Genomic DNA, 72089 nt, shown 5'->3' on the forward strand with positions numbered 1-72089 from the left:
GGATTCCCCTGCAATGAGTCGCTGGTTCAAACCCGAGGTTGAAGCAACTTCTTCTATTAGATCGATTCAGATTGAAGAGAGGGCTATGAAGGATCTCAAACTGTTCTACAGCAGTGTGTTAAAAACAAGTCGTAAGCTAAGAGGGCTAAATGACAAAGATATTTAGCTTTTTCCAGGTAGCACCAAGGCTTTTCAATTTTTTTCCCCTTAGGTTAAATGTAAATTTGATTGTACGCATGTTATCTCTGTCTACTAACTTTTTTTCTTATTTTAGGTCAGAGTAATTTGATATATAGAGTTTCTATTATAGTAGGAAGATGCTAAAATGTGCTTCAGCATTCAATAAAATTACGTTACTTTCAATCTTTTTTGTGTTGAATAACATCAAATGTTGATAGAATTTTTTTAGTATATCAACCTCAAGTTCCAATTATTAATTCAGCTCAAATTAACTTTCCAGAATAGAGTAGGATTAAATCTACATGTGATCAGATTTAGACTTGGAATTTAAACCTATGTTTTTTGTAAACTCTTTAATAACAAAACTAATATAAGAAACAAAGAGAAATTCAAGATTAAATCTTAAAATTTTAACTTTAATCAGTGTTTTTTCCTGTCTTCTTTTCATCTCTTTGTTTCAAAGAGCGGGAAACGAAGAAAAGCGTAAAGTTAGGGGTTTTGTGTTTTACAATCAAAGACTGCTGTGAGAGTTGGGGTAGGTATTACGTTCATGCGTTATGCATTCTAAGCCTTTTAATTTGCTGAACAATGGGGCTGTCTGTGTAGGCAACTGCTGGTCTGAGGGCATTAGGAGGCGAGGCATCTGATAAAATTTTGCAATCGGTAATTTTATTTTCGGATACATGTTTGTTATGGCTACAGCATTTACTTTACCATTTCCTCAAGCTAGTGCAATTTAAATATGTATTTAGGTTAGGGAACTTTTGAAAAGTAGAAGCACCCTTAAATCCGAGGCAAATGGGGTCAAAATTCTGGACAGCTCTCAAGAAGGTTCTTATGAGTGGGTATGATATGCTGAATTTTCTTGTACTTTTATACTTTGCTTTTACTTTGCATACTGTAACTGGGGTTAGAGTATCTTGGCGGTCCCTATATTATAGCTAAAATGCAATTTAATCCTTGTATTATAGAACCGAGTAATTTAATAACATTTGATATAGGTGCAAACAAGTAAAATTGATAACAATATTGATGTAAAATTATTTAAATGCTGATGTGGACTTTTCTTCTCAAATCTTACAAAGTACATGAGTTGAAATCCGACAATATGTATGTTCTTTCATACTTATTTCTCCAATGTCAAACATGGAAAAGATTGAAGGACTCAATTCTGTAATATAATGGATTAAATTGTACTTTTGACTAAGTACAAGGACTGCTTGATATTTTAATCTTATAACTGGTCAACATGATCAGTCTTGCTTGAGATGCTTTCATGGTGGTGCCGGAGCCAATTGGAGAAATCCGAGGGGTTTCTCTGGGGTAACTTAGGGAAACTAGAATAAAGTATTTACATGCTGTTAGGGCTAGGATCCGTTGTAATTTTTCCTACTGATGGAGCCAATGGACCTAATTTGGACTTTCTTAACCTCCATCTTCTTTTATAGGTGACAATAAATTACCTACTAGGGAATTTGGGAAGGACATATCAAGACACAGTTGGCATAGTTGATCTTGGTGGTGGATCTGTTCAAATGGCGTATGCCATCTCCAAGAATGCTGCTTCAAGAGCTCCAAGTTTACCAGCTGGACAGGACAATTATGTAAATGAAATGTATCTCAAGGGATCAAAATATTACCTCTATGTACACAGGTACCCTCCATTTTAACAAAATAGGATTCTGTTAATGATTTGAAATTGAATATAAAGAGAAATCTTAATGGCTATTCCTTCAGCAGTCTTATCAGACAGGTCTCTATTCAGTCATTTGTATAATCTTTATATTTTAGTTATATACTTATGGCTTTCTTGTGTACAGTTATTTGCACTATGGCTTACTGGCAACTCGAGCAGAAATTTTGAAGGCCACTGAAGATTCTGGCAACCCTTGCATCTTGGAGGGTTTTGATGGTATGTTTGAATTTCTTTGGTTGCAACCAACACTATAAAGTGCTGCTTTTTTTAAATATATATATGTGTGTGTGCGCATTTGGGCTGCAAATGGCAGGCACGATTTATGAATTCAGTAACTAAGTTTATAGCTACGACGACTGAAAATGTGGCAATTGTCTGTATTTGCTTCCTACTGCTAACTGTATTCATCTCTCTATTCTGAAACTTTGAATGCACTGAATAATGGAATAGTTCGAATATTACCGGATTTAAGAGAAATTAATGTTTCTTTAACAATTATATTTGTTTGTTTGTTTTCATTTAATAGAAATTAATGCTTTGGATTTAGTCTAAAATCTCTCATTTCACCTTTTCCCACACTGTTGCTTAAATTTACTGCTGCAGCCTTGAGGAATCCCCAATCCCATCTCCATCACTCTCCATGCATTAATTCTTATAGCAATATCAAGGGTGGCAAGTTTAATTGACACATGACTTCTTTTGAACTGTTTATTTTTCAGGTTGACCAGCTAATTGGAAAAGATCATCTTTTCAAACGCAGTATTATTTTGATCAAGGCCTGGTGCTATTACGAGAGCCGAATCCTTGGTGCACACCATGGCTTGATTTCTACATATGCATTAGAAACAATGATTTTATATATCATTAATGTCTTTCATTCATCCTTATTTCATTCATCCTTATTTTGTTCTTTTTGTATTTTGTTAGATTTCTGGTGTAGTATTATAAGTGCGGTATTTTGTTTGGCGGGATGTATTTATATCATAGATTATTCTTCTTCTCAATATTTTGATAATGAATTTTAATTTTTTTATATTTTTCAGGACTTTTACAATGCTTTATAATATTTTTTTTTTTTAATTTTTATGACCTTTAGCGGCGTTTGTGGGAAAAGCGCCTCTAAAGGCCCTGACTTTTAACGGCGTTTATGGAAAAAGTGCTGCTAAAGGCCCTGACCTTTAGCGGCGGCGTTTTCAAATAAACGCCGCAAAATTTAGCGGCGCCATCTGTAGCTGCGTTTTTTACGGTATTTGCAAAAATGCCGCTAATAGTTTTAGTGGCGCTTAAAAGCGCCGCTAAAGGCCTAAAAAAACTCCGCTAAAAGTCAGTTTTGCTGTAGTGAAAGTTTAATATTATTTTACATTTAATAAAATTGAAAAATCAATATAATCTTGGTAAATAAAACTAAAAGTACAATATTATACTAATAAATCTAAATTTTAGACTAATTTACCTTTTGTTTTTATTATTCTAATCAATTTTAATTTTTTCTTAAATAAATTTTAAGAGTAATTGAAGACAAAAATATTTTTTTTCTTAATAGTCAACTAGCAGATATGATACATTTCAATTGTAATAGTAATTTATTTATAATATATTAATTATGGTTATAACAATAATTGTGGTTGGTATTGCAAATTATTATAATTATAATTTAGAAATTTATTTCAACATAATATATTTACTTATTAATGTATAAATTGTAATAAAAAGTAAGAATAGTATTAATTTATCATAATTTTATGAAAATTGAGACTAAAAATATTAAAGGAACTAAACTTATTTAAAAAGAAATAAATTCTTTAACAATGACAATTGAATAAAATGTACTACTAGGTAATCTTACATTTCATCAACCGAAACACTCGAATAGCATATTCCAACCAAATGAACCAAATAAGATAGTTTCACATTCCATTTGTATTTTTACATTTCAATAATCTTATTACGGAACATTATCTAAACTCTTAATATTCCATATTAAATTCTCAAAAAGTTTTTATTATAATTAAATTCACATTAATTCTCTCTCATTTCCTCTAAACATTTAAATTTCGATGATAAAGTTTACTCAAATATCTTTTTGGCATAATATCTAATTTAGCTCTTAGCATTTACATCTTTTGTCAATTTAACCCTTATTCTTTTTTTAGCTAAATTTGACCCTCAACCATTTAAAAAGAGTCAAATTTAACCATTAATCTTTTAAAAAGAATCAAAATGATTTTTTTAACGAGAATACTAACTAAAATGTTAAATTTTTTATCACAGTAGCCTGCATGACAATCGACATATACTCCATATTTTCTTTTGAATTTTAATGAACTTTTTAAATATTTTTTATTTATTTTAATTTTTAATTTTTATAAATTTTGAATTATTTAGTGATGTGACATATGATACAAATAATGTTATGTTAACATAATGTGTACGTAAGTTGTCATGCGAGTTGTCACGCTAAAATGTTAAAATTTGATGTTTTATTCATCATTTTTTGTTTAAAAAAAAGTGATTTAACTCATTTTTAATAGATATGGGTCAAATTTAGCTAAAAAAAATGTAAACATTGAGGACTAAATTTACCATTATGCCTATTTTTTTTATGTTTACCTTTTTAAACTCTTGATATTCCTAATTAAATTCTCATTAAGTTTTTATTTTGCTGTCATTTAATTTATCCTCTCAAAACTTGTAAATATTCATTATAAATTTAAGATAAATATATATATATGTTTACAATTTTTCATTGGTTTCCTTTTTTAATATTTTTCTTCCAGATTGTTTATCTTAGCTCAATATGAAATGATTAGGGAAGTTTTAAAGAGTCGCGTGTTGAAAATAAAATTTGCATAATTTAGTTGAGGTCGTGTTGTGTTTTTCTTTGGATTTTGATACACTATTGCAATTTCTTGCTAATATTGTAGCTGTGCATCACACCTAACTGAAAAAATTAGTCAAACTTTTTAAAATCGTTCAAATTTTTACCCTACAATTTAACCCAAAAAAAATTAATCTAATGTGAAGGATAGGAATCATCCTAATCATATTTTACTACTATATATATATAAATGGAAGGCATCAGAGCTTCTTTTATGACAAGTGTCCATATTTTTCTTTTTACACTATTAACAAAATGGTTAATTTTAATTATGGTCCCTTTATTTTAATTTCGGTCCCTATACTATTTTAATTTTAAAATTTAATCTTTATACTTTAATTTTTGACATAATTTAATACCTCAACATATAAAATCTTATTAGTTTATTTAAATATTTTATTTTAATTACAATACTTACGTAAATTTTAAAAATTGTTAATATTGTTAATTTTTTGTCACATTTAAGATCATTACAATACCTTCTCTCTTTTTTTTTTTTTGCCATGTAACTACGAAGTGAGGATTTAAAAAAAAAAGAATTACACACTTCATAGAAGAATTTTAATGGTACATTTATCTTTTAAGGAATGGTTGATTTTTTAAAAATATATATGTAGTTCATTATTTTATTGTTTAAAAAAGAGTAGTTTACGGAAGAGTTGGGAGGGTTTTTTTCAAACATGATTTTTAGATTGTAATTATTAAATGCAAGTAAAAAAAGGAAATTTTGATTAATTTTTTGTAAAAGGATTTGATTTTTATAAGGAAAAAAGGTAAATTTGTAGTTTTATGTATTAATAAAATTTGAGATTTAGTTATTATATTTAAAAGTTAAAATTTAAGTTTTTTCACTTTTTATTTAAAATGTCAATTCAGTCATTAAAATCGTAAGTTCGTAACTATTTTTTGTCAAGATGAATTTTTATTAGACTATCCTCATATAATATGATATATGATTGATAAAAATAAACATGATAAATTAACAAATTTTGATAGAAACTACTAACGACGATAATAATTAGAGTAGAATTTTAAATTTAAAAGATAAGAGATTAATTTTTAACTTTTAAAATTTAAGTACTAAAACAAATTCTATACAAATACAATAACTAACAATACATTTTAACCATTCAAAAATCAAAGCTTTGAATGTGAAGGTAAACATTCAAAATGCTTGGATGAACTAACTACAATATGCAAAAACCAAATTTACAGAATGCTAGTCCATTCCTCGCCATTTAATATTGTCATTACACACAGCAACACAATCCATTTGTACATTTGTCGTCAAAATAATTACAAACTTAATTCAATATCCGACAAATAAATTATGTGAACAATTAAGTTAAATCATACTTTTAATGTAATAAATGAGTTTTAAAACTTCTAAAACATTATTAATATAAATCCAGATTTTAAGTAAGATTATGAAAGTTTTAAAACTTGAATTTTTATTTGTTATATAAATTTATTTAATAAAAATGTTTTAATGGAATTAGGATTATTATATATAAGCATGGATAAATTTTCTTATCAAGCAAATTTATTTTAATAAAATTAGAAATCTTATATATAAATATGGTAAATCTTATAGATAAAAAAAATATTTAAAATATCAATTCAGTAATATAAGCAACAACTACGATATTAATCAATTTAATAATTTTTAATTTTGTGCCTTTATATATCACACCTTTATAATCATCAATTTTAACAATTAAAATAATTAATTCTCTCTTATTTTTAATAACTTCCTCATTCTATAATTTTTATTTTTGTTAGTTTTATTAATTTTAAAATTTTATAAAAGAACTTTTTATATTACCTTTAAAAATAATATTAAAATATTTTCCATTGCATAAATAGAAATCGTGGACTGAAGCATCAAAATTATATTGTAAATTTCTCTTTCAGAGATTGGTTTTGATTATACTTTTCCATGGTTGGGGCCGGAAGTTCCGTACAAATGGAAGGATTTAATAGAAGATATAGTCTCCAAAAATGAATATGAATAAAAAAATTTAAATGAGCTGAACCTTAAGTAAGCTTTTTTTACTCTGGTTCGATCTGACCTGAATTTGTAAAAAAAAATATCATTATCTTTTATTATTTTATCACTGTTTTTCATTATTTTGCTATTATATTATTAATATTTTGTTGTTATTATTAAGATATTGTATAACTCTTATTTTATTATTAATTCGCTACTATTTTAGATGTATTTACTTACTAAGTTGCATTTGTCTTAGTGTTAGTTAAATATATGTTTTAAAAAATTTCTCGTTTGTTGGAAAATATTTTTGTAATGTTTTTAGTATATTTGATGTATTATATGTTTAAATTTATTTTTATATAAAAAATAATACGGGCGAGTCGGGCTTGAGTTTTAACATTTTTATTTGAGTTGGGCTTTGGCAAATTTTTAGGCCAATTTTTCGAGTTGGGCTGAGCTCAGACCTAGAAAATAGGCCTAAATCTTTTACTTGACTTAGCCTGGTCCGCCCATGAACAATTCTAGTTTTAATTAGGCTAAGGACTTTTATTGGATGGATTGGAGACACTAAGTTTATACAAAGGGATATCAAATTAGGTAAGTATTATAGATTTTGAATTAAAAATTAGATTGTATTTTATTTCTATATTAAAAAAATAAGTAAATTAGTTTTGACTAACGAAATAACTAGACAATTACATATAATGTATCACGATACCTTATGTCAATAATATGAATCAATTTTTAAATAAAAAGATCATTTTATTATTTGATCTAACATATAAAGATTAATTTATTTAAATTTTTAATAAAAATAAATAAAATGCAATGTGAGGATTTTTACCAAAATAATATAAAAGAAATTAATTATGAAATAGGATTGCATGCCCATTATTTACAAGAATAGGCAAATTTCGTAGTGAACTGACGGTGTTGCCTGAGCTATCGGCGGCACCAAACTCTCCTAGCAACAATCATTTAGACAATGATTAGAATTTTAAAAAATAATATTTTTTATGGTGCCGCCTGAGCAATCGACAATACTGGTATGTATTTACCTCAAAATATACACCTGTATTTTAGACCCTTAGATTGAAAAAAAAAATTAATGGTACTGCCAACATGACAAGCGGCATCGAAATTAATTAATATTTCACTTTTTCATTTTTAAAAGATTAAAAAAAGGCTTGAAAATCAGTTTGAGAGTCAAACACGTGACTCTGTGTTTGGTGGCACCATTAGAATTTATTTTTACATGATACAATACAAATATACGAGGCCAATATAATATCGATGTCGTCAATTGTTCAAGCAACACAAAAGAAAATTTATTTTTTTACACCATAAATCATCAGCATAATCATTGATGGCATGATAGCTTGGTGTTGCCGATTAATTAGGCGACACTGTTTTTACTTTACATTTTCCTTATATTAGTAAATATTCATCTTGTTATCTTATTTCATTTTTTTATATTATTTAAATAAAAAAATCTTGCAGTGTGAACGGCTTCGCATTTACCCATCAAATCACACCTTCCATAAATTCATATGGTTAGTAGCAGTACGTAGACAAGACAAGCATGATTAAACAAGGTGGCAACCCTACCATCACATTATCTGTTTTTTTATAAAAATAACCTAAAAAATTTAATTAATTATCAAAATGACTCATTTTTTTAATTAAACACAAATATAACCTAAAATCTACAGTAAAAGTTGGTGGAGCCAAATAGTTTGGCTCCACAAACATGCCACATCAGCAGCCAGGAAAAAAAATTAATTTTTTGGTGGAGCCATATAGAATGGCGTCACCTGTATATTTATCAGGGAAATACTGCAATTTCTAAAAATATAGACTACTTTTAAAAAAAAAATTCATTTTCTTGTGGAGCCAATTCATTTGGCGCCACCAGATTTGCCTGACACCCTGTTACTTTTTTTTTTATTACTGTTTTTAAGTTTTGTCTTTATCTTTATTTATTTTAAAAATTTGAAATGTATATTTGAAATGCTTTATAATATATATTTTTAAAATTTTACATATATATTTTTGAAAATATTTTTAAACTTTTAAATATTATTTTTAAATTATTTTTTAAAATTTAGGGTTTAGGGTTTTAGGGTTGAGGGTCAATATTTAAAATTTTAAAAATAATTTCAAATATATATATATATATATATATTTAAAATTTAAAATATATATTATAAAACATTTCAAATATACATTTCTATTTTTTTAAAATTAATAATAAAAATAAATAAAATAAATAAGGATAAAGACAAAACTTAAAAAAGTAAAAATAAAAAAAAATAACAGGGTGTCTGGCGAATCTGTGGCTTCACCAGAAAATGGAAAATTTTTTAAAAGTCCCCATATTTTCAGAAATCGCAATATTTCCCTTGTATTTTTACAGGTGGCGCCATTCTACATGGCTCCACCAAAAAATTAATTATTTTTCTTGGTTGACTGTAGATTTTAGGTCATTTTTGTGTTTAATTAAAAAAATGGGTCATTTTGATAACTAATTAAATTTTTGGGTTATTTTTATAAAAAAAGCCTCACATTATCTTATAGTCGGCCATAGTTATAATTAGAGTTTGTTCATAAAAAAAGAAAGGAAATCATGGTTTTGATGGCGCTATGGTTATGCTGTCAGTTTGCAAATGTGTCAGCAGTATCCTCATCTGTTCGGGTCAGGTAAATTTTGAGGCTGAAATTTCATTTAGGAGGTAGAGTTGTAACGCACTGAATAAATTAATCTTGTTTCTGTAAATCTTGACATAATTTAGTATCTGCTTTAGTGGCTAAATGTTCTAGGTGTGTGTTTGAGGTCTTGTGTTCAAGTCTCATTCTATGGAAAAATTTAGCTATTTTTTTTATGTTCAACCCATCTAAACACATTTAAATATGCTTAAAACTTGCTAAATTTTAGACATTTTATATATTATCCAATATTCAATTCCAATCACTTATCATATATTATCAATATGATTCAAATTCATACTAAATTAGTCAAGTCCTATTATATACCTTTACCAAGCTTAATTCTACTTATTTCATCAATACATTAACAATCCAAAACGGCACATACAACACTAATTCGAGGTTAGATAGAGGAAAAGAAAAGGTTCCGAATTAGTAGACTTTTTACGTGAATAAGTGTCGAGGTAAGTTTATGTAACTTAATCAAGCATGTAATGATTTATATTGATGTGCTTTACTTGTATACCATGATGGAAAATTTGATACAATGCTTGAAATAGTGATAAAAGGTTAAGTCCCGATTGAATGTTGAATTCCGATGATTATATGCGCTTTCCCGAAACTAATAAGGTCCTGCATTTGTTGTGAACAGGATTTAGCTCGGAAGAGTAATCCTATTGACCATGTTATAGAAAAGATTTAGCCCAGATGGGTAATCCCGATATAATACCTCTCGAGCATACGTTATGATTAGGGTTTAGCCTAGACCGGTAGTCCTAATCGAGCTCCTCTTAGCACACGTTATATAAAGGATTTAGCCTAGACCGATAACCTTATTATACGATATGTGGCTCGAGAAAGTGTTTCTTGGTAAAGATCCCTAATGGGTACCCTTGACTAAGAAATTGGCGGATTATTGAATCGTACACTTCGAGTGTACTACTTAAGCCTCTTTCGGAATTCAATGATTCAACGGACATATAACTCTAGACATGGCTTGAAAATTTTGAAATGAAATGATAATGTCTTGGAATTATATTGCATGATGATATTCTTACTTGATGTATATGTAAACTTTGTGACTAACATGTTTGATTGGATGTATGTGTCTAGGAAATTTAGCTAAATGGATGGAAAACTTTTTATAATAGGCTTAGATTTAATAAACGGGATTGGTAAGTTTAGATTCTGTTATATGAACTTACTAAGCATGTAATGCTTACTATGTTTATTTTCCCCTGTTTTATAATGCTTGGAAGCTCGTGAAGGTTGGAGATCGTTGGAGCATCGTCACACTATCAACTAGTCATTTTGGGTATAATTAGTAAAAATCATTTTGGTATAATAGCATGTATAGGACAACTTGGCTAATAGTGACTTGAAATGTTATTTTGTAACTTAGCTATTGGAATGTCTAGTAATAGTTCATTTTGGTATGACTAAGTAGATTATTATGATACGCATATACACATATGTTATGTTATGAATATGTGATCAATGTTGTGAATGCCTAAGTTAACTAAGGTAAGGTGGTGATCATGTATGCTTGTAATGATATGTCATGTTAAATGATGAAATCGCCTATTTTAAATGCTTGGAATGGTTGGTTTTGGTTGTGTGTTTCAAGTGCAGGTCTTAGGTGAAATTTTGGGTGAGAAATGAAGCTAGAAATGGCTTTATTTTATCCACACGGGTAGATACACAAGCATGTGTCTGGACCGTGTGTGACACATGGCCTGGTAACATGGGCATGTAGTTAGGCCGTATGTCCCCTGCACCTAAATTTTGTGAAACAGAATGCTCAGAATTGGGCACACGGACAGAGGCACGGGCGTGTGTCCCAACTATGTGTGCCACACGGCCAAGAACACGAGCGTGTGTCTTAGCCGTGTGAAACCTACACCTAATTTCGAATTGAATTAGTTAACTACATGGTCTAACACACGGGAGTATGGCATGGCTAGGTGTGCAAGTCAGAGAGTTACACAGGGTCAAACACAGCCTCCAACACTGGCGTCTCCCTTAGACCACACGGACGTGTGGGCCCTGCACATTGGAAAAATTTTGTAATTTTGCGAAAAATTCTTAGAGGTCCCGATTAAATCTCGATTCAATTCTAATGCTCATATTGAGCCTCGAGAGCCCGATCAAGGGACATTATGGATCATCTAGGTAAATGAATAGTAATTTACGTAGATTAACAGAATAATGTTCTGAATGTTTTGGTAACGTTCCGAAACCCTATTCCGACGACAAGTGCGGGTTAAGAGTGTTACATAGTGTTCCACTGAAACACTAATTTTACAACTAAACCTATGGCAATTGTAGAACACCGTACTTCACTTTATTTTTTTGTAATTTTCTCTACTCGGTGTAAGTATGTCGAGGCACAATCACATTTAAATATTAATTTTGCTAAATCATTTAATACTTATAAACAACAAGCTTTTTTGACAGTTACTAGCATTGACAAACTAACATACAATAATAATTGAAAGCCTGAGCGATAAACTCGCAAAAATTAGTAAGAATTGTCTCAATTGCATAATTTGAAAGTTTTGTTCTTCCACTAATAATTAAAGTAGGAACCTTGTAAACGACAAGTTGTGAGTTGGTAACTCACATGTGATTATCTTTTAGATGTATATACTAAAGTCATTTTAAAATATTCACTTGATAGATAAATGGGCCCATATTTCTTTTAGACATGTAAGAAATTCAATCTCAACTTTTGTTAGTTAGGTTCTAATAAATCATCTTCTTTGAGAACAAACAACACTGGCAAAATAAAGAATCTTCAAGTTCTTTAATGAATATCCATATAAATTCTCATCTTGTTGCATCATTATTGATCAAGATGGTCTAACTAATCATGTCAATTAATTGATATATTTAGACTGGTAAACTTGTGGTTTATTATGCATGTGATTTAACCATACTAATATATGCATAGTACAAACTAAAGGAAAACTTTCCAATACAAAATTATTACCTAAGATGATAGATTTAATATATTGAAACTAATTGTCTCCTCATCCACTGTCTCAATATGGTTTTCGTTACAACGTATATCTTTTTAAAACATAACAATTTCTTTAAGACCAACTAGAACATAATGTGTTAATTATTACTTTGTTTCTTTGAATAACAATACGTTAGCTCTTCTGAAGCCTTTAATTAATTTTATACTATGAAAGTTTAACATGTTTTATTACTACATTGAACATAGGGTAATAATATATTAGCTCTTCTAGAGCCTTAAATTAATTTTATACCACCAAAGATTAATTTGTTTCATTACCAAACAAGTAACATTTTTTTTTATCCCTAAGGATAGCATGCATTGTTGTATCATATATGAGATATATGTTTCCTTCCTTTAAGGAATATTATTTGAATAATAAAATATTCAGGCGTACATCAAGTATATAACCAACGACTTTTCATACATTGAACACATAAGTTATCTCACTTCTTTGAAGGGTTATATTGGGAACTATTGTTGTTCTCTTATTTATATCTATCTTTCCTCTTCTAGTGGTAAGAAAAATTATTACTAGTAAGATATTCAAGAATCAAGTAACTAGTGTTGCAATCCACAAAAAAGATCTGATTCATACTTCAAGAAATTTTATCTTAACAAAATACATACAATCCTAGGGGATATGACCATAAGATTGCATACAAATATCAAAATCAAATTATAGAGTTTTATTAATGAATAACAAAAATTCCTCAACATGGATTATAGAAATCCTAAAAATTGACATGTTAGCATTTAAAATGATCAACATCATAAAGACAATGTCAATATCCCTTTACTATTTAGATTCAACATGATTATCAATATGGTATACCAAATTTGATTCAACATTATTCTTATTATTCGATTTGGCATTGTCTCTATTCCATTTGATAGAATCTTGATAATGCTTAACTAAATTTTTAGGTGCACGAAAGGTGCGCGACTAATAGTCTTTCATACCATATCGATACATATGTTATCTCCACTCCTCGAAGGATTCTCTTGGGAATTCTTGTTTTTCTTCATTTTTCACTTTTGGTGGTGAAAAGAATTATTATGGCCACCTCCTTGACAATTATTATAGTTCCACCTATCACATTCATATCCACAGTCATTTTACATATTTCATATTTATCATGTATTATTGCATTCGTTTCAGGGAATGGAGTAGATTGAATAAAATGAGATTTTTTATTTCCATTAATAGCTCATTATTTTGTTCAATCATAATTAAACATGATATTAATTCAGAACAGTTCTTTGAATTTTTTGTCCATTAGTATTACTACCGCAGAAGCACATTTGAAGGATGAAAAGTTAAAAAAAAAAAGGTTCTCTAACAAGTTTTCATTAGTAATATTCTCCCTACAAAATTTTAATAAAGAATTTATCCTAAATACTATGGAGTTATATTCACTCACAGTTTTAAAATCTTGTAACTTCAAGTGCACCCAATCATTACGAGTTTTAGATAGAATTATCATATTCCGATGGTCATATATTTCTTTTCCATTATTTCACAATTCAAGTGGACCTTTCACAATCAAATATTTTTCTTTCAACCCTTCATGAGGATGATGACGAAGGAAGATCATGACAGTTGGTCACAATCAATGCAATTTCTCATATAAGACTTGCCATAATTATCATAGATAGTATGATAGAATTCCAATATATATCAACCGATAAATTAAATAATTCAAATTCCAATCTACCACAAGATTTTATACGACTAAAGGTTTGCAACCATATTTGGCAAATATGGTAAAATCACAACAAATTCAAATAAATTGCATGGATAAAATTTACATGTCAAACATCAAAATCTGACATGATGCAAGAACATACTAACATTAGTTGATTAAGTCTTAGCTCAATTGGTATGGATATTATTGCCAATGTAGCAGGACGTGGGTTCGAGTGTGCAGAAGTGTATTATCCTCCTATATATGGGTTGGGGAGGGATTATGGTTAGTTCTAAATATTGTGCAAAAAAAAAAAGGAGGAAAGTACTAACATTTTTTTCATAACCACCATCTCAAGCATGAAATTCAATTTAAAATCTAATCATTCAATTATTTTTTTATCATGATTGATCAATAATGCTCCAATCATAATAAACATTCATTTTTTCACGTCCAAAAATTCTGCTCGCGCAATTTTTATTAAAACGGACATAACTTAAGCTTCCAAACTTGATATCGAGTGATTCAATTTCGAAGATAAGAGATAAATCAAATGCCATGAAGACATCTCATCCAAAAAGTCGTCACAAGTCTACCAATTTCCCAAACTTAAAAATTGACAGCTTCAGTGAATGGAATTTAATAAATTTCACCACATCCGTACATGTATCAATAATATTGTGGTCTAATTGTAAGGAAGATGAAAAGGAATTTTTTCTCCATGACAGGGGAGGAATTCTTGCTCTATGCTACGGGTTTCAGACGATAATTTTTTAGAGAAATTTTATCAACCCATGGTGCTGGTTACATATTATAAAATAATAAAAATAAAAAATAAGAGAAATGGGAGAACAAAGAAAACAATATATTTTATTAATCAATTGAAATAATTTCTGTAACTCCCCCTTACCCGAGACCGTCGCCGGAGTCGAGCATGAGACATTACTAAACTTATTTTAGCATTTAAACAAGTTCAAACAATTCTCGTAGTAAACTATCCATCTGCATCACGATCGCTAAAAAAATCATATCTCGAGTTACGAAACTCGAAATCAAATTTCGTAAATTTTCCATGAAACTAGACTCATATATCTACTTACTAATTTTTTTCTAGAATTTTTGGTAGGGCCAATTAGTACAGTTTATTAGTTAAAGTCTCCCCTGCTTCAGGGTTCAGCTACTCTGACCCCTGTGCACTACGAATCAAATTTCTTCCTGTAAAGGATCCAATGACCATGTTATTTGTTTCTATTAAACATAGACTCAATAAGAAATCCATACATATAAAGTTTGAGTCCTAATTATTTTTACACAATTTATGATAAATTTTTAAAGTCAGAACAGGGAATCCAGAAATCGCTCTGACCCTGTTTCACTAAAACGTGAATATCTCATAAAATACAACTCTTTTACCTATTTTGTTTCTTCACATGAAAATAGATTCATTAAGATTCAATTACATATTTTATTCATCATCTAATTCTATCTTTACTATTTTTAGTGATTTTTCAAACTCATGTCACTACTGCTGTGTGATTCTGTTTTATAGCCAATTTCACCATTTTATGGATTTCCATATATTAGTTAGCACATAAAGCATACGTGTTATCAAATATAATCTTGATTAGCCACTTCAATAGCTAATCATTCTCAAACATTTTCATGCCATCCATGAGCCATATCATAAGATTATATACACAAAATGATTATAATGCTATACATGTCATATTCCCAAAATATACAAGTCATTATACCAAAATAGTTTGTTGATAGTGTGAGCGTGCCTCCGACCGTTCCCGATCTCCTAGCCGGCTTGAGAAAAATACAAAGAATAGAGAGAAGGGAGTAAGCATAATTGCTTAGTAAGTTCACATGTAAATAGCAAGTAACATAACCATGCAATAATACGAAATCCACATTTGCATAATATCACCAAAGCATTCATATCATATTTCTCATTCATGAACCTACCATATTATTGTTATATTGAAGTCTCAACCCGAGGGTTAAGTATATACCTGTACAAATTTTCTCATTCACCACACTTACCAACATGTCACCTTCGTTTTAGGTACTCACCTTATCCACTTAAGATTTACCCGTTGAACACATCGGAATATGATTCGAATACACGGATTTCATGCACATAAGTGTCATACCTGCAGCTAGACAAACTCAATAGCCTGCAAAAATTATTTAGCCAAGCTACCATGTAACTCGCCCATAAGTGAACTCGGACTCAACTCAACGAGCTCGGGCGTTCGCATTTATAAGTGAACTCGGACTCAACTCAACGAGTTCGAATGCCTAGTTACATCTCACGAACTCAGACTCAACTCAACGAGCTCGGAACTCAAATATCTTAGTGACATGTCACTTGTATTCTAATCTATTCCCAAGGTTCAAACGGGCTTTTTCCTCGATCACACATCTTTGCCGTCTTCCACGGAATATCGAAACCGATACTCGGTAGCAATTCATATTTAACAAGTAGCACACATAATTTGCATATTACTCAATAATAACCACAAAGCATAATATTTCATGATATTAATCATCATATCATATAAATAACATTAAATTACTTAAAATGACAATTATGTTACTACATTTATACTTGAACTTACCTCGGTACAAAATAAAGAAATTTTGCAATTTAGTCTACAATCTTTTTCTTTCCCCGATCAAGGTCGATTCCACGTCTTTCTTGGTATAAAATAACACATTTAGCTGATTTAATACTCACATTTATCAAAATAGGCCTTAACTCTAACTTTGGAAAAATTACAATTTTGCCCCTAAACTTTTGTATATTTACACCTTTGCCCCAAAGCTCAAAAATTAAATTTTTTAAAATATTATTATGTTTTATGACATGCTGATCATTTTTCCCTTCTATGGCAACATCAAATTCTCACTCTAACATGAACATTAGGTATTTTTACTGATTATGTCATTTTACTCATTTTCATGTAAAATCGTTTAGCAAAAGTTGTTTAACACAATTTAAAGCTTCATATTCTACCATAAAACATCAAAATAAACACATTTCACCTCTGGGTATTTTTCCAAATATAAACTCTAGGTTAAATTATTGCTAGAATAAGCTAAATCAAGTTACTGGGACTCAAAAAACGTAAAGAACATTAAAAACGGGGCTTGGAATCACTTACTATGGAGCTTGGAAGCTTGAAATAAACCCTAGCTATGGAGAACCGTTTAAATTTCGTCCTAATTAAGAAGATGGACATATTTTGTCATCTTTTTCCTTTTTTTAATCTTTTAATTACCAAATGACTAAAATACCCTTCATTAAAAACTTTGGTTATTTCTACCTATGTATGTCCACTTTTGTCCATGAAAACCTAATGGTATAATTTCCATTTAAGGACCTCTAATTCAATTACGCTCTTCAATTAAATCCTTTAACATCTAAAACTCATATTTATCAGCTTTTGCAATTAAGTCCTAATAGGCAAATTAGACATGCAATTCATGAAATTTTCTATCGATATTCTAAGACATGCATCTAATCACTCAATAAATTATAAAAATTAATCGGAATAAATTTTTCTACTTCATAATTGTGGTTTCGAAACCACTATTCCGTTTAGGCCCTAATTCGGGATATCACAATTTCGTCCAAAATTTGGGAAGGTTTAAGTAAAAATATTAGGTTTAAAAAATAAATTAGGCTTGTTTAAAATATGGGTTGGGTTCGGGCTTGAACATTTAAGGCTTCGGGCCGGCCTGACCCATTTTAAGTTTATAATATTTTATATTATGTTATTTTTATATATTATGTAATTTAGAATACATTAAAAAAAATAAACCTATACTAAATACATAATATTACTCTAATGTAAACATTAAAATAATGTTAAGATTACCTTAAAAATAATTTCAATAAATAAAAATATATAAATTTATTAAATATTAAAATAAAATAAAATAAATATTTTTTCAAAAAATAAAAATAATATGGGCGATTTAAAATAGACTTGGGTTAGTCTTTTACAAATATAGGCGGTTTGAGCAAAATTGTAGACCCAAATTTCGAGTCAAGCCAGACTTGAATAAGTATAAAATATGTTAATGTCATGATTAGGCCTAGCCCGAACCCGACCCGTGAACATTTCTACTCCTCCAAAATCTATATTTATAGAGACAAAAAATATAAATGATATAAATATCTATTCGTAATTGACATTAAAATCCTAAATAAATTACTTCAAACTTCTTATCCAACATCCAGTTTATAATAATAATATATTTATAACAAAAAGTACATTAAAGAAAGAGCAAGTTATGCAACTACACCCAATAATTTTTTCAAATGAAAAATAAGGTTTATCTTCTTCTTCCTTTTTCCGAAATATTAAGTTAATAATATAATATTACAAATATTCAATTTTATGTTATTTATTTTATGATTTGATATTTTATCATTTTATTTATTTACTTTATGATTTTATAATTTTTATTTTTATTAATTGTTAATAATTTTAAATATTTTTCTATATTTTTCTTTTTTGAAAAATGGTGTGTATAGTTAAATGAATTAAGACAATCATTTGTTTAGATTTATCCTCTTTGATTTTTTTTGGTGAAGACCCGATATTTTAAATAACTATTAAACAATTTATTTATTTTTAAGATTTTTAATTTTTAAAATATTCTTACATCATCATGAGGTATATGTGGCACACGACGTGTTAGTTTTTTATTCTTCCCTCAACCACATCAACATTTAATAATAGAAATGGATATAATTTTTAACAGAATGACCAATTTACTCTTTGATTTAATGTACAGAGGCTCATATGCCCATTTTTTTAGTAGAGGTGTAAAATGCATACTCCTAATACAGGGACTTCCATAGTACTTTTATCTAATCCTACTCATCCTTCAATTCCATGTCGCTTATATAATAAAAAAAACTGAAAAAAGTCAAATCATCACTTAACAGTACATATGGATGAAATTTTTAACAAAATGGTCAATTTGCACTTTTTCTAACCTACAAGGTTTGATTTGTCTATTTTTTTAGTAGGAGGTAAAATACAACTCATCTCTTAATATAAGGGCCTCCATGATACTTTTATTACTCATAACATTAGTTCAATTTTATTTATAAGCTTAAATCACAAAATGGTACCTAAACTTTTTTTATTACAATAGGTACCTAAGCAATACTCAGTTACCCAAATTATATCATTCTTTAAAAAAATACTCTTAACCAATCATTTTTTGACATGTGGCTCTCTCAAATTAAAATTAAATTAAAAGAATAGAATTATATTATATAATATTATATTATATTATATTATATTTAAACTTTTTAAAAAGTTTGCACTCTCTCCTCCCATAATTCTTTCTTCTCTTTTAATATGCACATTTAAAAAAAAATTTGTTAGATAACTTTTCTATGCAATCCTCTTGCCTTTTTTTTTTACTCAAATTCTTCTCAGTATTTGATTTTATGCTTATTTGAAGTTTTTTCCATTATAGATATTCACCCAACATTAATTATTTTATGCAATATATATATATATATAAAGAATGGAAAAAGTTATTTTTAAAGAAAATAATACATAGGATTTGAATCAAGGTGAGAATGGAATTGAAATCAAGGTTTAAAATCAGAGAAGACACTCTTCGAAATTTGAATTTTATCATTAAAAACTAGAGTTGGATTAGTTTTTTGAGCGGTTCTTGAATTTTTCATCATTGGAGCTCTTAAAATAAAAGAGATGAATATGTTCATAAAAGTAAATAATATTCAACTTTGTTATTTTTTAAGTTAAAAATTGTCATGTGTCACAAAATGATTAAATAAGAGATTATTTTTAACGGTTGAGGTAATTGGGTAACATAGTTTAGATACCACTTTGGATAACGGAGTACAACTTAGGTACCACTTGTGACAAAAAAAAAATAGGTGCTAACTTGAAAAAAATTATATAGCTTAGGTACCATTTTGCGGTTAAAGCGAATATTGATTATTTACGAATCAAATTTGATTGATGTTAATTGAAAACTCAAAAGTGAAGTAAGAAATTTTGTTGGGGGTTAAGATAAAATTTTTAAAACCAGAATCAAAACTAAAAATTTTCTATTAGAACAACTTAAATTTAATTATAAACTGTTAGATGGATAAAAATACAAATTATCTACCGAACAAAGGGGCTAAAGTAATTAAATTGAAATAATTAAACTAAAATTGAATCACGGGGTCAAAAGTCGAAACCCTTGTTTACTTACCAAGACTTGATCACATTCTTTTATCTTCATATTATATAAAACTTTGTGGAAAAACAAAAGAAACTTCAAAAAAATTGTTTTAAATGTTTATTTTCAAAATGGAAATAAATCCATTGTTCCAAATTTTACGCTATGTTTGTATTGGAAAAAAAATCTGAAGAAAGTTAAATAAAATAAGGGAAAAATAAATTATATTTCTCTCATTTGGATAATTTACTTTTAGTAAGGGAGGGAAACAAATTTCTCTTATCTTTTTTATATTTTGGGTAAAAGGAAAAGAAATTGGTAAATTTAACATTAATTAATTCGCTTGTCATGGATATTTTTCGAGGAGATAAACGGTTACCAATGAAATATGTTCCATTCCCATGAGCGAGAATCGAATCCTCAACCTTATGATTAAGGGTGAGTTTGGATGGATGGTACGTTTAATTGCGGTTAGTATAAAAAAAGCTGTGGCAGTGAGATTAAATACTGTAGCATGAGAAAAAAAGTAAGCTAAATGCATCGCACTGCACTACCACTCGGTCTGACCTGAAGGCTTGTCCAAAAAGTGGGAGGGTTTGGGTAAAAATATAGGCCTGAAAAATAGATTTGGGCAAAAAATAAGGCTCGTTTAAAAAATGGATCGGGCCTCAGGTAAGGCTTTTTTTGCCTCAAGTTCGGCTCAACCCAACCCAAATATGCAAAAAAAATTGATTTTTTTTGTTGGTTTTTATTAGACCTGATCATGGGTCGAGCCACCCGGTCCAACCCAAATGCATGTTCGAAACGTGAGAGGGTTTGGGCAAAAATATAGGCCCGAAAAATAGGCTTGGACAAAAAAATAAGGCCCGTTTAAAAACGGGCCAGGCCTCAGGTAAGGTAGTTTTGGCTTAGGCCCAGCCTGGCCCTGCCCGAATTCACTAAAATACAAAAAAAATCTGGTCTTTTTTTTAATGTTATTTTCTTGTTATTTTCTCCTTATTTTGCTACCATTTTACTATTATGTTGCTACTATTTTATTGTTATTATTTGTATATTGTATAAAACTTATTTTATTGTTAATTTTGTTATTATTTTAAAGGCATTTGTTAATTTTGTTATTTTTTAGAGGCATTTGTTTGTTAAGTTGTATTTATCGTAGTGTTATTTAAGTCTACATATTTTTCAAAACTATTTTCAATTTGTTGGGAAATATTTATTTTGATGTTTTTAGTATTTCGATGTATTATATATTTAAAATTATATAAAAATAATATAAAAATTAATATGGGTGGGTCAAATCGGGCCCAGATTTTAGCATTTTTATCTAGGTAGAGCCAGGGCCTAGTAAATGGGCATGAATTTTTAGTTGAGCCCGTCCTAAACCCGGCCCATGAGCACCTCTAGTTTTTACTTGTTTTATTGTTATTTTCTTGTTGTTATTTTTTCACTATTTTGTTACCATTTCACTATTATATTGTTACTATTTTATTGTTATTGTTTGGATATTGTACAACTCTTGTTTTATTATTAATTTTGTTACTATTTTAGAAGCATTTGCTTATTAAATTGTACTTATGTTAATGTTATTTAAGTGTACATATATTTTACTTAAATTTATTTTTAATTTATTGAGAAACATTTATTTTAATGTTTTTAGTATTTTGATGTATTATATATTTTTAAAAATATATATAAAAATAATAATATAAAAAATTTAATACAATAGGGCCAAGTTGGGTCCGGGTTTTAGTATATTTATCTGGTTTGGGCTTGACAAAATTTTAGACCCATTTTTTGGATAGGGTCGGGCCTAACAAACAGACCTAAAATTTTGGTTGAGCTTGGCCCATGAACACCTCAACACTGCACCCAATCGTTCATCCAAACCCACCAGAGATTGAGATAAACAACCACTATACCACATCTCATAATTATTATTGTTATTGTTATTTATACAAAAGATAAAATTGAAAATTTATTTCAGAATAAATCATTTCTTTTATTCTTTTCCTTCCCTTTAATAATTTTTATTCAAACATAGGATAGTTGAAAATGTCAAATTTCTATAGCATTAAAATATAGTAAAATATTATAATAAAAAAAGTAAAAATAATATGGCTAAACTACATTAGGAATTACAAAATGGTTATCAATTTATTATTCATTCAATTATAAAAATTATCAAATGGTTATCAAATTATTAGTAAATTTTAGTTTTAGTCATATAACTATAAAAATAACAAAATGATCACTCAATTATTCAATTTTGTCCTTTTAATCATTGAACTATCTTGAATTTTTTGTTATTTTCATTTGTACGTTAAACAATTGGTGACCAAAAATGTAAAATTAAATAATTATACGATCATTTTGTAACTTTTCATAGTTGAGTTACCAAAACAAAAATTTACTAATATTAAATGATCATTTTGTAAATTTTTATAATTAAATGACAAAAAAAGAGAAAAACCATAGTTGAGTGACTATTTCAACAATAAAAAATCTAATGTCTTTTAACCAATTAAACATTGGGCATGCACCTGAACACTGTCCAAAACTAAATTCCAAGAAGCCATCAGACCTTGAAAAGTAGCAAAGATGCAACAAAACAAAACAATAGCATCACCGCTATCTTCCCTTCAAAGCAACCAGTTTAACTTCCCTTAGTTTGACTTCTCTTTTAGAATCTTTGCCTCCCCAATACCTTTTATTTTTCCCTTTATCTTCACTCACAAACTATCAAAGCAAGCTCAGATAAATCTTTTCTTTGATAGAAAGGTATAGTTTCCCCCCCCCCCTTAATTCTGGGTATGTTTAATCATTTGGAACTTCTTGATTCTTGCACTAAAAAAAGAGTGATCACGAATTCCAGTCTTTCAATGGGTTTTCTTCGGAAGTTGTTTTAATGAGGTTGATGGAAGGTGTTCTTGATTCTTGACTTACTTCGAATTGATTGTTGCTTATTGAACCTGCTAAGTTCGATACTGGATAATTATTTTTAGAAAAAAAAACTGAATTAGGTAATTTAGTTTTTTAGGGTTTGATTTTATTGATCGAAATGATTGCTTAAATGATGAGATAGTTTTCACTGTCAGGGGGGTTACTTTTGAACTTTTTACTTAGCTTTAGTTTTAGGTTTGATACTGGCTTTTGATATTTAGAGCATCATGCTTGATAACGCGAAGGCATCCTTTTTGGATGTTGCTAAGAACCTACACACCCTTAAGGTTCTGTCCCTGGCTTTAAAGAGAGCCTAAGGGCGCCTCTTAAGTCGCTAAAGAGCGGGAATCATAGCTGCTGAAGAGTGAGAGCGCATTGTGTGGCACCTTGGGTTCAAACCACCTTGGGCTCTTACTCTTCAGCAGCGATGGTTCTTGCCCTTCAGCGACTTGAGGTGCCCCCTAGGCATTTTCAGAACTGGGAATGAAACCTTGAGAGTTATCAGCTCTTCAGCGGCACCCAAAGGAGATAATACCCTCGTGTTATCTGCATGATGCTCTAACAGATATAATGGCAAGTTCATATATTTTGAATTAAAAGAAATAGGAAGAGGGGGTAAAATCTTAGGTTAAAAGCTTAAAACCGTATTGAGATCATACAACTTGTTGCTATATATTTTTTCCTTTATGGTGTCTTGAGTTTGATTAATGGAACATTTTTTGGTTTTATGTATGTGATTATACTAATGTTAACACTTCACTTACTCTTTGAAGCTAAATTTATGAGAAATTTTGGATTAATGTTTGTTTGTTTGTTTTTTCTTTTGCCAAATAAAGCCTTGACATGTTATTATTGTATTTGATGAAGGGAAATGAGAAGGAGATAATAAGTGCTGCTTGGTGTACTTGTTGGGTTCATGATGGAGTTACTTGCTTCTATTGGCTGCCATTTTCGAATTCCTTTGAAAACCATGTGGTTATGGATATCTTTGGTACTTGTGCTGCAATATAGTAAATCTGTGCTTTCAGATTCCAACTATTTAATTGGGCTGGGGAGCTATGACATTACTGGGCCAGCAGCCGACGTTAATATGATGGGATATGCTAACACAGAACAAATTGCTTCGGGGATTCACTTTAGGCTGCGAGCTCGGTCATTTATCGTGGCAGAGCCACAAGGGAAACGAGTAGTTTTTGTTAATCTCGATGCTTGCATGGCTTCACAATTAGTGACTATAAAGGTTCTTGAGAGATTGAAAGCAAGGTAATTATTATCACAGCAAGTTAGGCCTGAAGATCAGCTTCTCTTTTTTTAACCATATTAAAGTACAATCCTGATTGAAGTTTATGCTATTATCTTTTTGTCTAAACTTTTTGGTTTTAGAACAATGTTGCATCAACATGGAGTAAGACCGAACCAAAGACACCAAAGCCTTTGAAATAGATGAAATTCAAATGGATTTCAGTTTGATATGCTTATAGTGTTTATATTTTAACCTTTGACGTGTCTACCCTAATTTAGCTGCTACTTATACCTGCAGGTATGGGAACTTATATACTGAACAGAATGTTGCTATCAGTGGTATTCACACCCACGCAGGTCCTGGTGGTTATCTCCAATATGTGGTGTATATTGTTACATCTCTTGGATTTGTCCATCAGTCATTTGATTCCCTGGTAGATGGCATCGAGAAAAGTATTGTACAAGCTCATGAAAATCTCCAACCTGGATCAATTTTTGTGAACAAGGGTAAGGAACATGAAATATGCAGTTGCTACTATCCTGTTCGTGTTTTTAGATGTTGGTATTGTTTAGCAGAAATAATGTGACTGGATAATCTTCTTTGATACTGGTGATCTCCATTCTCAAGTTGAAGTTTTCTGAAATGTTGTATACACTAGTTTCTGTACCTATTTGGCTTTATCTTGCTGTGATTTCCACTTTATGTTGTGTATCTGAGACGTATGCATTTATTTATGCTCAAAGATTATGGGTTGTGAACAGGAGAGCTATTAGATGCCGGAGTAAACCGTAGTCCGAGTGCCTATCTCAATAACCCTGCATCAGAGCGGAGCAAATATAAGTACAATGTTGATAAAGAAATGACCCTTTTAAAGTTTGTAGATGACCAATGGGGTCCAGTGGGTAGCTTCAACTGGTTTGCAACTCATGGAACATCAATGAGTCGTACAAACTCTCTGATCAGTGGTGATAACAAGGGTGCAGCAGCACGATTTATGGAAGATTGGTTTGAGCAGAACAGTGCTAAAAGTGATGAATTGGGTACTGATGAAATACCTCGAAGAGTTTCGAGCATCATTTCTAGTATTCATAATAATCGTAAGTTTTTATCTTTCAATTCCAGTAATTGTTTATTGATTTGAAAAATATGTAGAAAGAGCAATGGAAAAATACAATCAGTACTAGATATCATCTTTAATCTGCAACAGAAATTATTCATCCGATCCATAATATGTAGCTTGAACTTCTTGATGTGCTGCCTGGGTCCGTGCAATATTTCTTTTAATGTCTTTTTTATGTAGACCATGAGTTGCTGGAGCTTGCTTCATCCTTCCAGTCTTCTCCTGGTAAACCTGCAACCAGGATTTCGAGTGCTGCTAGACGTGTCAGGAGTGCTCTTCGACAGGCTGATAAGCCAGGATTTGTGTCTGCATTTTGCCAAACAAATTGTGGTGATGTTAGTCCCAATGTACTTGGAGCATTTTGTATCGACACTGGTGTTCCTTGTGACTTCAATCATAGTACCTGTGGTGGAAAGAATGAACTATGCTATGGCCGAGGACCAGGGTAATCACTATTTCTCTTCCTGCTTTGTATTTCTTTCTCATGACATACCTATATATTGTGTCAGAAGACTAAAATGCTTCACTTGGCAGCTATCCTGATGAATTCGAAAGTACACGTATTATTGGAGAGAGACAATTCAATAAAGCTGTGGATCTGTTTAACACAGCATCTGAGCAATTAAAAGGAAAGATTGACTATCGCCACTCATATGTAGACTTCTCCCAGCTTGAGGTTACAATTCCTAAAGAAGGAGGAGGTTCTGAGGTAGTTAAAACATGCCCTGCTGCAATGGGATTTGCTTTTGCAGCAGGAACAACTGATGGCCCTGGGGCATTCGATTTTAAGCAAGGAGATGACAAGGTAATTTAAGACTGCACCTATATTTTTCAGTTTTCTGTGCCATATGTTTGCCTACTTTGTATGATTAATGTTGTTGGAATGTTATGTCAGGGAAATCCTTTCTGGAGGCTTGTGCGCAACTTACTTAAAGCTCCTGATAAAAAACAAGTAGAGTGTCATTCTCCAAAGCCCATCTTGTTAGATACTGGTGAAATGAAGCAACCGTATGATTGGGCGGTAAGTTGCAACAATATCTCATAGGTGACATACAAGTCCATCCAAGTCTTCATAATGTGAAAGTCATATGCCATAATACGAGCTTTACTTAGATGCCTGATGAAGGATTGGAATCATTTGACTCGTGGATTCCTCTGATGACATTTTGTCTTCTGTTATGTCTAAAAATATGCTTGTGATTCCTTTTCCCTTAGAATAAGTTCACTAATGATGCATTTGCTTGATTTATAATCTTGGCAGCCTTCAATACTTCCAGTACAGATCCTTCGGATAGGACAGCTAGTCATTCTCAGTGTACCTGGAGGTAGTAGCTTTTTCCCTTTGTATCTTCTGTTTTCACTTTAAAACATGAGGATGAATTCTCACCATTTTGATTCAAGCAGAATTTACGACAATGTCTGGAAGGCGGCTTCGAGATTCTGTAAAAACCATGCTTACAAGCAGCGGTAGTGGAGAATTTGGTAGTAACACTCATGTTGTCATTGCTGGGTTGACCAATACATATTCACAGTACATTACTTCCTTCGAGGAGTACCAGATTCAGAGATATGAGGTCAGTGCCAAATCAGCAATACTTGTGTGTATAATAACCTAAATATTAACAATTATTGGCTACACAAAACAACTATACTATATTTCTATTCGCAGCTTTATTCTGACTCTCTGTAAGTTTGCTTAGATGGAGAGCTTTAGATCTTGAACTCACAACCGATATGGCTTGTGCCAGGCATAAATTGGCATTGAATAGCTGTATTTTTGTTCTCTTTACTCTTGTGGTAGCTTCGGTGCTTGGTTCGAGAGCTTTAGAACTTGAACTTACTATAAGCTTGGGCTAGAAATAAATTTGGTCATACGTGCACTTGCATATGAAGAACATGTGCGCATCTGCAATGGTGACTGCCATTTCATTTGTGTTTGGAACTTGTAATCTCATATTTATGATCTGTCTAGTTCTTTTACAAGTTCTTCGTGCTTCTTAGGGTGCCTCCACGCTGTATGGTCCGCACACACTCAGTGCCTACATTCAGGAGTTCCAGAAGCTCGCAAGTGCTCTTATCAAAGGCCAAACTGTTGAACCTGGCCCGCAACCTCCTGATCTTCTAAAGAAACAAATAAGCTTTCTCACTCCTGTTGTAATGGACTCTACCCCTGCTGGTGTAAATTTCGGGGATGTCAGCTCTGATGTTCCGGCTAACTCAACTTTTAAGAGAGGTAGCACGGTGACTGTGGTCTTCTGGTCAGCTTGCCCCAGGAACGATCTCATGACAGAAGGTACATTCGCTCTTGTTGAGATACTCCAAGGGAAGGGTACATGGGTTCCAACTTATGATGATGACGATTTCTGCCTTCGGTTTAAGTGGTCAAGACCTTCGAAACTAAGCCCCCGAAGTCAAGCAACCATCGAATGGACAATCCCTCCATCTGCCTCGCTAGGAGTTTACAGAATAAGACATTTTGGTGCTGCGAAACGGCTTATGGGATCGATTCAGCATTTCACGGGTACATCCAGTGCTTTTGTGGTAGCATGATGAAATAGATAAACTATATGTACACACGTATGGCAGCTTAGATGTTTCATTTTTGTTGCGCTTTATATGTAACGAGTTGCCATTAGACTATAGCACGTCGAATCTGTAATGCTGAAACTCGTCTAGCTCATTTGATTTCCTCTTCAGAACATGAAATTTCGGATGAATTAAAATCTGTCTTTAATGGTTCATTTACGAATTGAACTGTAATCATCGAAGAACATCACTTCTTGGCATCAAGTTGGTTAAAATATGCTTTTAAAAAAGTAGAAATAGAGAAGAGTGCAACGTAAAGTTTTAGTCTTAGTTCTGCTTCTGCTAATGATCCCTAAGCTAGTAAATTACTCAGTTTTGATTTAAAAATTTTGAATTTGATTAAGTAATTATCAAACCGAGATTGAACCAGTTTAACTTGAGTATCTCAATATTAAATTCAAGCAGTTTGTGAGCTTAATTTAATTAAACTTTTTAATATACTTTAAGGATTCAGTCTATAATATATATATATATATAGAAGTACGAGTTTGGGGAGTTTTTGAGGTGATGAGAATACTTTTATTGGTAGTTGTAATACTAAATTAAAATTAAAATAATAATTTATTAGTATTAGTATGTGATAATGATAAAATAATATTAATTAATATGATAGTATATTTATGTGAAATTAATTAGTTTGGATATATCTTTTAAAAATTCTACTTAAAATAATATAATATATTATTAATTAATAAAATTATAAATCTATAAAAAACCATTAAATATAATTGGATAAATTAAAATAATAAAAATTCAGTTTTAATTAAATAAATATAAGTTTTATATATAAATATGATAATAATTAATAATATCAAAGTAATTTTTATAAGTAATAAAATTAAAATTAAATGTGTGGTATTAATATTATAATAGTTAATAATCTTAAAGTTAATGTACTGGTTACCAATTTTATATAATTATCGTAATTTTCTATTTATATTAGAATTTATAACTTATATATATATATATATATATATATATATATCATGTATATATTTGTGCATAAAATTTTCATAACGTTTTTGATTGATTTGATTATTACATGTAAAAATATTTAAGTTATTTACTATTTGTTATTATTGTTTATTCTAAGGGTATAAGACATGTAATTAAATTATTAATAAGTTTATATTTTGTTCACTCGATTTTAAAAAGTTACAAAATGGTATTGAATTATTCGAAAGTTTTTCTTTAAATCATTGGGCTACTAATTTAAAAAAAAAAGTCCAGCAAGCGAACTTTATGCGATGGTTCGACGATTGATTAATACTCATCGAGGAGTAGACATATAGAATAACATACATTAGATCTAAGTCGATCTGATGATCAATGTTGGAGATCGAATAAGAAAGCTATATGGATTTTGGTTCGCAGATTCGTGACGTTTAAAACTGTTTCATGAAAAAATAATGAACTGTAGAAGAAAAGGGGAATGAAAGCTTTCGATTAGTGCAAGCAGTGCGATAGAGAAGGCTACACACCAACGATTTTAATAACCCGGTGACTTAAACTAAAAACTTTTGAATAGTTTAATGATTATTTTATAACTTTTCTAAATTATGTGATCAAAATGTAAATTTATTAATAATTTATTGAGCTTGAGTGCAATTTACCCGTATTCTAATAATGAAGGATACAAAAATATTCTAATTGATTTAAACAAATATATCATAAAAATTATGTGGTAAATATTGATTTTCCCTTAATAATTATTAACATATCAAATTCCCATATATAAAACCTTAGATTATTTTATCTCTTATTCAATATTATAAAGGTATAATGATAAATTTAGTCCCTAATATTTATATATGTTGTTAATTTGATCATTTTTAGTTAAATTTAGTCATCAACTTTTTAATAAAAGTTAAATTACTTTTTAGCGGAAATATTGACTGAAATATTAAATATTTAAACATGGTAGCTTGTATAGCAATTCAAATGTACTTTATGCTATTTGTTTTTATTTTCTATGAACTATTTATATCTTTTACATTTGAATGTTTTAAATATTTTATAATTTTTAAATTATTTATTGATGTGACATATATAACAAATTGTGTCGTGTCAACATGAAGACAAAGGTTGTTACACCAACATTAAAAATTTAAGGTGTACTTGATTAGGCAAAAAAGTGGAAGGATGGGAGGGAAAAAAAAGAAAAGTAGAAAAAATAAATAAATTTAAGTGTGTTTGGTTGAGAAGAAAAGTGAAGAAAGAAAATAGGAGAGTTGATCATTTCTTTTCCTAATACATAAAAATCAATCCTTCTAAATTGAAATGATAAGAGATATGTGCAAATTAGTTCAAAATTATGTATTTTTGAAATGTTTTATTTTATTTTCTTTCATTTTCTCCTTTTATCAAGTAATAAATGGAAAGAAAAAAATCCTTCCTATTTTTTAATCCCTCCTACCAAGTATACCTATAAAAAAATCTAATTTTTATCCTTCTAATTTTCTATTCCTTCAATTTTTCACCCTTTTAATTTTTTTTCGCCTCTACCGAACAAAATTATAATGTTTTCATCAACATTATTTATGATTATGAATATTATAAATATATTGGATCAATCTAAATAACATATAGTTATAATGAACATTTATTGATTGACCACAAACCTTTAGTTTGTAATCACTAAATTTTGATGTGTTAGAATAATATGACTCATTTATTTAAATAATAATAATGATTTAATTTTTTTTGAATATGTTTTTTAGTCTTACCATCTAATTTTTTTATCATTGTGTAGTATTTATAAAATAAATATATATACAAAATAATTTAAAATATTTAAATTAATAAAAACAATAAATCTCATGCATACAAGGGTTAAAAGGCTAGTATTACTAAAATACATTTTTAACCTTTGATATACATTTATATATAATAAAAACTAAAACGTTTAAGATTTATTTTATAATTATATTGAAAAATATATGGATTATTTTGGTGGGAAAACATTTATAAATTTGATTAAGTTTTTATTTCATTATCACATCATCTTAAAAATTAATATAAATATTGCATTTGTTAATTTGTAATTGAGTTTAACTTGAATAGTTTGATAATATTTCAAGTCAAGCTCAAGTTTTCAAGTCTCAAAATTTACAACAATAGTGAAGACGCATAAGAAACAGGAACACATAATTTATAACAATATGGGAAAATCCAAGCAAAAGAGAAATGTTAATCATCCACCTAATCTAAACAAACTTAATATGCTTGGCAACTTGTTGAAAGCCTTAAACATTAATGACAATCAAACACATATTGTAGTCAACAAGGAAGCAAAATCCATCCCAAATTCAAAGCTAAACTTGTGGCTTAGTCTCATCCTCATCTTCTTCAATCTTGGGTGCCAAGTAGAACCTAATATAACCCATCTCAGCTATCTTATACTCGACCACAACAGGCAGCTCTGATGACAAGCTGATTGTCACTGTGTTTGACAATGGAGTAGCCTTTGTAAATGAATTCATGTACCTCAATGCAAATGTCAATGATACTGGCTCATTCATCTCTACAATTGTTGCTTCTTCAGGCTGGCATTTGTTTATTAAAAGATCAACAAAGTGTTGTGCAAATTATAATACTTGCAGAGGAAAAAAGGAAGAAGAGAAATATTATTGGACAAAGGCCTTACTTTATCTACAGTGGTATTTTGCCTAAGAACAATATTTGCAGTTCCGATATCACCCCTTGTGGAAAACTTCACACCTTCCTTGGTAACAGAGATAACAACTGCAACAACATCAAATAGTAATTAACATTTGCAATCAAATAAAAAAGATGGGGAAGAAACTATGCTGTAAGGATCCTCCAAATATATGGAAAAACTTAAAGAATCTATACACTAAATTTATAGAATGCTAAAATATTGGAGCAGTACCGGTGTCACCAATGCTTGCAAGATCCTTGCAAATCCTTGCAAATTCAGCTGAAGGCATCCTAACAATAGCATGGTACTCCGCTTCTGGGATCCCAAGGTGTTCACTATCAATATCCATCAGCTTCATCTCAAAATCTGATATCTTGTCTTGGGCTTTAATCCATTAGCACATGCATAAAGAAATGAACACTAAATATCAGGCCAATCTTATAACAAACAGATCAGCAAGTCATTGATACAAAAATTGGGGAGAGTGACCTCATTACAATTGAACAATTATCAATCTCCATGACTAGCGAAAATAAACAATATTCTCATAGTTTATATAGCTCCCTTCAGCTTTCCACCAAATCCCAGCAACCAAACAGATGACACAATTTCCAACATAAAAAAGTCGAAACTATTAAACACCCAAAAATACCCGATTAACAATAAATCCCATAAACCCTAAACTCAAGCAAAACACTAAACAACCCGCAAAACCCAGGGAAATAGAAGACTTACTGGGGCTCTCGAACATGAAAGTAACAGTATCGCTGCCATCATCAGCCTTGATTGTGATGATGTCATCATTTCCGGCACATTTCAGCATCTTGGACATGTTACCGAGATTCATCCCCATGGAAATGTTCCTGTCGCAGCGATAGTGCTCGAACCCTTCCGATCTCAGCAACAGGGCCACCAGCGCCACGTGACTCGAATCCATGGCCTGCAAAGAAAACCCCGTCGCCGAACAGTCGAAGTTGGCATCGTTGACCAAGTCCTTAATCGCTTCCAAGACTTTCTTTAGAAGCGAACCCTGAACTAGCCTAAGCTCAAGCATTTTTTAGTAGTTTTTTTTTTCTTCCTCTCTTTTGGTTCTCTTGCGAAAGAGATGGGAAAATTGGAGTTAAGGCCTAGGGTTTTGAGCGAAAAAGAGATGGGTATTGAGAGTTTATATAAATGGGGAATTGATTTTGAATCGGGAGGGTTCAACTGGCGGGATTGTGTGGCGTTGGTTCCCGCCATTGTGTTTCCGCTAAATGTGAGTGGCGCATTTAGTACTTTGGACTCTGTTTTGACTTGGTTGTCCATCCGGCTACGTCAGCCCGGCCCATTATATAATGGTTTTTTATTTGGGTCGAGTTGCTTTGGCCCAATTTAAAATTAAATGATTTTTTGAAATTCTTATTTAAAATTTAATTATAAATATATATCAATTTTAATATTTTTAACAGTAATATGGGCTTTTTGAATAAGTCGGGTCAACCCATGAACACCTCTAACTTTGACCATTGTTAATATTTTTTTGGGAATATTACGAATTTTTATAAATGTTGAATTTTGTTATTAGTCCATGTACTATAAGTTGTGGAAATAATCCTTATAGAGCTAGCAAAATAGGCTGTAGCCCGAAAAGTCCGCCCATTCCGATTTAAGCCCGTAACAATCTGAGGCCAACAAAACTCAACTCGTATAAGATCCGAGCTCGACAAAATTCAAGCCTGATAAAGTTCGAGCTCGTAACAAATTCGAGTTCGAAACAAATCTAGCTTGAACTTGAGAAAAATCCAACTCAAAACCCGAAAAAATAGCCATAATAGACATTAACAATTAATATAATTTTATGTTATTAATTAAAATAAAATAAATGATAATTATTTATTTTTGAAATGTATTCATAAGCATCATGTATTTATATTAAATATCTATTAATAGGAAAAGTAATTAATAATATTTTTGGGTAAAAATAATAATTTTATTTTAAAATATAAAATAAAATAAATTTTTAAAACATTTATTTAATATAAAATATTTTCAATACTATAATTATATATGTATAATAAATATATAAAATTAAACTTTAATGCTATAATAATATATTATATACCTATTATCGAAATTGATTACATAACCTCACCTTAAACCGATATACTAAATTTGTATATTACTAATACATAATATAATATATTATAATGTATTAGTATTATTAATACATAAAATAATAAAATAATATATAATTATTACTAAAATATTAATACATATATAACTATTATTATAATATAAATTATAATAGAAGACATGATATTGTAATAATATGTAATATATAATTTACGACTATTATCTATAACTATTATTATATTATAAATTATAATAAAATATATAATAATACATAATATTTGAATGTTTAATCATTGATGCATATATATAAACTATCAATATAATATATACTATACGATATGATATGATATAAACTAGTAGGATAGTTAACTTTCAAATTTATGAAAAGTATAAAGACTTAGAGCATATTCCAACTAGTATAATAATAACCAATAATATGTAATATATAATGTACTACTATTATATATAACAATTATTATATTATATATTATAATAAAAGATATAGTATTACATGATATTATAATGTTTAATCATTGGTGCATACATATAAACTATTAATATATTATATGATACGATAAAGCATTACATAATATAGTAGGAGGGCTAGCTTTCAAATGTATGAAAAATATAAGGGCTTAAAGCATATTTCAACCAACATAATAATAAATAATAAATATATAATTTACTATAATTATATTATAAATTATAATAAAATAATGAATAGTTATGTATAATCCTGTATGTTAAAATACATGTTTATAAATATAATTAGCAATACACAAAATATTATTAAAATTTAATATATTAATTAAATATTATTTTTATTAAATTAGATTTTGAATTGGCCTTTAACTTTAACAAATTATATTTGAGTATTGGATTTAATTTCTTTTTTATTTCGGGTTTGAGATTTAGCCTATAATTTATTTATTTTGAGTTTAGGTAATAATGAATATATTATTTGGATTTGGGCTCAATATAGTATATTTGAATTTTGGAATAAATATTTTTGAATATGAGTATCGATTTATAAATTTAACAAAAAAATCAATTGTGAATATAATATAATAATGAACAATAAAAGATATTTTGTTAATTCATATAATATCATAGAATAATAAATTTTACATACAATAAGCACTTTAATTATTTTATATAAAAAATTTATTAAATATATATAATTTTATACTTTTTATGAGACATATTTGAATTATGTAGCCATCGTATAAAAGTGAAATAAATTTTACATTCAAATTTAAAATATTTAAACTTAAAAATTTAAAATTATTTAAACCTGTCAGAGCCCTCCTGGCTTGACCCGAGCTCGAAAAAATCTGAGTCTGGAAGGGCCAGAGCCAAAGAAAGTTCGAGCTTAAAAAAATCTAAGTCCAAAGCAAGCCTAATCCGAACCCACTTGAGCCTACCTGTTTGTCAGCTCTAAGTCCTTATATTTTAATTTGGTCATTTTAGTTCATTGTACATTTTGAATTTTTATCAAATGATATTTGTTAAATTCATTTAGTTTTGCTATTTTCTAAATCATATCGACAAACATATTTATTGCACGTGTAATATAATGTCAAATTTTTATTTTCAAATATTACTCACAAAAAAAAATAGTTAATGGATATAAGACTGTTATTTGAGTCAAAACTGAATTTTAGAAAGCTTAAAAGTATATGGACTAAGAATAATCAAATTGAAGAGTATGAACTAAATCTACAACTTTACTCGTAGTATAAAACTGCTAGCAAATTTTAACCAAACTAACATGTTTGAGGTATGATTGAAATTTCAAATTAAAAAAAAATGAGATTGAAGTTGATCAATTCAAAAAGCGCAATGAATGAAAATAACTAAATCAATATATATAAACTAAATTCACAACTTCTCATAGCACATAAACTAATAATAGAATTTGATTTTATTTTTTATTTATAAATAATAACTTGATTTAGTTGGAGATCCGAGTGTCCTCTAACCCCAAGGTGACAACTAAGTCCAAAATCAAGTCAAGTTGTATCCCATTTCAAAGGCAAGTTTTCTTGTACTTTTCTCGTTTACAAGACTTGAACTCAAGTTATTGCTTAAAAGATATTAAATTTCTTGTCACTCAACTTAACTGACATTAGTATGAATGATAATTATTTGGCATATTTATAAAATATTTAAAAGAATAAATTAGAATATGGCACCTAAATTTATTTGATATTTAATACTGAAAAATGAAATAGATAGTAATTTCTTGTAAACAAAATGCCTTATTTGTATTCAGTATATTTTTATATGATATTTAAAAAATACATATTTATAGTATATTTCACAATTTCTTAATAAAATACATATATATGCATAAACATATTTATATATACACAGAAAATTTGACTAAAAATAAGATATATCATTTCAGTATATATGTATTATTGTCCTAATTAATATCCGTCAACAACATTTTCTTTTTACTAATTTAAAACAATTTTAACTATTGTCATCAATTGAATTATCGATATTTTTCAATTTAATTAATCTATCTTCTCCCATTAAGCATACTATTACAATAATGATGGCATTATTAACCCTTTAATAATCTACAACCATTCAAGTCGTTAATCTCTTAGATACATACCTACATTTAGGACATTAATGGGGGTTCATATAACTATCCAACAACTTAGGGCTTCATTGCTCCTTCTATTAGATTGTGTTTCAACTTTAAGCCCTATTTACTAATTTAGTCCAATCTGATCAAGAAATCCAACAAACGAACACAGAATATAACGTGGCCTAGTCCTTCGAAAATTAAAATCTGTTAACACAAGAATCATTAGGGTTAATGACCCCCATTACGTTACCAAAATCCTTTTGGTAATGCTATGTAATTTTCATAACTGAGTTATAAATATTATTGTATCATTAATTTCTAAAATTCTAAGTAGATAATTTATTTATTCGAATAAATGTATATATATATATATATAAAAAGGTTCTTTTGTTAAGGTGATGAAATGTTAAAAAGTAGCAAACTAAAATGTCCTGGAAAAATGATAGGAAAGAAGATTGAAATGGACTCTAGAGAATAATTGCAGTGGTAGATGGTCAGGATGATGGCGGTAAGTGACAAAGGATGGTGAAGGTTGCGATGCTTGTAGCTATTGTAGAAAGAAACGTGTAGAAAGAAATTTGAATATGTTTAACTTTGTCAAAAGAGCAAAAAATCTCAAATAAAATTTTTAGACCACTATTTATAGTATTTCTAAGGTAGTTATTAAAAGAATGATTACAAAAGAATGACATATTTTATAGGACGTAAGAGAGATATGGGTTAATTTATAAAAGTGTGCATGACAGGGAATTAAAGTGAATGAAATCATATTCATGTTGTTAAGCCCAATTTAGCATTGTTTTTAATAAGCACTTTTAGGCTAAAAAACATTTTTGAGATAAAAATATTGTTAAATAATATGCCTTTTAAAGCTTTTCAAAAATGTTTTGGAACAAAAAAATGTTTTGCAAAATCACCTTTTTAATCAAAAGCAAAAGCAGATAATTTTAGATTTTGCTCAAAAGTGCTTTTAGATCAAAAAGCAGTTTTAAGAAGCAATGTTAAACTAAACCTTAATAACGAGGGTACGTTTGGTTCACTGTAATGGAATAGAGCTGTAATGGAATAGAGCTGTAATCAGTAATTCAGCTGTTTGGTTGAATGGAATGGAATAGAACTGTAATAGTATTCTTGTGTTTGGTTGAATGGAATGATATTGTAATAGCATAAGGAAAAAAACTAAAATGACTAGAATACCCTTAGTAGAATTTTTTTAGATAGATGATTATTGTTATTGTTATTATTATTAATTTATAATAGGATTATTATTAAATATAATTTAATAATAAATAATAAATAATTTAATCATACTTTAATATAATTATTATTAAATATAATTTAATAAAGATAATAATATATAATTTAATAACATTCTTAATATAATTATTATTAAAATATGAATGAATAAAATCATAATATATAATATTAAAAATAGTATATAACTATTTTATTATTTTTAAATTACAATACATATTTAATATGTTAAAATATCATTAGCGAAACAAATAATTTAATTATGTTCTATAAATTAATCTTCTTATAAATTAATCTCAATTTTATGGTATCATCTAAAGTTTCATTTGGACTATAATAACTGGTGTCATTATATTCCTATAAATTAATCCCAAATTTATGGTTTCAACTAAAATTTCATTTGTTATTTACATAATTTTTATATAATTTTTTATTTGTGTTATTATCTAAAATTGATAAATTGTATTAAACATGAAATTTTTATTAAAAAGAAAAAGTCACAAAGTACCAAAAAGAAAAATGTTATCTTTTATTTTTCTACTTGTCCACCATTGGTATTAGTATTGCTGAAACATTTGTATAAATAGTCTGAAATTTGGTACCAACATAATAAAATTATATAAATAGTCTGAAATTTTTATTTTTACTTATCCATTGGTATTAGGATCACTGAAGCATCGAAAAGAAAAGGCACAAACATTTTATTTCTATTTATTCAACACTCGGAATCTTGTCAAGTTGCAATATCTCCTCTATTTCCAAAGAGACCAATTGGGGACAATCCAAAATCATAATAAAATGATGTCAAAACTTAACCCATATTGCGATAAAGATTCTAACTCTTTCTAACCAAATATGTCAAAATTTATTGAGTTTGCAAATCTCAACAATGCATTTTCTGCTGAATCTCAACAATGCCTTCTTTGCTGAAATATCAAATTTATTGAGTTACTCGGCCTTGCATTTGCTAGTTTACCTGTTATTAGTAATTTAACACAAAGGCAAGGTTAGAACATCCAAGAAAAGAAAATCATTATTTAAGGTAATTAAAACGAATACTATTCCTAGCAGCGGCAGGTTAACATCCTTCATTACATCACTTTTAATATGACAGAACAAAATACAGCTACATTTGGCGAATATGATCGTTAATTTGTTAAATAGCCAGCCCCAGCCAATATGTCTGAATATGCTATTCCCCCCTCCCCTCCCTACTCTTTTCTCAGATTAAAACCGGTTGTCATTGATTCAGATTAAAAAGAAATGGTTTATCATCATGGACTTAACTGAGACAAAGAAACACAAATTAGGGAAAATAAAACAATTAACAGGTGAAAGGCTTACTAGCTGATATGAACAAAGAAGCTAATTTATCAGCTGCTTTTGGAGTTGAACCCAATTGCTGTAATCTTGCACTAGTTGCTGAAGAAGCAAAGGAACAAGTCTATCCAGTAGAGCTTGTATCATTCTGTATTAATAACAAATCCATTTTATAATATATGCATGGAAAAATTAGAGAGTGAAAAGAAACAGCTAGAACAGAACAGAAAGATGAGATAATTAAACATGTTAACATACTAGAACAGAAATACAATCACATTATCATGCTGACATTCAAAAAAATATGACTAGAATCAAGATTCTACAGAAGTAAAATATAAATCGAATCATATGAGCCAGAACTGTCTAGTCAAAGGGGCTGTTAAATTTAGGTAATGCACCAGGAGCCTGAAAACTTTGAAATTCATACAGACCATAGATCTCACTTGTTCAGGAATTAAAGGACATCTCTAAACTCTTTCTAAAGCTGATACAGAAAATCTGAATGATGCACCCACACTCAAAAATAGATAAACAGCGTAATCCATTTGAACCTACTAAGGTACTATCGATTTGAACATTAACCTAAAATAATAAGTAGACCATGTTAAAGCACTAAAAGAGAGCATGCGAGAATCAAATAGCAGAGTTTAAAACATTCATATGTTTTTCAGTATTCAAACATAAACAAATTCAGACACAATCACTTATACAGTACTCAAATTTAAATTTAGTCCAAAGTCGACAAAAAGAACACATAAAAAAAAGGGTACATACTAAAAACCTCTGAAAGCAGTGCAGGCAAGGCTTATGCATGCATATAGCTTGGTTTTTACTTCAACTTCACAACAAATTTTGACCAAATTCCTGAGAGAAGTAAAAAAAAAAACAAAGGTATAAATAAATCAACATTTTGTTCAATAAAGACAAAATCATTTTTATAACACAAACTAATAAAGCAGCTGCCAGAGGGGTTGTGAAAAACTCACTAACATGTTGCTTTATTTAAAAACACTAACAACTAACAACTTGCTAGCATAAAAAACAATCGACAGCTTTGATTTTCTACCATCAGAATATATAACATCCACGGCATGAAACTTCCTGGCTGCAATTCCGGGAATTAGAATCTTATTTACCAGTGCAATTTGCCCAGAAAAAAAACTAACAATTAAAATGTTTACAGAAAGTAACATTAATTTCACTCAGAAATCAGTTGCAATTCAACTAATTCGAACAGATTTGCAAATGATATAGCCTATATCTATATAAAAAGAACAAATCAGTTAATACCTTACCACCGTGTTGTTTTAGCTCAGACATATCATCAAAATATCCTCTATTCAATTCATCAGCACTGCCCTAAATCAAATTAAAACAATTATTTATATCAAATTTCATGGAAAAAAGAGAACGTAACAAAATTTCAATAAACAAACAAAGCTTAAACTTACAGTCTTGCTCGTTCTTTCTCCATTTTTTCCTTGCTTGCAAGCTGCACACACAAGACAAAAAGTTAAAAAGAACTATAACTTTAAAAATCAAATATTTTAGAGTTAAAAAGGGGGAGATGGAGGAATTGCCGTGTAAATATCGAAGAATCGAATGGATGATTTTGAAGCAAAATGTTGAGGAGGTGAAGGGGAAATCTTTGGGTCATGTCTTAGGAGGTATTGACTAAATGAAATCGAAGCTTGTGCCCTGTTTATCACTCGGTTTACCCTCAACATTTTTGGTTTTCGATTTAGATTTCAATTCCCCCTCTAAGAACCCTCTTGCTCTTTCCAGCAATAGATGGAATTTTACAGATCAAGAAAAAGAAACGGAAGAGAGGAAAAGAAAACTCTATTGAGAGAAAAAAAAAGAAAGCAGAAAAAAGATGGCTGAAAATTTGGAAGAGAGGAATATGGAAGGAACAGAGGGAGAAAATGTTTTACCTGACCCTGCGATGAAGGATTGTCCGTATGCTTTTTTCAAGTGAGAAAGTGGGAGAAGGGGAGAGGGCAAAGTGGGGAGCGTCTTTGTATTGAGCGTTTCCTTAAACACCGAATCAGTAATCGGTGCTGATGAAACGGAATAGAAATAAGACAATTTCTTTGCATAGGAGCGTAATGGAATAAGCCCGTAATAGGGCATTCCATTGAACCAAACAAGTGTTTAGTGTGGGCCCACGGAATAGGCTTGTAATGGCATAGCCATTACACTGAACCAAACATGCTGTGAGTAATTAGAGAGATGTTATAAAAATAATAGATATGGTTGTAGTGTTGTGAAAGTTACACTCATGTAACTCATTTTGTCAAAGAGAGTGCTATTGCAAACTCAAGTACTAGTGTGCAATTTGATCAATAAAGAGAGGAAGGGAAAACACTTGTACTCCTTTGAAAGGTTAAGAAGTAGACTTTTCAATAATGTTCGACATATTTTTCTAGACATCCAACACTGGAGCAAATTTAAGGATCCTGCCAATTTTTTTAAACTTAATTTTACAACCTTCAAATGAAGTGTCTTTCTTAATGAGTAATCTTGCAAGGAACAATATTTCTCGAGACCACTGTGGACAAAACAATTAGTAACAAAAAATGAGTATCTATAATGCAAATAATAGTATTTATGCTTCTTAATGAAAATTGCAAATTGTCATGCAGGTAAAGCCTATCATATTATATATCATTGCTTTTCAATGTTCACGAGATTTTTAATTATTAGTGTTCGAAGTTAGACAAGATATTTTTTTTATATGGTATCTCTACTATCATAAAGTCTCTAGTTGAGTTAGTATCACCCGTCAATTGAACTCCAATTTAGTTGAGAAATTATCAAAAAATAGTTCTTTTTATAAAGCAAGTTATATTACGATGATTTTTATTTTATCTTTTATATTATATAAATCAATAAAAAATTACCCATAATATTTGAATCAGGAAAACCATGCATATCAAACCTTTAACTTTATCATTGCAACAAAAGTATCATTTAATTTTTATATGAATTTTTAATAATTATATTTATCATGTAGATTTTTTTCATGCTATAAATCTAGTGTATATATATTTATATATTATGTTTTATAAATTTAGTTTATATTTTTTCACCCACAAGTAGCTAATCAGGTTGTTCATTAGTTGGCATGAGTAGCCCATGACTATGCTAGCTCGTTTACACGTTATTGCTCCATCTTGTTTATCTCCTTTTCTTTCGGTTGATGCTCATTGTGTAACCTTTGATGAAAGGTTTTAGATATTGGGTGTATGGGGTTTAGCCTATTAATTAGGAGGTTGAAGTATTTTTTATGGGTGATTTTTTTTAAAGGAAAATTTATTAATTCATTCAATGAATGAGACCATATAATTTGAGGGAAGGGATAACAAAAATCCGTTGTACGCAATGAAGGATAAGCTCCATCAACACAACAAAAGCTTCAACTTTTGTATCAATAGAACATTATGGCACGTTGACAATTGTCTCTGTCACAACTCTCAAGCACAACATATCAACAGTGATTGTAAGCACTTACTATAATAAAGAAATCAACCTCGGTTGGTCTAAAGCGGTGGGCATAAATTGGCAAAAAAATTGAGCATATACCAAACTAGTGAAGACGACGACAAAACCAACCCTAAAATCACTCGCAAAAGCAAGACTAAAAAGTGTACTACAATAGTAGACAAAAACTTTTAAAAGTGAATATTTATTAAACAATGGAAAAACAAACAGAAACATATAAATCTTAAGACAACATGAGTCCAAACCGACTTATGTAATCATTTATTATTCTAAAATACTCTCAAAATATAAACAGATTAAGAAGTCAACGAAGAGCTGCCCACTTTCTAAAAGAAATTGTCGGTGGTCGGTGGTGTTTGAACGATGATAGGCACCGTCATCTATCCATCACAACTTGTGAAGACAACAAAGATACCCACAAAATAGATCTGTAAACTGAAAAGAGAGAAGACACATGGAATGAATGAGAATAAGAAAGAAAAAGAGGGTTGATGGGCAGGAGAAAAAGGTGGGCAATAACTAGACTAGAGGCTAACACCGCCGCTAGGTAAAAACAAAAAAATAAAAAGCAAAGGACTTTCTCATAAGTGATTTTTTATTTGCCGATCTTTAAATATATGAGTTTACTTAAAAAAATGATTTATGTAAACTATAATATATAATATTTATATCCTACCATATTTGGTATAATTTTTTTCAGCATCATATCATATATATCATCGAAGGTAAGATTTTCATACATTTTAGGAAACATTAGTTAGTGAATTTTTTATTTTTTATTTGGTAAGTGATGATATTATCATTTATGCGACACATCAACATTTTTATTTATTTCCGTAATTATGGATCTCTTTTCATTCATTTCAATAATTACAGTTGCATTAACCTCCAAAATATTTACTGAATATTTACTTAATATTTACTTATAATGTTGTAACCTCAAAATATAGTTCGTAACTTTTAGCTACATTTTATTTCAGTAATTATAGTTGTGTAATTATTTTGATGTTAAAATATGGTTATAAAAAATACGTAAAAAGAATTCGTGTGTTGCCTTGATGGTTAAAGAGTTCATCACTTCAAGTGTAGCTTAGGTTCGAGTTGCACTAATCACATTGTTTTTAGGGCTTTATTCTTATCTTATAATTTATCACAAAAATGTAAAAATGATTGTATATTTGACTATAAAAGAAAATAAAATTATATTTTTAGATTATATTATGATTATTGAATAACGAAATCATTTAGTGTTTTTTATTTATATTTTTGAGTTTTAAATTTATTTAACATAATGTTTAAAATGAATTTCAATTAATTGGAAATAAAAGCTTAGTGGTCTGATTTATATTAAAAATATTTGAATGAATTATTTTTGGAGCAAAAATAAAAGTAAAGTTAATATTTTCAACAATTAAATTATATTTGAGATGTTGAAATAAGTAATACATGAAAGATAATAAAATACAATAATTAGATGCAAGATGAGCGTGAAAAAGAAATTACACGATATTCAGTAACTTATGGGTCCAAACTGTAGACTTGTTTAATTTTTTTTGTGGAAACAAAAAAGTGGTAGACATTTAGGTTTGAAAAATACAAGAATGATAGGTGGCAAGTGGATAAGGTATGGTTGTGAAGATATTTTATGGGTCAAAAATTGGGTGCCAACATGAAAGCTAGAAAAGGGAAAAATATCAAGCAACAATTAAAATATCTTTCTTTCCATTCGCCAATAAAAGCCGACCTTATAGGTCTTCAGAAGAGTGAAGAAAGAGAAGCAAAATGGAGTGCTGTAGGAGGCCTAATAGGAGTGATGTACATTTATCAGTGGAAGAAGAGGCCAAATTGGAGGAGCAGACCAGGGATTACTTTGACCACACAGCACCTAAACGTCACACTAAGCCTCAACGAAGCGACTATTCTTCCAACTACGTCGACGCTCTTGCCGCCGCTGATTCCGGTATCCCTGAATACCTCGAGTTTCAACGTCTAGAGAATGATCCCCAGGTCAGTTTTTTTCCTTCTTAAACCCGAAACCCAAAATAATTAAATTGCGTTTGCCGGAGTCGAACCCGGGTCTATTGCTTGGAAGGCAATTATCCTAACCGTTGGACTACAAACGCTTGCTGATATGTGGCTTTAGATGCTACTTTTCTCTTGAAAAAATAATACTTGTATTGCTTCCGCTTCAATTAAAGTTCAGCACTAAGAGTTATTTTACTTAAAAATAAGTTAATTGATTTATATTTGTTAGATCAAAGAGTAAATTAGTTATTTCTATTCAAAATTTTTAGTTATTTCTATTCAAAATTTTCTCTATTTATATTATTAAAAATAATGTGGTTACCAGAATAATAAGACAATGACATTTGACACATCACATATATATCATTCTGACAACATGTAAAGATCAATTTTAAATAGTAAAAATAGATAAATTTTTAACAGAATGACCTATTTGGTCTTTAATCTAATATATAAAGGTCAATTTGTCAATATTCTAAATAGAGAAAATAAAATATAATTTAACTCTTAATGCAAGGTTTTACTGTGCTTTTATTTATCTATCTCGTTTGGTGCAGATTTACTTCTACAAATTTTCTTCCCTGATTTTCCTTTTGTCTTCAAATTTTGAAACCAGAAAATAGTTTACAATGGAAGTGAAGTGAGAGAAGAATTTATGGAGACTGAATATTATAAGGATCTCAATTGCGTCGACAAACACCACCACACGGTACAATGACAACCTTTCATAAAGTTTTTCCCTTTTTATTCTCTTCAATTATGATCAAAAGCCAAAAAAATGGGGGGGGGGGGGGAAAGACTAATTATGATGGGTCTCGGTTTTCAGACAGGAACAGGTTTCATAAAGGCAGAGAACGACAATGGCAGAAACTTTAAGTTGGAACCAGATTCAGACACCAGCTGCCATGCCTCTTGTAAGGGAAATCCAGCAACTAACGACTGGATTCCAGCTGCTTTGGATGCGGTAAAAAATACCAACAGAACTTTGATTCATCTCATTAGTTAGCATCTAATGAAAATGACTGGCTTTTAACTACGTTTACTCCATCTCTTTGATTTTCCAGGCTTATGTTGCTTCAGACAAGCCCAACAGGAGTGATCAATGAATTTAATGAACCAGCAGTGTTTTTCAATTGTCTTTCTTTTATCTCCTGTAATGTGTTTCTAGATTATGATGTTGAAAATAATTTAAGAACCAGTATTCATGGTTATAATATCTTAACTAGATGTTGTTGATTAAGTATTGCTTACAGTATGGCGTTGAAAATAAATATAAATGAATGTGTTTTTTAGGTAAATCCTTATACCATAAAAAAGTGAAATAATTTAATCATTTTACTTTTTTCCAATACGTAACAAATTGGTAAAGTCGATCTAAATTTCAAATGCAGTGCGTTTGAAATCCGAATTCAGCATTCAAGCATTCGAAAGTGGATGGTAGACACTCTTCACTCCTAGGTTTAAGTTAAAAAAAAGACCGTTAAAAAGAAAGACGCACACTTTTAGTTTAAAATACAAATAAATGTATATAAAAATAATAAAAAGAAATGAGAGACGTGGCAGTTTTATAACCCGGTTATTGGAGTTAAAAATGGCCGGTATATCAAAGACTAATCCTTTCTGAAACAGATCAGGGAAAAATTTATGATGATTTTAAGGACATCAAATGTACAGATCAAAGTTGGAAAAAAGGTCGTGCGAACTAGGTCAATGGTATCCTGATCTGAAAGGGAAATAAATCTCAATATGTAGGCTTCTAGAACCAAGGGAAAATGGTTAAAAATCGTTTTGATTAAGGATCTATCTACTTAACTATGTCAGAATCATTAATCACAGAACAATATACATATCACACTCCAGTAATGTACAAACTAGCCGCGAAAACGATATCACGTTTTATGGCATTGGAAGCAGATTCCATTTTCTTGTAAAGCGATGAATTACCCATTATAGCTGCGGCAGTTTTGAATTCGCGACAGGTCTCATCCAGCCTGACTATTGTTCGCACTATAAGGCCTTCAGGAACATCTGTGAGCTCACAAATATCTGCAAACGGGGTTCCCTGCAACAAGGAGGATATATAATTATATATTAGGATGACAAACTAAAACCCAGATCAAGGTCTAATCAGCATGCTTAAGTTATGAAACCTTTGCCCATTCGTACACCACTTCAACAAGACCGAACTTGAGATTTTCTTGTGCATACTCCTCGGGCGTTATTGGTAATTTGAACTCTGCTTGAAGGTTACCAAGTCTTATAGCTGTGTCATACAACCTGGAGGAAAAAATTATCCAGGTTAAATTCTCACCATATCAAGGCAAGGAATGAACAGATGGAAGCTTTTCTTTTTTAAAATAAGGGGTAGGGGTTATCCAGGGATTGACCCAATATTTAAACACAAGTCCTTTGCCACTCCAGCTGTGGTTCAGTCAACAGAACCCTTGATTCAATCTAAGTGTCAATAATGACTCAGAAGTGCTATCTATAATTTCTTGCAAGGACACCAGCTGAAGCACAACTTAGCTCTTATGTACTTTCGTAAGTGTTGGGGATATTAAGCAAACCAATATTGTAAAAGAAATTTCAAGCATAAAACTGACACATTTATTACATCAGAATTGCAATGAGAATATTTAGCAAAATAATCTCTGCAAAATAAACTTCATGCAAGACTTCACATGCACAAAGAGAAAATGGAGATGAAGATAACCTTTGTTTGGCCTGAGAGAGTTTGGATGTAAGAGAAGGTTCGGAAGTATTCTTTTGCTGAAACACGAAGGCAGACATTAAAGCCACTGCCTCTTCGGGTTCAAGGTCATCAAGTTGATTCTCAAATAAACATTCAGTGCATATCAATTCCTCCCCTGAATTCATCTCACAGGCAACACGACCTTTTATTTGAACCACAAGGTCTTCATCTATATAACCAATTTCTTTCAGAATATCAATCTGCAAGAAGCTTTAAGTGTTATAAAAGATGCTAAATAAATATCCAAATCAGAAAATAAATCTTATTCATAGCAGAAGAATGGCCTAAGATATATGCACATTGCAAGGGCATACCCGGCCCTGAAATTCTGGCATCTGTTGGAGTGCTTCGTTAGACAGTTCAAATTGAAGAGCGTTAACTTCCTCTTTATGCTTCTTAATTTCTTTGGCTAACTTAATGTGCTCCTCCAATTTTATACATTCATGGCATTTGTTCTCTGACATTTTCTGCAGTAGATGGGTCCATTTGTCGTATGCTTTAATGAGATCCATGTCTTTCAATTTTAGATCTGAGAAAAGAATTACTATTAGAAAGGTCTCTTTTGATTAACAGAAAATCCTAAACCATGACCACAGATCACAACATCAAAAGGAGCATACTTAGTGAAAGAAAAGCAAAACGGAGTTAGTAGACGAGGCTTAAAAGAAACCCTCAATGAGAATCATTATCCTAAATGCTGGAAATCATTGTGTCCGCTAGGTAGGGAAAATAACCTATGAGAAACAGAGAGCAACTAGCAAGAGGCCTCGTGTTTTGATTGTTTTCACCTCAGATCTGCTGAAACACTATCATTGTCCTAAGTCAACAAAGCTGCAAAAGTGCTTGTCGGTATTTCTAAGTTTCTGAGAACATGTACAATAACATATCTCATAGCTAAAGCAGAGCATGCAAGTTGCTGAGCGTCCTAGCTTCATTTGCAACTCTAAGAAACTATCAAAAGGAAGAAATGCAGCTAAATTCACCCCAAATGTCAACATTCCGAAGGATAAAATAACATCCATACCTTTAAGTGGATCTAAGGCAGGAGGATATTTGTTTCCATTAGACTTCAATTTCAAGAGCTGCTGAACTGTGTGGGAGAAAGCGGGATTGCTAACAAATTCAAGAAGTCCAGGTAGGTCCAATTTTATCTTGCTATTGCATATACATAAGAATTCTGTATTTTCAGCTTCTCTGACCTCAAAAGTCACTCCTGCAGCAGCACCACGGTGTGGCAGTGTTATGTTGATGATACCTGAACCTTTACGTGGACCAGCAGATATGCGGTAATCTTCTTCAAGACCACGCTTGGATTTTGGTAGCAGCACATAACCTTGATGGAAGTCGGCACCTTTCTTGTCTTGCAAGTTACTTCGGTCTGAGGGACTTTGAGTCATTGATGGCACATCAGGTTTAAGAAGTAGCACAATATATGGTTTGTTATTGGCAGGAGGTGATTTCAGGACAACTCCTAGTAAATGGTCCTGGGCCTGTCAATTTTAAGTGTATAAATTTAGTATCCATGACTAAAAATGAAAAAGGCTCCACCTTAGATGGTTCAATGTGAGTAAGACACTTAAACAAGACTCTCAAACAAGAGATAACAGCAAAACCAAACCTAAATATGGCATAGAATGCTGTAGCGGCAGTAAACTATACAGGTGGAAAGAACATTCCACAAAATCAAAATGACTGCATTTTAATTTCACTTTCTCCTCATGTTTCATGTAGAAGAAGCATAAAGAACTATGCTGAAAATCAACCAGCTTTTTATTGTATGATTAGTTCATTCTCTGCTTCAAAGGTTGCAAAAATTATGCATCTTATAGGAAAAAAATTCCAAACAATATAAGCTCCAAGTAGGATGATAATCATCAAGACAATAAGTGCACAAGACAAAATTTCTCTTGGTTTGATGGGGAGGGGAAAGATACATGAGAAATTCTTAGTGTACCAACCTTCAGCTGCATGAACAATGAAACTTGGCCCTAAAACCAATGCTTTAATACTGACAGAGACAAGCTTCCTTCGGTCAGAAGTAAAGCATCATTCTCTAAATATATGTTCTTGACAGAGGTTACAAGAGCATAACAAACAGTGAAGCACCTAACTATGATTGACTCAAACATGAAAAGAACTAAATTGAAAGAACTCACTGACTGAGATTTGACCACAACCACTCTCCCTGGTGTAAGATATTGTTTGGCTACAGAAGACTGCATGACAGCTTTTATTATCTGTTCACTGTGTTCCTCAGCTTCAGTATGCATCTCATAGTACTCTTCAATTGCTGGTTCACCTTTAATACATCTACAAGCAAATGGAGACTTTTAAAGTGAGGATAAATACCAAACTTCAAAAGAGCTGAACCTTAATTATACATGCAAATTGTGACAATTAAAAATGAGGATAAATATCAACCATGAAAAGAGCTATAGACAAAGAGATAATGCTGAAAGGCATACACCAATTATTAGACTTCAAAAATGATTTCAAATGAGTGCATTATGATAATGCTACTTACATCAGAATTCAAAATGTAAATGACTTGGATTCCTTTTCATAGAATGCCATTGAAATTACAGCAAGAATCAAAACTGTAACCACTTTATGAATCAAAACTTTTTGTCTTTCTATGCTACTTTCAGCACTAAGAAAAATAGTTTAACATGCAACACAGGATTTATGACCAATGCAGTTTAATCCCCAAATATAGAACTGGTCAAATCACAGAACAGAAACAGTACAGTTAGATTAGTATCAGTTTATAAAACAGCTGAACTACCAAAATGTGCACTAACACAAATAACAAAAGCATATTTTGTGGGAGGAAAACATTCAAACCTCACAGACATGTTGGCAATCAAGTTTTTACCATGCAAACACTTACTCTATAGTTTTCTTTGGCTGTGCAAGCTTTCGCAATAGTAGTTGCTGTTGCTCTGGAAGTTTCTTCTGAGCATGAAATTCAGCAAAACTTCGTTTCAACATGTCCTCTACCTGGAATCAAAGTCCACTTATATTTTCCAATCAATGCAAGTAAACAAACAGAAAGCTAAACTTTGTATAATATAATTGTATTTTATCCGGAAAAATGATAAAATCCCTAAAGATCAGTACATGCCCACAGATAAGAGAGCACCAATTTTTTTACTATGCAAGGTTAAATTAGATCCTTTGGACCCAACATGTCTAAAAGCTGAGGCCAAGCATGTTACTGTCAACAATATTCTAGGGTTAGTATTAAGAACCTAACATCTAGCCTTAAAGAGTGACAAACTATTTCACCAGGTCATAAAAAGCATGTTACTGTCTAGTTTTCTAACGCAAAAAAAGATTGACTGTTCTTTTGTTCATTAGTAATATAAGTTCCTGTTTCAATATTTAAAAAAAAATATACAAGTTACTGATAAGTATCCTCATTACTGTCGTTAATAAACACACCAGCCCCAAAAAGGAGAACCCCCCCCCCCCCCAACTTGCACAAGGTCTAAACAGAACCCAAAAGGGGTTTATATCAAATCAAATATCAACCTCACAGAAGAAAAGAAAAATGAAAATCAAGGAAAGCTGCTAAAACTAAACCATAATATACTAGAGATCATGGAGCGTGAATAAAAAAAATCGAAGATGTGCAATATCGTATATTTAAAAAAGTCACTCATCCATGCCCAGCAAAAACTGAAACAGTCATGCAGTGGATAAATAGTTCCTGTTCACTCCAAAACTATGAAGTACCTTCAGTTCTTCGACACGAAGGAGATGCAGGATCATGATGTATGTCAACCGGAATTGAGATTCAAGCTTAGTTGGAGTTCCAGTTATAACATGTTTCAAATCACTCTCTTCAGGGATTTCATCACGACACATCACAATAACTGTACCAATTTTATCAAGTCCTCTTCTGCCAGCACGACCTGCCATTTGAGTGTATTCCCCAGGAAGCACTGGTCTAAATTCCTTGCCATCAAACTTCCTTAATGTATCAAATACAACCTTCAAAAAATCTTAATTCAAGTCAAAATCACATTAAAGAAAGCATATAGAAGTATTCCAATATGCATAGGTTAAAGAAGACTTATGCTTCTATAACAAAACGTGCTAATTTGTGTAAAAGCACATATTAGCATTTGGCAATAATAAAATACAAGAACAAAAAGAGAGGACATCTTGTGCAAAATAACAATTTGTAGGCTCATATTCCATGCAAAAGTTGGAATAGACAAACTCAGTCTTGAGTCCATCTAATTAAGCAACCCAAGATGGCAGTCCAGGCTATGCAATATGTAACTGCAATCCTATTTGGCACCAATAGGACAACATCAAATATCACTCACCGTTCTGGCTGGAGCATTAACCCCCATTGCAAATGTCTCTGTTGAAAACAAAACCTACAACAAAAATAACAAGCAATTACAAATTTGCCCATCTAAACTATCCAAAAGAAAGCAAAATACAAGCTAAAACAAACTCCTAATAACATCAAACCAAGATAGGCTCCAAAATAGATTCCTACAAACACAAAATGCAGCATCATTTTGAAAGCCAAGCAATAAAATGTGGATCTTATGCTGCATCAAACCAGTACAGCACTTGACTGCTTTTACCTTAATCACACCTCGACAGAAGAGCATCTCAACAACTTCCTTAACAATTGGAAGCAAACCTGCATGATGTACACCAATTCCCCTGTAAAGAAGGTTCTGAACTCTGACAACCTACATCTCAATCAAATTAGAACTTCTGAAATAAAACGGATTTATACAAAAGTAAAAATTGAATATGTAGAATACGAAACCTGGGGCAAGTTACGATCAGATCCCTTCAGCCGTGAAAAAGCTTTATCACAAAAAACTCGAATCTCACTTTTCTCAGAACTACTAGTGAGGTCAGTTCCTGAGATGCTGTCAGCAGATTTATCACATTGATTCTTTGAGAAACCAAATATAACCACCTACATAATTGGTAATAGTAAAACTGTTAAGAAAGAAGGGGTAAAAATGTGGGGAAGAAGAAACATTGTGTGGTTCTGTAAACATTTTTGATAACTAATGAAGGCATCTAGGGAATAAATTCAAACAGTCCTGGTAAAATTGGCAATGCAAAAGTGCATTGATTAAGGATGAACATAAAAGTAGCATGCACACCCCAGACTTATTGTTTCTCAGATGTGATCACCAGAAAGTGATGTCCACTTAAAACAGTCACTGAGATCAAGAAATATATATTAGTAATCAACAATACTGCTGAGATATATCTGGCAGCACTTTTTTCCTATTCTTTGCCTCTTTATTGCTTCTCGAAGAAGGTCGATTGCAGTGAACATTGCAAGTTTTGTGGCAGTTATTAGAACTGAAATATAATCCCATTAAAAAAAGCGTTTATATATCAGAAATGAACAATACTGCAGATATATATCTGACAGCACTCTTTGCCTCTTTGTTGCTTCTAGAAGTTTTTTTTGTAAGTTGTTAGTCTCTTTTAAATTGTTGTGTTTTGCATTCCATTTCTTGTTTAAGACAGGAGAAACAAAGAAGCCAACTGAGAAGTCATTATCATCTTTTTAAAATACAAACTAAACCAAACATGCTGCACAGTTAAAGAACATATGCAAAATGATAGTACAATGAAACTTACAGGTAATAGTGACTTCTTTGAAAGCTTGTCAATAAGCATCAACCAAGTTGTTCTCCTAGAGCCCCAACTATTCTGGCCACCTCCATTACTTTGATTCCCCCAACCAGTTCCAGTATAATTCCCAAAAGTTTGGGGACCAGAATGCTTATTTTGTTTCCCTCGGTTAAAAGGTTCACGTTTCTGACCTCTAGCCCCATCCTGAACTGTAGAAGATCCACTATATGAACCAGTCCCACCACTAGTTGCACTGGAATTCTTTTTCTTGTAAGCATCTTTAGCAGCCTTCAGTCCCTGAGGTATAAAATCTTCTCTCTCACATATTTTGTAAAGTTCTCCAGAATAAAACAGGCAATGCTCCAGTGGGACTGGTCTTTTTGTTGTTCTGAAAATGGAATATCCAACAGGAAGCTAGTGTCAGAAGTTAACCCTTATGGATAGCATAGATCTTTTCAGCAGTATCTAAAATTTTCAGCAGAAAAGAAACCAAAGAAGGCAGGAGCAAAGGAAATAAGTGAATACCAATAGTTTGGAACGGCAAAAAAACTAGTGATACATCTAGCTTCAGCCATGAACAGAGATTTACTACTTACCCAGTGACACGAATTTTCTTTTGCTTTGTGCGACCAATCCAATCAGCAAACTCAATTGTATTAGGCACCTATATATTATTTTACACTGACATCAGGATGTCAAATTGAGGTATAAAGATAAACAAAGAATGGAATTTTTTATTAAAGAAACAAAATGTATTAAAGAACCGAATAGAACGTCAAGAATGGTCGTTTTAATTGTTAATTTTTTAAAGCCACAAGAGGGAACTCATCAAGATTATAATCTATTGCTGATGTTCATCACCAATAGTATCAGGTTTCATCAGGCAAACAGTACAGGGTGCTTTTCCCAGTCACCGAAATTCTCTCTCCACTATTCAAGATAGAGGATCCCAAAAGAAAGGTGTAAAAGTTCCAAGTTTGTAACACATAAAACCACTAAGCTTATAGGGAACTCTAATGCTAGAGGAGAAAGTACCGTGGCTGAAAGGAGGATGATATTAATATGCCTTGGAAGCATGATTATGACTTCTTCCCAAACCACACCTCTTTCAACATCATTCACATAGTGCACCTCATCAAATATAACCTACATTTATATAGTCACAACAGAAAGCAACATCTTAAATATAATGTTCACAAATTAGAGAAAAGAACTAACAAGAGCGTTCAGCACCAAAAGTAATCAAACTACTATGTAAAGTAATGCTACAAAAAGCAATCCCTTTACCCATTCAATATCGCGAATAATATCTGCACCTCGATAAAGCATTGACCTTAAGATTTCAGTTGTCATGATGAGACAAGAAGCCTCTGGTCTCAAACTAACATCACCTGTGAGAAGGCCAACATCAAACTTCCCACAGAAATCTCTATACTTCTGGTTGCTGATTGTTTTAATTGGAGCAGTATACACAGCTCTAGTGCAATGCTGCATGACAAGAAAACCTATCAAAAATCTTGAAACTAACCCAAATTCGGCATAGAACTTCAGAAACTTGAAAATAAAAAAGATATGGCCTGAGGTTCTTAATCAATGTGAGCAATTTGTCACATCTCCAGCTAACAAAAAATTAAAACGTCTATAGATTTACAAGCAAAAACCAAAATAATTAACGTACTTTTGATGCCAAAGCAAATGCATATTCTGCTACAACTGTCTTTCCAGCAGATGTATGTGCCGCCACAAAAACAGATTCCCCCTTTTCCAGATAATAAATAGCCTGTAATCATCACCAAAAAAAAGTCAAAATATTAATGTGAGCAGTTTGTTATAGAAGATAAAGAGATGTCCTTGTAGGCAAAACAGACTGCAAGTCATAAGCTGGGGGGGAAAAGAGAGAGAGAAGCAACCCATACAAAGGTTTTATAAGTGGATGAACTTAAGGCAATTATATTATCCACATGTACTAATAGAAACAAACTCCAAAGAAAGAAGGAATTCTTTGAAGCACTTATGAAAAACTATTTCTATTCAGTTCAAGAGATATTCAAATCAAAATGTCAAATAAACAGAATACATCAAGCACTCAAAAATGGAAAAAACAAAAATTAATCCAATCAGGTAAAACTGTAAAAGGGCACTGCTCAATGCTTTGTAAATGGGGAGAAGAGTGCAACAGAGATATTACACTTTAGCAGTGTACAAGCTTGAGCAATAAAAAAAACCAAAAGGATGGCATTGACATTTAGATGTACTTTGGATCACTTGACCAGACAGGATCCACTAAAGAAAAGATTCTTAGTAGAATATGAATCATGTAAAAGAATCCATTTTTATTAGAAGTTAAAGGATCAATTATTTTCAGAAGTATGGAAACATCATTTTCTACCCTAACCATAATAATTCTATTTCAATCAAATGATAAATCAATTTCAAGGTAGGTACCTCCTTCTGGAATGTATCCAACTCAAAAGGAAACTCAATTGCCATGTCAGGAACTAGTTCATAAAACTGATCAGCAATCCACTCACTACCTCCACTAACAGCCCAAGCCTGTAAATGAATGGTTTAAGTAACAAATCATTGCCAAAAGGTAATAAAAATAATAAGGGTTGCACAGGAAGGGAGTGTTCCATATGTGACAAGATGTTGGAAACTGCTTTCTCAACTACTTTACCTCCTTTTGTTGCTGACCACCCTTATCCCTGCCATTATCTACTTTTTCAGCTTCAACTGACAAAATCTCATCCAAAGCAGATGATCCAGTATCAAGAGTGTTGAGAACATCAACTTGGTTGGCTTCAGCTTCTGACTTAACAGAATCTGATTCTGTTGAATGCCCTTCTATACAAGTTAGCAACAAAACCAATGGATTACATGAACAAATAAGAGGGAACAAAATATATCAATCAAACAAATATTCTTGGACTCTAGCTTGCAAATCATGTTTGAACATGAGTAAAATGGAAGTGAAATTTTCATTCATAGGTTAAAAGTTCACAGCATTCTTACATGGGTAGACTAGCAAGCCAAAATGGAAAAAAGCAAGATGTTCAATTGACAACTTGTCTTCTAAAGGGGCAGGGTCATATATATTGAGAAAGGTCACTCTTTAGCACATGGACCAGCACTTTTTTTTTTTTCCAAGGCAGATTCAAATAGAGTACCCAACTGTTAAAAGGATCCAAAGGATTGTGACAACCACAAGCAACTTAATGTCATTCCAAATAAAATAAAATAAAATAAAATAAAAATATCTTGATTACATATACAAAATTCCTCTCATGATAACAATATAGGGTTTTTTTTCAAACATTTGCCCAAATGAATTCGAGTGAATATACAATCCACAATTGTAAAAAGGGTTAGAACTTTTTTAGCAAGTAGGCAACCTCCAGATCTAGAACAACCATGATGCGCCACCACAAGTCGGTTTCCGAGATCATGAAAAGACCTATTACTATCATCTGCTAACTTTGCCACCCGCAGCCCAGAAAAAATAAAAGAAGAATAATGCATGAACGCTTCTCTAATGGAAACTAAATCTCAATCATGCATAGATAGTTAGATACAGTTTGTTTTTCATTAGCCCAACAAAAGCAAGAAAAAGCTCTTCAAGTACTTTCATACTTTTTTGCCCATGAGACCACAACTTTACAAATATCTGCACAAATGAAGAGAACATAGTTTGAGTGATGCATACCATCTTTGTCAAGTTCTACAACATCCTCTTCCCAAGCTTTCTTGAACAAGTCATCAAATTGTACAGACAACTCACTCTGCAAACACCATGAAGATGCAAGGAACGGATTATACATAAGACATGTAATGATTTTCATAAATGTTTTTGGGAAACTCACATCATATATATAATACTTGTATTATTTTCATGAGATACACCAGGTTGAAATTCATTCAGTCCAGACACTATACATGCAAAACAAAGTCCAATAACAAATAGACTGGTAGTAGTTTCAAGGGGATTAGAATACAGCAATGAAGAAGACTAACCAAATTTCCAACTGATGTGTCATCAGGTGCACTTTGGTCCTTGTAAACATTCCATGAGCAAGGATGTGACTTTCGAATTGGAGATGCAAAAGAATTAGGAACAGGAAAAAGCTATGATCTAAAAGGAAAATAAATTCAAGTTCAATGGTTTAATTAGAAGATCACCATAAGATCACCAAGTTTTAATCCTTGCTTAAAGCCTGGAGGAATTGTCTGAGCAGGACCACCATTTAGCACCTCACGAACCCACTCACCATTAGATGCACCATAAGGAAATATCCTCTCTAAAGATTGATCCTCCAAGCCTCCTGGACGAAAAGGGCGGTTATTAATGCTTCCTCTCACAATATCATTGGCTGCACCATTAGACGCTCGTGGAAAGGATCCACGAGTTTCACCTCCAACTATTATGTCTGATACGTCCACCTAAACAATATAAGATTCCAGCTCTACTTATTAATGAAATAAATAGAGAAATAATCCTATACCACTGGTCAATGTCAAAACCATAAAAAAGGGGACAAAAACTGAAGTGTAGAATAAGCCCTTTTTTTGGTTTTACTTTCTCAAGGGAATGCATACAAAATATAATAGTAGCAAATGCAAATCCTACCTGCGTTGAATTAGGCTCCCACTTTCCTTCAGTTGATCCCTCCTTACACCGTCTGAAAGGTAATTCCCAAACTGGAACCATTATAGCTCTTGGCATTGATGGCTCCAATGGTATTTTTGCCCTGGCAAACCAGTCAAAATCCCATTGCTTTCCAGCTTTTTCAGGAGAGAAAGCATCCTCGTCTAATCTTGGCAAAAGATATTTCTCCTTTATGTGCTCCTCAATCGATTCAGGTGTTTCCGTCGGAAACGCAGGTGGCTGAAACACAAATATATATTTAAAGAGGTTACTACGAAACCCTAGACACCGGCAAAGCAACTCTGAACTTAAACCTTCTCCACAACAGTTAAAGGAATGTAAAATCCAAACAATTGTTAGCTGTTTGAATATGATATAAGTGAAAAGAAGGAACTTACAAGAACAAAGTCGGGGAGGGATTTGATAGGGTTATCACGCTCCTCGGTATAGAGAGGCTCGACTCTGAGGTGGCCGCTGTAGCCGGAGAATCCGACTCGGAAACTGAACCCGTTTGCTGCTTGGATCGGTTTCATTTGCCGTTGGTGAGATGTTCCGGGAATTGAACGTTTTGTAGGGCGCTTTAATGTGTGATTTTGATTCGAAAGCTTTTTCGCGGGTTTTGAGTAAAGTCAGACAAGGGAAAGCATAATTTTCTGAGTGCGGGCTGGCTTGTGTGTGTGCGTGCATTGAGCAGAGTTTGGGACCTTGGGGCCTTGTTTGGCTGCTATGAATTCAAAACTTATTAGGTGTGAAATTAATATTTCAGTTTTGGTTATCTCATGAATCAGATAACTTTGAGGTTGTTTTGGATTTTGTGCTATTTGAATTTAGGGATTGGATTTTTCAATTAACAGTTTTGGATTAGTTGTTACTAATTCCGTATTTAAATAATTTTGGGTTCAAATTATTTAAAATTCATATTGCTTTAAGTATGAGTTAGTTTAACTTTTGATTAATTCAAGTTTGAATTATTAATTTGTTTTATTTAAAAGATATTTTATGCTATAATTTTAAATTCTAATAATTTCATGTTTGAAAAGCTTAGATTCAAATTATTTTAAATTCTTACAAATTTTCAAGTTTGAGTTAGTTTAAGTTTTAGTTTATTTAATATTGAATTGTTGACTTTCTATAGTCAAATCAAATTCGATTAGATTTAAGTTCATTAATTGAGAAAAAGTTTCCAAATTTGATTAAGAGTCCTTTGAATTCTATTTTACCATGGTGAGATGAAATTTTTAGGAAATATTTCATGGGATTTGGATGCAATATCTTAGTTTCAATAAAAAAATCATATGGTAATTAAACACATAAATTTATTACAAAACTAACACCAAGTAATAAAAATAAATATTACATTAATTATAAAATTTTGCTTTATTAATAAAAATATATTTATTACATCATGCCGTATAATCATTATTGAAAATATTATCCATGTCTGTGTCTACAATGTAAACTCTAAACTATGTTGGTTCATCGAATGTTACGGGTACCCAGTACTACAAAAGAGGAGACAAGTTCGGAACCAAATCTTGTAGATAGCTAAACTAGTCAACACAAATCCGTGCCATCATCATTGGCGACTTCAATCAAGTGTTTAGAAAGAAGAAAAATTTTCAACGATCCATAAAGAGATCAAGAGTTACGAGAGTTTCTTAGGATACATAAATGAAAGTAACCTCATTGAAATCATAATGCATAGAGGAACAGTTACATGGACAAACAATAGGAGTGAAAAGGACCTTATATGGGAGAAATTGGACCAAGCTTTATGTCATGTGGCGTGGATAGAGAATCTCTCTAAAGCACACTTGGCCAATCTACCTATCGTGGAATCATATCATAGCACGCTAATACTTGATGTGAACAAAAGAACAAGCTTCAAAAGACGAAATTCCACTTTGAGGCAATATGATTTTGGGAATCACATGTCAGGATATAATTAAAAAAAGCCTAAAAAGTAAGAGTAAATGAATTCTTGACATACAAACTCCTATCCAAATTAGAAGTTACAAGGGACAAACTGAGGGAATTAAACAAAGTAAGTTTTGGAGACACGAATAAGAGAAAACAAGCCTTAATGGAGAAATTGGAAAATGCCCAAGCTAGTATCAAGGACCTTAAATCCATTGAAGATGAAAGATACATTAGATCAAAGTTGTAGAAAGTATTGGAAGAAAAATAGATTTTGTGACTTCAAAAATCAAGAACAAATTGGATCATTAAAGGAAAGAGGAACACCATATATTTCTATCTTGTAGCTAATAAAAGAAGGAATAAGAATATGATATATGCAATTAGGGACCACAAAGGTAAGTTATGTGAGAATCAAAAGAATATTGGAAAATCTTTTAAAGGTTATCTCAAAAGCATTTATAACCAATTAGATCCAAATAGTGTACACGATATTGAAAACTTTTTAAATGGAGTGGAGATTCCAAGAATAGTGGAGAATTCAAAATATATGTTTAATCCCCCATTTATTAATGAGAAATTTAAAAAAAGCAATCTTTGAATTAGGATCTCTTAAAGCTTAAAGTTCAGGTGGATACCTGTCAATATTTTACAACACAACTGGGATATGGTTGGCCCTCTAGTAATTGACTTATACAATGCTCAAATATTTGTTTTGCAATGGGGTTGGTAAGTCAACATCAGGTGAATCTAAGACCAATACACTGACAAACACTAAACCATATACTCAAGTATTTACGGGGAACGAGGGATTATATGCTTGTGTATTCCGGAATAGATATTACTCCTTTCAGATATATTGATTATAGCTTCAAAATGTGTCGAGATTCAATGAAATCGACATCAAACTGTGTTTTTGTCCTAGGCGGTAGGTCCATTGTGTGGAGAAGTGTAAAACAAAGTTGTACTATTGACTCCATAATGGAGGCCGAATATCTGGCTGCTTCTGAGGCTACCAATGGCTTCGAAAGTTCCTTACGGATCATGAACTCGATCTTGGTATGAGAAAAGCTATCACACTATATTGTGATAACAGTGCGACAATAGCTAATATTAAGGAGACGAGAAACCACAAAAGGACTGTAACAACTCTTTTTTTTTAGTGATACCAAAAATGGCGATTTTAAAACCCCGTATTTTGATGAACGAGTTAGTAAATATTTTATAATAATATTTACTAGTTTATTATAATGTTATCTTGGATTTTGATCTAATAAATTTGTTAATTGGACAATTAGTTAAAGTATAAGTGGTTTGATCCTAAAGTCAGTGATTTTGGAAATTGAAGTATTAGGATCTGATTTCCATAAACCAAGGTCGTAAAATTTTTTATTAAATATTTACTGAGTGTAGGGGTGAGAAAAATCCAATTCGTTTAAAAAAACTCAATAAAAATTTAAATTTTGAATTAAATAGTTTGAGTTATTTGAGTTAATTGAGTTATTCGGATCAACTCGAATAAAAAATTAAGTTTTTTGGTTTAACTCGAATATGAATTACACAATTCAAGTTATTCAGAAATCTAAATAAGAAAAGAAAAAACTACGTCATTTTGATAAATAGTTACCTTTTCTAAAGTTAAAAGTCAGAACCATTAAGTTAAAAGGTAAAAACTACATCGTTTTGATAAATGTTTACCTATTAAGTTAAAAGGCAAAACTATTATATTGTTTATGTAGTTAAATAATCTTATACTTCGTCTACTAGTTAAATAATCAATCCATGTAAACAAAACATTGAGTTAGATAATAGGATCCGTTAACTCGACTCAACTTGATGCATAATTTTTTGACTCGATTCGATTTGCTTCGAAAAAAATTCAAATTAAGTTCGGTTGCTAAAATAGGATTCATCAACTCAACTAACTTGAAACTTTTTGACTCGATTGAATATTTACCCCTAACTGAGTGATTGTATAATTGAATTGAATTTTGGTTAGGTAATTTTACTGAATTAGTGGTTAATTAAGATATAAGGACTAAATTGTAAAAATCGTAAAAGTTAATCAATATTAATTTTTATTAATTAAAATGCTTAACTAATAAATGATTGAGGATTTAAGTGAAAAATTAGCCACTTTTAAGTTAGTGGAACGGTTAGTGCTTGGTTTTGTATTAAGATATATGTTAAAAATAAGTTATTAAGTAATTAAAATATGTTAAAACATAAAAAATATGAAAACACCAAGCCATCTTCATCTTTTCTTCTCTCCATTGTCGAAATCACCAGTTTTGAAACTTAAGGAATTCGACCAAGCTTTGTTCTTGCACGTAAGTTCAAACCAAGCTCGTTTTTCGTAAATTTTATGTTTTTGAGATCATTGTAGCTTAATCTAGCTAACCTGAGTATTAAATCGTAAAACTGTCAAGTTTTGAAATGTTTTCATTGATGGTTTTTTTATGTTTTTGATGTTAAATAGCTTGATTGTAAGCTTAGATTTGATTATGGACTAAATTGTAAAATGAAATTTGTTAGTTTTGGATTTAGGGACTAAAATGTAATTATTTCAAAATAGTCATGAAATTTCTGTAATTATTAAATTTAGAGGGTTTTAGAAGGATGTAATTGAAATTACGTTGTAAAATGGGGTTTAAATGTGAAAGATATGATAATTTTAGTTTTAGGGACTAATTGAATAAAATGTAAAAGTTTAAAGAAATTTTGTTATATGAAATTAAAAGTGAATATGCATATATTTAGACAATATAAGGTATTTGAATTGATTATTTGAAATTAATTATCATATAGATCAAGATTTGGATCAACCAGAGAATAATTGGGAAAAATGAAAAGTTGTTGAATAGTCTGTATGATTCAAGTTGATAGTTGATTTTATTAGGTAATTTCATATGGGAAGTGTATGTTTTAATGGATATTTACTTGAATATAGACATTTGAACGTATATTATATTTTGAATTATTTGCAAAATGGTACACATAGTGAGTTTTGGACTAAATTGCAAAGTTCTACGAACGTGATTATTACAAATAATGTGAAATCTTGAATGAATATGATCTGTTGATATATGATATGGTTCATGATAATGCTACGACAATGTAAAGGTTCTGAGTTCTATATAATTGCTCGTTTGAACTTAGTAAACGATTAGGATACGATTGACATGCCAATAGGGTTAGTTGCGCGCTTGTACGAGATTGCACTTTGGTGCCCCTATTTATAATTTGGTGTCCCTATTTACACTTCAGTGCTAGCACTAGAGTGCTCTCTGGTGTGGTGTAGGTACTCGAGTATCCGAGTTACATTTGCTATAGTTCAACGGGTTAATCAATTAATGAAATAAGGAAATGACATAATGATGATATGTGTTTAATTGGAAATGTTATATGTTATTGGAATGATATAAATGAGATAGAATGAATGATTTTAAATAAATGACAATGAACTAAATTGATATGTTATATGATAATTGAATAATGTAACTGTAATAGATAAAAATTCGATGATACTGATCAAACGACATTTAATTGAATAAAATGGATGTTATGATGGATTGGTATTGAATTGTATAGTGTGAATTGAAATGAAGTATTATATGATTGAATGTGGTATACTTACCTTGTATTGGTGAAATGTAGTGATAGGGAAGTTGTATAATTAGCTAGTTCGTTATGTTAATTGTGATTTAAGGTGAGTTTATTGTTTTAATTTATATGAACTTTTCATTATATGTTTTCTAGTGTTGGCATTTTGTGGAATATATCTATTGAATAATTTTCAAGGCTCACACTATCTAGTTTAGTCTCTATAGGCTTTTGATAATTTTAGACTGCCTTATGTGGCATGTGTATAGGTTTTGATATATAAAAGAGTCTATCTTTGAATATCAAGGAGAATGGTTCATAAATGCAATGCTTGCTTGGAATGTTTTCATGATATGCATATGGAACTTGTAAGATAAATGTATTTACTTTGTAGGTTCATGAGTTTGAACCAATATTGATTTTGGGTTTGGATGTTTTAGTATGATGTTTAATATGTGAATAAGTATAAAGTCATTGTGGTAAGCTATATTTGTGGCAAATGAATGGCCAAAATTTGAATGATTCTGAGGTTGAGATAATGTGTTTGGAATGATATATTGTTTGACTTAATAAGTGATATGGTAACATTAGTATTTGGCATCTTGAAATGGTGTAAAATGGTAGATTTTGGTGTTGAGAAATGTGTCAATATTGTAGTAATCATGTAACTGTTTTATATTTATTTGAATGATGAATAAATAAATAAAGTTAATTTCACATTTTACTATTATGTCTTTCGTATTTTCTATCTTTTATATTTTGCATACATAGAAAAATTGTGACAAGCAAATATTAGCTCATTGATTGTCTAAAGTTCAAGCTGAAGATAAGTTACATTGTAAGAACGTTTACATTGCGAGAAAAACAACTTACTTCAGTAGATAATCTAAATGAATCCATAATCCTATAAAAGAATCAAAGTGAGCATTTGATTCAAATACTGAGAAGGATTATTATGTCGTCTACAATTTCAATTGGGGAGATGACTAATCCTAGCTATTAGAGCAGTTGACTCCACGAGTAGAGACAAAGATGTATTCATTGGTACGTAGAATGATACATTGGACTAGACCCAAGATGAATTAATTCTGAATCTGTTTGTGAATTAATTTATTTGTGATATTGATGGTGTGATTTACCTAAATCCTGAGTTAGTAACTGACTATGCGTATGCAACTCATGTGCTTTGATACAAGTAAAGGCTTATGCTTTAAAGATGATCGATCACATAGCCGGTATGTTTGGTACATGACTTGTGTATGGCATGCTTTAATAGCAACAATGGAACCATAGCTCAATTAAAAAGTTAATGATATCCTCTTATTGGCATTCTGTGGATTAATAAATATGGAACGTGGCCACTGAATGGCTTGTTTTCATTTTCGGGCCTTAAAATAGCTCAAAAACATAATCTGATTCTTCCAATCATTTCTGAGTAATCTATGTACATTTGCAAATGTATCAATTTTTTTTTTATTTTCATTTCCATTTCCATTTTGAAAAACCTATATTCATTTCCAAATGATTCTATTTCTCTATTTCAGAGAAAACCATAATTATTCTTGAATGTTTCCTGTAATACCCCTACCCGTATTCATTGCCTAATAGGTGCAAGTATTACCAAGTTTACTGAATTAATTTTTTTAACTCAATATAACCCTTTATAGATATCTAACCTTCCTGAAATTTTAAACCAAAACAATCCACATCAACCAATCCAATTCAACATATTTTCAAGATAAATTCATGCATATTTATAAAATAACGTCATCACATACCCAAAACCAGGTTTGTTAACCATACTAATGGCTAACTTTACATTCATTTCACGTTAACATTTACTTTATTAGCTTATACATGCCATTGATTTCCAAAATAAAGTTTCTTTATATACCGAAATCCTGAGGTTGATAGTGTGATGTGTCTCTGACCAAATCCGACCTCCGAGCTCTTAACACTACAAAATAGGGGAAAATGAAACAGAGTAAGCACTTTGTGTTTAGTAAGCTCATGTAACAAGAATTATACTTACCTAATATTTTCAATACAATACAATAAACATTCCTATATCCATTCAATGCATTATTACCCTAACATGCACAAACTCAACATTCAAGTTAGTACAATAATTTCCATGTACCAATAATATATACTATGATTGATGAGCTTATCAATATCATAATTTCCGTTTCCTTGTTATTTTTCCATATTTATCCCGTTGAATTTATCGGAATTTTGATGGATTTTTCAGAGATACACTTTTAGTGTACAATTCTGGGTCCGTCAAATCATATTCATATGCGCACATTTCCATTTCAGAGAGCACACTATCGCGAACCTCAACATTGCAGCAAGATTACCAGTCCAGGCTAAATCCCCTGCAATATAAACTCATAGAGTATTGTCGGGATTACCAGTCCAGGCTAAATCCCCTGCAACGACAATTACTCTAATGAGCTTGGATCTGAATTACCATCAAAGCTAAATTCAGACCTAATTCGGATTACCCGTCCGGGCTAAATCCATTTTACACATATTCTTCGGGAGGGCTATATCAGGATAGGATCACCCGTAAAAGCTTGATCCTTTTTACCGTCAATTCCTTTTCAGAGATCCATCGAATTTTCCTTTCATTCAACAGGGATTTCTTCCCATTTTATCAAATATATCAATGTTTCATTAATTTTCATACAATGAACATTCAAATCATATTCACATCAATAACATACAATCTCAAGCAATTTAAGAATATAATTCAAGTTACACGAACTTACATTGATACTTGTTTGTAAACAAAAAAATCTACTAATCCCGAACTTTTTCCTTTCCACAATCTAGCTTTGTATTTGAATCTTCTGGATTTGGTGCAAAAATTATGGAATACTAGCTTAGAAAACCCTCCTATGGCGTTTTTAGCTGCTGGAATTGAAGAGAAATGAAGAGAAATCTAGATATTTCCTATTTAGTCTTAGCTTTATTTAGTTAATTTTCCAATATTCCAATTTTGCCCTTAATTTATCAATTTTCCTGCTGATTTCATGCCCTTGCCGTCCAGCCCAAATAAATTTTGGGTCTAATTGCCTTTTAAATCCTTTCTCATTAGACTCTTAAGCTATTTAATCATTCTAGCAACTTTTACACCTATTACAATTTAGTCCTTTTCATTTAATTGACTACCCAAACATTAAAATTTCCGAACGAAATTTTAATACCACATTACTAACATTTCATAAATATTTATAAAATTATTTTCGACTCGGTTTTACGAGATAGAGGTCCCGATACCTTGTTTTTACCCAATTTCTTCAATAATTTCTTTTTCTAACTAACCACTAAATCGGTAAAATTTTTCTATCAATATTTTCATACGATTTTCCTATCATATCAATTTTCATACAAAAATATTGAAATAAATTTCTCTTTAAATCGGATTTGTGGTTACGAAATCACTATTTCGATAACTTTGAATTTAGGCCATTACATACCCGTGTCCGACACATTGAGATATGACCTCCAAGAAGACTCCAAATACATGGAAAAATTATAAGTCTAATCATAGCCAAGCATGCCTATTTCCGACACACCCATGTCCAAGGAACATAGGTTGTAAGCATAGGTCTTTAATAGGAAATGAAGTTTGTCTTCATGTCAAAACATCAGCAACAACATTTTTAGAAAAAATTTCATTAAACTGAAGTTTACCTAATCACATGAAGGAAGACAGGTTGACTGGACTATCAATTTATTTACAGGAAAGTACTATAAATAATTCTAATGTATTGCCATCCTGAGTGATTGGCCATAAAAAGGAAGAGAGAAAAAAATCAAGACGCATCTGCCAGTGCATTAGTATGCAACAAAAACTAGAACAAATGTCGTGGATAATTAACTGAGCAAATCAGATAGCAACAACAAATTACAGTCCACCTCAGCCATATTATGAGTAATGCATTTTACTTATGTACAAATACTCTACTGATAGCCAATACATTGCAAGCACCTTTTATTCACTAGTCAACAAAAATATATAAATCACCAACAATCGGACTTACCCATAGTAACAATCTTAAATATTTTGCTGAGACAACTCTCCAGTTTCAGGTATCTCATGCCTGTAAATGCTTGTAAGGGCACTCAACACCTCTTGTGCACTCACCCCCCACATAGAAACTACAAATATGCACTCGATTTCTTTTGTAGTAAGGTGATGTTCTTTGCAGTTTCAGGATCGTGTCACTTGGTCATACTTTTTCATAAAAAGACTTATAACCTAAACTAGCTTTTGCCTGCACTCCATGAATTATTTAAGTTAGCATAAAACGAAATTATGAAAAGGAAAATAAAATAGAAGTGATTATGGTGATCAATTAAATAGACAAGTTTAACATATTGTGCTACATCGATAAGATACTTTTATCTACATACATATAGAATAAGGCTACAAAGTTCATACACATATGAATTGAGGCGGGGAAGGGTGCACGGATAAGTAAAAGGAGAAATGATGAAGCACTAGCTTCTTACTTTTGTCAAGTACAATAAAGCTGAAATCATAAATATTACTCCAATACTTGAATTCGTTTCAATTTGACATTAGATAATATACAAGGAAGCTTATTCTAAAAGTTGAATATGCCAAGAAATTAACCTCAAAAGAGGAAAAGAGCTAAAATTTCAATCACAAAGCAATCAAATGGAACAAAATCATACTCTCATTCAAACTTCAACAGTTATTGTTAATTTAACAATAATATACGAGTGAAACTATATATAAAAAGGAAAGGTAATCTCCTAATTTCCTAAATTTTAGCTTGTTATAATCTTAAATCAATGTATAATCAATGTTTAAGATTTATACATATCTTAACACTCCCCCTTAAGCTAGAGCGTATAGATCATACGCTCTTAGCTTGTTACATATATATCCAATCCAAGGTTTCCTAAGAGCTTTAGTGAGGATATTTGCTAGTTGATCAATAGAATTACGAATCTAGTTACAATAGACTTCGCCTCAATCTTCTGCCTAACGAAGTGATAATCAATCTCTATGTGTTTTGTACTCTCAAGAAACATTGGATTTGTTGCAATATGTAAGGCAGCTTGATTATCACATATCAACTGCATTGGACTGTCAATCTCACACTTTAATTCTTGAAGAAATTGTTTTAATCACAAGTGACTAAAGCCATGGCCCGATACTCTGGTTTTGCACTTGACCTTGCTACAACTTCCTAGTTTTTACTTTTTCAGGATATTAGATTCCCTCCAAAGAAAACACAAGATATTGAGGTTGATCTTCTATCAGAAGGATATCCTGCCCAATTAGCATCAAAATATTCGACTATTTGCGTATTGTCTTTATCTTAGTATAACAAACCTTGTCTAGCTACACCTTTGATGTATTGAATGATACACATCACTGCATCCTATTGACTGTTATAGGGAGTCTGAAAAATTGACTTACTACACTTATTAAAAAAGAGATGTCCAATCGTATGGTAGTAAGATAGTTCAATTTTCCAACCAACCTTTGATATTGACTAGGTTCTCTAATCGAATCCACCTGTCCCGAAATAAGTTTAACATTAAGGTCTATAGGTATATCAACAAGTTTACAATCCAACATCCCTGTTTCTTCCAAGATATCCAACTATGAGTATTGTTGGATCTGATGCCTAAGTGTAGTATTTTTGTCTAGGTACACTTGTAATTTTTCGAACAGATTGGTTAATAAAATTATTCATAAATTACATTAATAATTTGTATATTGTCCTCTGATGCGGTCGTTGAGAGCACCAAAAATATCCTATTCCCTGTAAAATAATGAAAAAGAAATAGTAAAGGGGAAGTAGGGTCGAATCCTCAGGGACCGGATTATACGAATGCTTGTCTCTCGAAATCCTGGGCAGAATCGTGCTCAAGAAAACCTGCGTTCCTGGAAAAAAATAAAAAACAGAATTTAAAAATTGATTTTGGAAGCGAAAATAAAATTAAAACAGAATTTAAAGTTTATTGAAATTATGATTACGAAAATAATAAAAATAATAAAGAGAGTTTTAAGAGAAAAGAAATTCTTATGGGAAAGTTCCGACCTTGGTTGTCTCATTCCGCCTTGGGCTCAATCCTTGGCTTTTGGATGATCCTTCTCGACTCGAGTAAGCCGGTTATAGTGGAAGAGGACGCCTCGACCACCAGCTCCAAAGATTAGACTTACGATTTTTAGGAACCCGACTCTAGCCATAATCTATGCTAGATCAACGCTTCTCAATGGCGAATCCACGCCATTTTGTCTCTTTGGCTCGCCAACCTCGACGCATAAGTTAACGAACCGACTATGCAATCCTTCCAATACATACAAAGCGGCCGCCTTTGCATATCTGAAAAGCTTACTTCTTAAGGGCCATGGACGAAGCGTCAACCCGAAGTCGTGAGAAACGATGAATACTTGGCGAGAAGGCTAATATCTGATTCTAGGCCTCAAGAACCTTTTTGGGAAATATTGACAACTTTTGGCTAGAAAGGTTTTAGTGGCTCATGATAATTGTGGGAAAGAAAATAAATAAAAATATGGAAAAAGAAATTTTATTGAAAAGAAATATGAAAGAACAAAAGACTTTTGGGGGAGAGTGTTTACAGAAAAAGATCCTCCAAATAGAGTCACTTCACCCCCTATTTATAGTGCTAGGGAGATAGTCTAATTGAACTTAAATTCTAAAAAGATAAATATATTTAATTAAAGATAAACAAAGATAATTAAAATAAAATCCTAAATTTGAATAATCCTAATAATTATCTTAATATTAATTATCCTAATAGAATAAAAGAAAATAGAGTCTTCCAAAATAAAATCTCTTCTATTTGCTTTTAAGTCCTTGTGCCTTCCATGTTCGCACTTTTGACACCATATTTGTCCCACGTTGCATATTGGCCCATTTAATCTCCAAATTGACGTTTTTTCCCTTGAATTTACTTTTCGCCTCCAATTTAGTCCCTAAAAGATAAAAAGACATAAATAGCTCAAATTAGTAGGCTCAAGCTCAAAATAAACACATGATTAATATATAAAAATACGTCATTTTAGAGTATTATCATCCTCGTACGATTTTTGCACCCAAAGCAAAATGGAAGCAAGTGTTACTCACTGGTCGTTTAATGTTTAACTAATATTAAGTAGTATTACGTGACCGAATCATAATACAAAAGGATAACTTATATTAGTAGTTGAACCTAAAAGTATCCTTAGTCTAATCGAAGAGATGCCTTGTCTTGGGCATCGAAGCGGACGACTCCTAAAAGATAAAGACATAGATGTGGCTGACTAGACTGAAAATACATCGAACTGGACCCATGTAGAATAGATCCTAAATTCGTTTATGGATTTATTCACTTGTGACATTCATAGTATGGCATACCTAAATCTCAAGTGGATGGTAGGCTATGTATGTGTGACTCGTACAATTTGATATAAGTAAAAGCCTGAGTTTGAATAGATAAGGAACCGAAAGCTGGTGTGTTGGGTGCACTACTTCTGTCGTATGTAACGGCATTCACAACAGTAGAGTTCATAGCTCGAAACATGGTTAAATGATATCCTTTTATTAGTATTACATGGTTGAATAAAAAGTAAATGTGGCCACAGGTTGTTAGTCTTTGTGATGAATGACTTGATTACTATTTAATAGTAATTAACTTTTCATGAAGAAAGATGTAATGGTTACAATGAGATAAAATAGGATCATATTGGGAGAGCACATATTATCTCAAAGAGATTAAGGATATCCTATAAGGGTAACACACTTATGACAAGGTCATTGGACTAGCACTAATAGATGCTTTCATAATGACATGTCATTAAGGAGAGCTCGATCATGATACTATAGTGGAATGACGTCGTGACTAAATGAGTTTATAATTAATAGGTGAAAAACCAAAACTTAATTATAAATAATTTGAACCCTAATTAAATATGTCCAATCAGTCCCTCCACTAGCTCGTTAAAACCAAAAATGAATTGCATTTTTGAATCGAAATGAACAAAATAAATAGATATAGAGAAATGGGAAATGTAATGGCCTAAATTCAAAGTTATCGGAACAGTGGTTTCGTAACCACAAATCCGATTTAAAGAGAAATTTATTTCAATATTTTTGCATGAAAATTGATATGATAGGAAAATCGTATGAAAATATTGATAGAAAAATTTTACCGATTTAGTGGTTAGTTAGAAAAAGAAATTATTGAAGAAATTGGGTAAAAACAAGGTATCGGGACCTCTATCTCGTAAAACTGAGTCGAAAATAATTTTATAAATATTTATGGAATGTTAGTAATGTGGTATTAAAATTTCGTTCGGAAATTTTAATGTTTAAGTAGTCAATTAAATGAAAAGGACTAAATTGTAATAGGTGTAAAAGTTGCTAGAATGATTAAATAGCTTAAGAGTCTAATGAGAAAGGATTTAAAAGGAAATTAGACCCAAAATTTATTTGGGCTGGACGGCAAGGGCATGAAATCAGCAGGAAAATTGATAAATTAAGGGCAAAATTTGAATATTGCAAAATTAACTAAATAAAGCTAGGACTAAATAGGAAATATCTAGATTTCTCTTCATTTCTCTTCAATTCCAGGAGCTAAAAACGCCATAGGAGGGTTCTCTAAGCTGGTATTCCATAATTTTTACACCAAATCCAGAAGATTCAAATACGAAGCTAGATTGAGGAAAGGAAAAAGTTCGAGATTAGTAGATTTTTTTGTTTACAAACAAGTATCAAGGTAAGTTC

General features: G+C 31.0%; 6 protein-coding genes and 1 non-coding gene across 16 annotated transcripts in view; 3 read left to right on the forward strand and 4 right to left on the reverse strand.

Moving 5' to 3' along the window:
• LOC108482458 (apyrase 2-like) overlaps positions 1 to 2911 on the forward strand; it is a 3537-nt gene extending 626 nt beyond the window's left edge. For both annotated transcript variants that reach the window (XM_053027231.1, XM_053027229.1), the window contains exons 2-7: positions 1 to 176; positions 787 to 843; positions 933 to 1025; positions 1629 to 1834; positions 2001 to 2092; positions 2596 to 2911. The exon at positions 1 to 176 is cut by the window's left edge. In XM_053027231.1, coding sequence (XP_052883191.1) covers positions 150 to 176; positions 787 to 843; positions 933 to 1025; positions 1629 to 1834; positions 2001 to 2092; positions 2596 to 2600 — 480 coding nt within the window. In that variant the 5' untranslated portion in view covers positions 1 to 149 and the 3' untranslated portion in view covers positions 2601 to 2911. The remainder of the gene's footprint in view (positions 177 to 786; positions 844 to 932; positions 1026 to 1628; positions 1835 to 2000; positions 2093 to 2595) is intronic.
• Positions 2912 to 22914: 20003 nt separating this feature from the next.
• On the forward strand, positions 22915 to 28420 carry LOC108483172 (neutral ceramidase 1). 2 transcript variants are annotated; one of them, XM_017786418.2, is made up of 10 exons: positions 22915 to 23315; positions 24202 to 24597; positions 24875 to 25083; positions 25339 to 25674; positions 25878 to 26142; positions 26232 to 26502; positions 26593 to 26718; positions 26959 to 27022; positions 27102 to 27271; positions 27699 to 28420. In XM_017786418.2, exons 2-10 carry the CDS (start codon positions 24251 to 24253, stop codon positions 28245 to 28247), a joined length of 2337 nt encoding a protein of 778 aa, XP_017641907.1. In that variant the 5' UTR covers positions 22915 to 23315; positions 24202 to 24250; the 3' UTR covers positions 28248 to 28420. The 2 variants fall into 2 exon arrangements, with proteins under 2 accessions (XP_017641907.1, XP_017641906.1); XM_017786417.2 differs by having other exon boundaries at positions 22915 to 23172.
• A 2998-nt stretch (positions 28421 to 31418) lies between these two features.
• Positions 31419 to 33195, reverse strand: LOC108480517 (proliferating cell nuclear antigen). Its single transcript, XM_017783542.2, has 4 exons — positions 32680 to 33195; positions 32176 to 32328; positions 31930 to 32027; positions 31419 to 31828 (listed from the first exon to the last, which is right to left on the reverse strand). The coding sequence occupies exons 1-4, from the start codon at positions 32996 to 32998 to the stop codon at positions 31598 to 31600; spliced, it is 801 nt and encodes a 266-aa protein (XP_017639031.1). The 5' UTR covers positions 32999 to 33195; the 3' UTR covers positions 31419 to 31597.
• Positions 33196 to 38601: 5406 nt separating this feature from the next.
• LOC108480518 (uncharacterized) lies at positions 38602 to 41431 on the reverse strand. 7 transcript variants are annotated; one of them, XR_001870638.2, is made up of 6 exons: positions 41170 to 41365; positions 40687 to 40727; positions 40531 to 40594; positions 40017 to 40099; positions 39257 to 39380; positions 38602 to 38888 (listed from the first exon to the last, which is right to left on the reverse strand). XR_001870638.2 is itself a non-coding variant. In XM_053027242.1 (6 exons), the coding sequence occupies exons 1-4, from the start codon at positions 41366 to 41368 to the stop codon at positions 40076 to 40078; spliced, it is 333 nt and encodes a 110-aa protein (XP_052883202.1). In that variant the 5' UTR covers positions 41369 to 41431; the 3' UTR covers positions 38602 to 38888; positions 39257 to 39380; positions 40017 to 40075. The 7 variants fall into 7 exon arrangements, 4 of the variants coding, with proteins under 4 accessions (XP_052883202.1, XP_052883197.1, XP_052883205.1 ...); XR_001870636.2 differs by having other exon boundaries at positions 40010 to 40099; positions 40526 to 40589; positions 41170 to 41359; XR_001870635.2 differs by having other exon boundaries at positions 40010 to 40099; positions 41170 to 41357.
• Positions 41432 to 44467: 3036 nt separating this feature from the next.
• Positions 44468 to 46062, forward strand: LOC108481991 (uncharacterized). The gene is made up of 4 exons (XM_017785096.2): positions 44468 to 44746; positions 45381 to 45473; positions 45591 to 45728; positions 45829 to 46062. The coding sequence occupies exons 1-4, from the start codon at positions 44522 to 44524 to the stop codon at positions 45868 to 45870; spliced, it is 498 nt and encodes a 165-aa protein (XP_017640585.2). The 5' UTR covers positions 44468 to 44521; the 3' UTR covers positions 45871 to 46062.
• Positions 44792 to 44862, reverse strand: TRNAG-UCC (transfer RNA glycine (anticodon UCC)). The gene has a single exon. It is a non-coding gene; the product is annotated as a tRNA-Gly (tRNA).
• A 319-nt stretch (positions 46063 to 46381) lies between the features above and the next one.
• Positions 46382 to 58621, reverse strand: LOC108483671 (DExH-box ATP-dependent RNA helicase DExH11). Of its 2 annotated transcripts, none has more exons than XM_017787197.2 (23): positions 58188 to 58621; positions 57772 to 58029; positions 57324 to 57584; positions 57159 to 57227; positions 56851 to 56926; positions 55825 to 55976; positions 55593 to 55700; positions 54826 to 54927; positions 54435 to 54635; positions 54183 to 54293; positions 53744 to 53811; positions 53154 to 53535; positions 52315 to 52470; positions 52124 to 52234; positions 51854 to 51907; positions 51255 to 51512; positions 50407 to 50516; positions 49673 to 49826; positions 48541 to 49006; positions 47831 to 48045; positions 47478 to 47716; positions 46915 to 47041; positions 46382 to 46826 (listed from the first exon to the last, which is right to left on the reverse strand). In XM_017787197.2, the coding sequence occupies exons 1-23, from the start codon at positions 58320 to 58322 to the stop codon at positions 46614 to 46616; spliced, it is 4026 nt and encodes a 1341-aa protein (XP_017642686.1). In that variant the 5' UTR covers positions 58323 to 58621; the 3' UTR covers positions 46382 to 46613. The 2 variants fall into 2 exon arrangements, with proteins under 2 accessions (XP_017642686.1, XP_017642684.1); XM_017787195.2 differs by having other exon boundaries at positions 55825 to 55991.
• Between the last annotated feature and the right edge of the window lie 13468 nt (positions 58622 to 72089).

This window comes from Gossypium arboreum, chromosome 1 (genome assembly GCF_025698485.1).
Source record: "Gossypium arboreum isolate Shixiya-1 chromosome 1, ASM2569848v2, whole genome shotgun sequence".
In the NCBI taxonomy this organism is placed as follows: Eukaryota; Viridiplantae; Streptophyta; class Magnoliopsida; order Malvales; family Malvaceae; genus Gossypium; species Gossypium arboreum.

Coding starts and splice junctions, on each gene's coding strand:
- LOC108480518 (XM_053027242.1), bottom strand. CDS start 41,368: ATGCCCTATTACGGGCTTATTCCATTACGCTCCTATGCAAAGAAATTG. Junction 40,728..41,169: donor ATCCTTCATCGCAGGGTCAG/GTAAAACATTTT, acceptor TTGTGTGTGCAG/CTTGCAAGCAAGGAAAAAAT. Junction 40,100..40,525: donor TAAAACAACACGGTGGTAAG/GTATTAACTGAT, acceptor TACTTCTCTCAG/GAATTTGGTCAAAATTTGTT.
- LOC108483172 (XM_017786418.2), top strand. CDS start 24,251: ATGATGGAGTTACTTGCTTCTATTGGCTGCCATTTTCGAATTCCTTTG. Junction 25,084..25,338: donor ATCAATTTTTGTGAACAAGG/GTAAGGAACATG, acceptor GGTTGTGAACAG/GAGAGCTATTAGATGCCGGA. Junction 26,719..26,958: donor AGCAACCGTATGATTGGGCG/GTAAGTTGCAAC, acceptor TAATCTTGGCAG/CCTTCAATACTTCCAGTACA.
- LOC108483671 (XM_017787195.2), bottom strand. CDS start 58,322: ATGAAACCGATCCAAGCAGCAAACGGGTTCAGTTTCCGAGTCGGATTC. Junction 55,701..55,824: donor GTGGTCAGCAACAAAAGGAG/GTAAAGTAGTTG, acceptor ATTCATTTACAG/GCTTGGGCTGTTAGTGGAGG. Junction 48,046..48,540: donor TGCCTTAGATCCACTTAAAG/GTATGGATGTTA, acceptor TTCTTTTCTCAG/ATCTAAAATTGAAAGACATG.
- LOC108481991 (XM_017785096.2), top strand. CDS start 44,522: ATGGAGTGCTGTAGGAGGCCTAATAGGAGTGATGTACATTTATCAGTG. Junction 44,747..45,380: donor GTCTAGAGAATGATCCCCAG/GTCAGTTTTTTT, acceptor TTTTGAAACCAG/AAAATAGTTTACAATGGAAG. Junction 45,729..45,828: donor TTCCAGCTGCTTTGGATGCG/GTAAAAAATACC, acceptor TTGATTTTCCAG/GCTTATGTTGCTTCAGACAA.
- LOC108480517 (XM_017783542.2), bottom strand. CDS start 32,998: ATGCTTGAGCTTAGGCTAGTTCAGGGTTCGCTTCTAAAGAAAGTCTTG. Junction 32,028..32,175: donor TGCAAGCATTGGTGACACCG/GTACTGCTCCAA, acceptor ATGTTGTTGCAG/TTGTTATCTCTGTTACCAAG. Junction 31,829..31,929: donor AAAATACCACTGTAGATAAA/GTAAGGCCTTTG, acceptor AACAAATGCCAG/CCTGAAGAAGCAACAATTGT.